The sequence below is a fragment of the Castanea sativa genome, chromosome 9 (genome assembly GCF_040712315.1).
Source record: "Castanea sativa cultivar Marrone di Chiusa Pesio chromosome 9, ASM4071231v1".
In the NCBI taxonomy this organism is placed as follows: domain Eukaryota; kingdom Viridiplantae; phylum Streptophyta; class Magnoliopsida; order Fagales; family Fagaceae; genus Castanea; species Castanea sativa.
Genome location: NC_134021.1, coordinates 7,107,534 through 7,179,622, shown reverse-complemented (window position 1 = coordinate 7,179,622; position 72,089 = coordinate 7,107,534). Strand labels below are relative to the sequence as shown.

At 34.4% G+C, this 72,089-nt stretch overlaps 4 protein-coding genes across 4 annotated transcripts; all 4 read right to left on the bottom strand.

Annotated features, from left to right (window-relative positions):
- Positions 1-15,628: 15,628 nt before the first annotated feature.
- On the bottom strand, positions 15,629-21,816 carry LOC142609354 (ras-related protein RABC2a). Its single transcript, XM_075780928.1, has 6 exons — positions 21,335-21,816; positions 20,599-20,667; positions 19,791-19,856; positions 17,793-17,914; positions 16,511-16,639; positions 15,629-15,955 (listed from the first exon to the last, which is right to left on the bottom strand). Exons 1-6 carry the CDS (start codon positions 21,471-21,473, stop codon positions 15,845-15,847), a joined length of 636 nt encoding a protein of 211 aa, XP_075637043.1. The 5' UTR covers positions 21,474-21,816; the 3' UTR covers positions 15,629-15,844.
- Positions 21,817-27,173: 5,357 nt separating this feature from the next.
- LOC142609612 (ras-related protein RABE1c-like) lies at positions 27,174-30,091 on the bottom strand. Its single transcript, XM_075781239.1, has 8 exons — positions 29,947-30,091; positions 29,789-29,861; positions 29,567-29,667; positions 28,361-28,426; positions 28,087-28,184; positions 27,946-28,008; positions 27,640-27,732; positions 27,174-27,556 (listed from the first exon to the last, which is right to left on the bottom strand). Exons 1-8 carry the CDS (start codon positions 30,008-30,010, stop codon positions 27,473-27,475), a joined length of 642 nt encoding a protein of 213 aa, XP_075637354.1. The 5' UTR covers positions 30,011-30,091; the 3' UTR covers positions 27,174-27,472.
- Positions 30,092-31,768: 1,677 nt separating this feature from the next.
- On the bottom strand, positions 31,769-34,992 carry LOC142609504 (uncharacterized). Its single transcript, XM_075781098.1, has 6 exons — positions 34,716-34,992; positions 32,821-32,912; positions 32,645-32,723; positions 32,428-32,522; positions 32,104-32,199; positions 31,769-32,028 (listed from the first exon to the last, which is right to left on the bottom strand). The coding sequence occupies exons 1-6, from the start codon at positions 34,888-34,890 to the stop codon at positions 31,948-31,950; spliced, it is 618 nt and encodes a 205-aa protein (XP_075637213.1). The 5' UTR covers positions 34,891-34,992; the 3' UTR covers positions 31,769-31,947.
- A 3,120-nt stretch (positions 34,993-38,112) lies between these two features.
- Positions 38,113-39,494, bottom strand: LOC142610896 (zinc finger protein ZAT5-like). The gene has a single exon (XM_075782871.1). It carries the CDS (start codon positions 39,201-39,203, stop codon positions 38,322-38,324), a length of 882 nt encoding a protein of 293 aa, XP_075638986.1. The 5' UTR covers positions 39,204-39,494; the 3' UTR covers positions 38,113-38,321.
- Positions 39,495-72,089: the final 32,595 nt, after the last annotated feature.

Here is a 72,089-nt window from a genome sequence, read left to right as displayed (position 1 = left end):
TCAAATATCCCCGCTTCATGGCCCATCTACCCCACTCAACAGACAACAGTTACAAGGGCTAATAAACATTCCACAAAACATTAAACGTATAAAATATTCACACACAAAACGACAAACTCTTAAACTAATAAAGTCAAAATGTCAAATAAATTTATAAAGTAAAGGCAATTAGATATTTAGACATAGATAGAAAGAGAAAATGAATCTCATTTCAGTTCAAAGAGAGAGCTCTGCTCTGCTCTCACTCTCAAATCAGAGCAAAGCAAAGCCAAAGATGTGACATGAGATAGAGTGATAGAGAAAAAGAGAGAGAAGTAAAGAACTGAAATACCTTGAGGCCTGAGGGGCGGCGCCATGGCAGCACGTTGAGGCGAGCACTCGAGAGTCAAGGCGATGAGGACTCGAGAGTCAAGGCGATGAGGATAGGCCAAGCAATCTCTGATCCGATCTCCGATCTCGCCGTCGCTGTTGCTCGAGTTTGAGGCGGTCCAGGCGGAGGCGCCATCGCGCCGATGTGCTTGGAGCTTGGTCGTTGATGTCTTGATGAGTTTTTTTTTTTTTTTCGTTTAGGTTAGGAGTTCTAATTTCAGTTTTCCTTTAGCATTTGATGATTTTGATCAATCGGCAGACGCATATTGGGTTTTGGTTTTTTTTTTTTTTTTTGAGAATCCGTTTCAGTGTTTTTTTTTTTTTGGTTTATGAGCGCTTGTTGGTTTGGTCTATATATAAAGGAATGTTTTGGAGGTTCACCGTCACTTGTTGGTGTCTAGGAAATATTTCTAATTGGGATTTGGGATTGGATTTTTCTAATCCTAACTTCTTTGGAACTTGTTTGGATTAGGGGTTTTTCTCCGACCCAAGGTTGTAAATTGTAATATAAAAATATGAAAACCGAACTACTCCTTACTCCCTCCCGCCAAAGCTATCTGATTCTATCAAAGTCAAATTTTTTTTTTTGGTACTTTAAGTCAAATTTTTTTTTTTGGTTGCTCAATAAGCCGTATATCATCTATTCACATTTTAAGTTATAGTTTACCCCAAAAAAAAAAAACATTTTAAGTTCTAAACATTTATTTTATGTTATTGTTTCATCTTTTGAGTATGAGTAATTTTACTTATTTTCCTATTTAATATAGCTGGAGTGTGCAGCCAAATCATCAAAACCGACTTAATCCAACTCTACTAGTTGTATTGGTTACTAATCCAACCCGATCGACCTATATTTAATATATATTTAAAAATATATTAAAAAAGATTATTGTAGGGGCATTAGGCCCAGTAATTTACCAAGGATGGCCCAACAAAGTCTTTTGGGCTAAAAACCCTAATCCGAGGACATCAAATGATCTAGGAGTATAAGAATGTACCTCATAAAGAAAATGCCAAGTGAAGATATGATAAATGAGTGACCAATCACGTCTGAGGAATAGATTTGTCCTCGGGTTTTAAGCCAAGGTCATAAAGAAGAGAGGTTTAAAATCCCCGGGCTATGTTATGAGAAATCCTATGACTACGAGAAGACACGGTACACGTGGAGGACAATAGGAAGAGCGGTGAAATATCTAAGGTAAAGCTGCTACCACCGCCCATACATTAAAAGCTCTGTAATTGATATACTGACTGCATAGATGGAAAGATGGGACCTGAGCATGAGGTTTGGAACTTAGTCCCTGACCCTAGCGGACTTTAGGGAAGAATTGATGGGACAAGTATCCCAAGTCAGCATTACAAACCATGAGGTGGAAGATGATAAAGAGAAGAAAAGGAAGTATAAATAGAGGAAAAGACCTTCGGAAAAAGGGGGGCTTCTTTCTAAAAAGGAGAAAGACAATAGTATATGATAATCTACAATTGTAACCAACCTGAGGAAGCAATATTATAAACTATCCTCGGATTGTGTCCGAGGAGGAGCTTTTAGTTATACTCTTACAAATAACTCTTTATTTCATGCCATTGGGCCCGGAGCCCGTTCTTTTCTATGTTATTTAAAACCATCCTTGAGAACTAGATTACAAACCCACTCTCTACAAATTTATTGTAAAAGGGCCTTTCAAGCCCATTTCCAACCTTAGATTAGGAGTTTGAATTGTGTTCTTACAATTGGCACTGTTTGTGGGGATTTAGTCTTTGAGGAAGTTTAGAACATCATGGTGGGCTCAGGACCACAACGCAGTGTGGAGTCCGTAGGCTCCCAGCATGAGGATCACTCCTTGCATCCTGATCACAGAGAGAACCGGGAAGGTAGTGTACATACTGCTCACACTATCAGAAGTACAAGTCATTCACAAGGAGGAAGTAGAGGTCCTCACGAGAAGAATACTAAGGCCATGCAGAAAGAGATTGACGGCCTAAAAAGAAAGTTACGTCATGAGAGGCGAAGGCAAAATCCTTTGGTCTCCGACCCCTCTTCGGAGGGATCCGAGGATGACAATTACAGGCAGAGGTCCAGGACTTCCCCGGGTGAATCTTTTTCTTCCGAGGAGGACAACCTGCATGGGAGGCATGGCAGGGACTTCTCCTCTAAGGGCTTGGGAAATGATGCGATGGGTAGGGCGTTGCACCAAATCTCCAAGTCACCCTTCACGCGCAGACTGAAGGAATGGAGGTTACCTCGGCGCTTCACACAACTGGCCTTCACTATTTACAATGGCCGGACGGATCCTGTCGAGCATGTAAGCCATTTCAGCCAAAGAATGGCAGTACATTCCAAGAATGAGACCTTGATATGCAAGATCTTCCCCTCTAGCCTGGGGCCTGTTGCCATGAGATGGTTTGATGGCTTAAAGGCAGGCTCTATTAGCTCTTTCAAGGAGCTTACTAGAGCATTTGGTTCTCGCTTCATCACGTGCAATAGAGTTCCTTGGCCATTGGATTCATTATTATCCATGGCCATGAGGGATGGGGAAACCCTGAGAACGTATTCGGATAGGTATTGGGAGATGTTCAATAAAATTGATGGGGACTTCGATGATGTGGCGTTCGATGATGTGGCGATAAGGACCTTCAAGGTCGGCCTACCGACGGAGCATGACCTAAGGAAGTCTTTGACAAAAAGCCTGTCAGAAGCGTGCGCTAGCTTATGGATCGCATCGACGAGTACAAAAGGGTTGAGGAAGATCAGCAGCAGGGAAAGGGTAAGACGAAGGTGATCCCAAAGGAAAGGAGGGATTTCAGGTCGGACAGATACAACAACAATAGGCCAGCAAGAGATTTTTCCAGACAAGCTAGTCATATGCCCCCACAGGTGGTCAACACCGTTTTCAAAGAACCAGTGCAGCAGCTGTTGGAGAAAATCAAGCATGAGTCTTTCTTCAAGTGGCCAAATAAGATGGCAGGGGACCCTCTGAGGCGCAACCAAAATCTCCATTGCCATTATCACTAGGAAAGGGGTCACACCACCGAGGATTGTCGCACTCTGTGGAATCATTTAGAGCAGTTGGTCAAGGAGGGAAAGCTAAAGCAATTCTTGTATCAGCCTAATGGGCAAGGAAACCAATCAGGGGTGGCAAGCCACGGTGGCCCTTCGTCAAGGCCTCCTCTAGGTACCATCAATGTAATTTTTGCGGCACCTGGTAGGACTGGCTCAGCTCCCTTTAGGGTAATGTCAGTGGCTCGGTCTTTGGCCGAGGAGTCAAGGGATCAGCCGAAGAGAATTAAGGTGAGTATCCTACCAGTTTTAGGTTTCTCGGAAGAGGACAAAGTGGGGACTATCCAGCCTCATGATGATGCCTTGGTGGTAACCCTAAGAATAGGGGACTATGATGTGAAAAAGGTGATGGTCGATCAAGGCAGTGGCGTAGATATCATGTACCCTGACCTGTTTAGAGGTTTAAAGTTAAAGCTTGAAGATCTTATGGCGTATGACTCACCCTTGATAAGTTTCGAGGGAAGGGCTGTCGTTCCAAAGGGGCAAATTAGACTGCCTGTACAATCAAGCCCAGAGGTGGTGAACGTAGATTTCATCGTAGTGGATGCCTATTCTCCCTACACCGCAATTGTGGCAAGACCTTGGCTGCATGCGTTGGGAGCTGTTTCCTCAACCTTGCATGTTAAGGTTAAGTTTCATTCTGGAGACCAGGTGGTGGAGCTACTTGGGAGTCAGTCTGTGGCTCGACAGTGTATCACGGCTGCAATTCTGCGTTAACCTGAGCCGGAGTCCTCATCCTCGGCTGGTGGAGAGACGTAGCAATCAAAGTGTTTTGGCACAGTCAAGGTAGATGAACCTGCATGTGAGGAATTGGAGAAGATTCTCATAGGCAACAACCCTGAGAAATTCTTTCAGGTAGGGGTTCAATTGCCACAGGAGGAGAAGGAAGAGCTGATTTTATTTTTGAGAAAAAACATGGACGTATTTGCATGGAATGCTTATGAGGCCCCTGGGGTTGATCCAAGTTTCATTTGTCATCATTTAAAGGTCAATCCAGCTGCGGTACCAAGGAGGCAACCACCTCGGCGGTCTTCCAAAGAGCATTCCGAGGCTGTGAAAGAGGAGGTGCTGAAACTCAAGAAGGCGGGTGCTATCAAAGAAGTTTTTTATCCTGAATGGTTAGCCCATACGGTAGTGGTGAAAAAGAAGAATGGGAAATGGAGAGTTTGTGTGGACTTCACAGATTTGAACAAAGCTTGCCCTAAAGACTCTTTCCCAATGCCTCGGATTGATCAATTGGTGGACGCTACTGTTGGACATCATCGGATGAGTTTTCTTGACGCTTTCCAAGGTTACCACTAAATACCTTTAGCTGTGGAGGACCAAGAGAAGACTGCTTTTGTCACTCCCACAGGAAATTACCATTATAAGGTAATGCCCTTTGGTTTGAAAAACGCAGTGGCTACCTATCAAAGGATGATGACGAGAATGTTTGAGACACAGCTAGGAAAGACTATTGAGCTATATGTGGATGATATGGTGGTAAAGAGTAAAGCAGTTTCTACGCATTTGGAAGATTTGAGCAACACTTTTCAAATGCTAAGAGAGTATAAGTTGCGACTCAATGCCTCTAAGTGTTCTTTTGGTGTGGGATTGGGCAAGTTTCTAGGCTATATAGTAACTCACCCGGGAATTGAGGTGAATCCTGCTCAGGTTAAGGCCATTAACAACTTACACCCACCTCGGAATCCTAAGGAAGTACAGAGATTAACAGGTATGACCGCTGCCCTCAACCGATTTATATCTCGATCCGCGGACAGATGTAGGCCTTTCTTTCAGTTGTTGAATAAATTGAAGGGTTTTGAATGGACTGAGGAGTGTGCGGTGGCTTTTCAGCAGCTTAAAGAGTATCTCTCGCAACCACCCATTATGTCTCGGCCAGAAATCGATGAAGTTCTGCTTGCATATATTGCAGTAGCTAATCATGTAGTTAGTTTAGTTCTTATACGAGATGATAGTAATATCTAGAGGCCAGTTTATTATGTAAGCAAGTCTCTGCATGAAGCCGAGATGAGTTACTTCCAATCCCATACGGTGGTTGTCCTTACACAACTCCCTCTCAAATCTATACTTCGGAGTGCGGATTATACGGGAAGAATTGCGAAATGGGGCACTATCCTAGGAGATTTTGACATCAAATATATGCCTCGCACCTCTACAAAAGGGCAAGTCATCGCGGATCTTGTGGCGGAATTTACTGAGCCCTCATTAGAAGAATATATTGAAGGATCAAGTATGGGTAAAAAATCAATAGGCATGATTTCATGCAAAGAGCCTCCATTATGGAAAGTGCACGTTGATGGAGCAGCAAATCAGAGAGGATCTGGTGTGGGACTAGTTTTGGTATCCCCGAAGGGAATTACTTTTGAGAAATCTTTGAGATTGGGGTTCTCGGCCACCAACAACGAAACAGAATATGAGACCGTCCTCGCAGGGATGAACATGGTTCATAAAATGGAAGGGAAGACGATACAAATGTTCTCGGATTCATTATTGGTGGTAGGACAAGTAGAAGGGAAGCTAGAAGCAAGAGATTCAAGAATGCAAGGATACCTAACCCAGGTCAGATGTATGCAATCTAAATTTGAGTCTTTTTCTTTATTACATGTATCCAGATGTGGGAATACCTATGCCGATTCATTAGCCACACTCACAACATCCTCGGCGCAAAGCCTACTGCGGGTTATCCTTGTCGAAGATCTACTGAAACCTGTTGAGACAAATGGTAACGTCACTCGAATTCTTCAAATTAGGACAAGGCCTAGTTGGATGGATCAAATAGTAACTTTTCTCAAAGATGATATCCTGCCTAAAGAAAAAGTCGAAGCAAATAAAATTCGCAGGAAAGCAACTCGGTTCTGGTTATCCGAGGACCAGAAATTATACAAACGCTCTTTTTCGGGACCATATTTGTTATGTATGCATCCCGAGGCAACGGAGTTACTTTTGGAAGAGTTGCATGAAGGGAATTGTGGAAGTCACACTGGGGGAAGGTCATTGGCTCATAGAGCCCTTACTCAGGGCTATTGGTGGCCCAACATGCAGAGGGAGACGCAGAATTATGCAAAGAAGTGTGACCAATGTCAAATATTCGCTCCAAACATACATCAACCAGGAGGTGTCCTTAATCCTCTATCTAGCCCTTGGCCTTTTGCTCAATGGGGCTTGGACATTGTTGGACCTTTCCCAAAAGCAACAGGAAACAGGCAATGGCTCCTCGTCGGAACGGATTATTTCACCAAATGGGTTGAAGCTGAGCCATTATCGAATATCAGAGACATGGAAGCGAAAAAATTTGTATGGAAAAACATCGTTACCAGGTTTGGCATCCATCATACTCTCATTTCAGATAATGGTTTACAATTCGATAGCAAAGCCTTTAGGAAATATTGTTGTGATCTGGGCATCACGAATAGATATTCCACTCCAGCTTACCCTCAAGGGAATGGCCAAGCCGAGGCAGTCAATAAAGTGATAGTTAATGGACTCAAAAAAAGGTTGGGTGACGCTAAGAGAAAGTGGGTGGAAGAACTGCCACATGTCTTATGGACATATCGAACTACTCCACGAAGATCCACAGGAGAAACGCCCTTCTCCATGACTTATGGAGCCGAGGCAGTAATACCCCTAGAAACTGGGTTCCCAACCCTAAAGAAAAGCTCATTCGTTCCAGATTGCAACGATGACCTATTGAGGAGAAACTTAGACTTAATTGAGGAACAACGGGAAAATGTCATGGTTCAACTAGCTTATTATCAACATAAGCTCAAACAGGGGTATGATTCTCATGTAAAACTGCGACCTCTTGCACCTGGCGACTTGGTATTGAGGAAAGTTTTGGGCATAACAAAGAATCCAGCATGGGGAAAACTAGGACCCAATTGGGAAGGACCTTATCGTATTACTTCGATCGCAGAAATAGGGACCCAATGACGAACATGTTGTACAACATCCTTAGAATGTAAATAACCTACGAAGGTACTATTATTAAATGAAAGGCACTTCGGCCATTTTTGTTAAAACTACATTGCGTTCATTGTCTTCGTTCATCTAAGTATCAAACTGAAACTTGGTGTGCTTGGATCCTCGGACCACATACCTCGTCTAAATTGATATTTTTTATCAAATTTTAAACAGAACCTTAGTTATGTCTGGTCCTCGGATCATCTACTTTGAGAAAATTAACATTTCAATTGTTTCATCTAAGTATCAAACTGAAACTTGGTGTGCCTGGATCCTTGGACCACATACCTCGTCTAAATTGATATTTTTTATCAAGTGTTAAACAGAACCTTAGTTATGTCTGGTCCTCGGATCATCTACTTTGGAAAAATTAACATTTCAACTGTTTCATCTAAGTATCAAACTGAAACTTGGTGTGCCTGGATCCTCGGACCACATACCTCGTCTAAATTGATATTTTTATCAAATGTTAAACAGAACCTTAGTTATGTCTGGTCCTCGGATCATCTACTTTGGGAAAATTAACATCTCAACTATTTCATCTAAGTATTAAACTGAAACTTGGTGTGCCTGGATCCTCGGACCACATACCTCGTCTAAATTGATATTTTTTATCAAGTGTTAAACAGAAACTTAGTTATGTCTGGTCCTCGGATCATCTACTTTGAAAAAATTAACATTTCAACTGTTTCATCTAAGTATCAAACTGAAACTTGGTGTGCCTGGATCCTCGGACCACATACCTCGTCTAAATTGATATTTTTTATCAAGTGTTAAACAGAACCTTAGTTATGTCTGGTCCTCGGATCATCTACTTTGGAAAAATTAACATTTCAACTGTTTCATCTAAGTATCAAACTGAAACTTAGTGTGCCTGGATCCTCGGACCACATACCTCGTCGAAATTGATATTTTTTTATCAAGTGTTAAACAGAACCTTAGTTACGTCTGGTCCTCGGATCATCTACTTTGGGAAAATTAACATTCCTTTTTCTTTTCTTAAAGTATCAAAGCTTGGACATTCATTTCATATATTTGACGTAAATCAAACTAAAGGTCTAAATGAAAAATCAACTACTTAAGAGTCTCCCTGAGATAGTGATAAACGGATAAGAAATCCATGAGCATCACTTAATGCATCTCCTACCTATAGTATTGAGTTTGATCCGGTTTTTTGGCTTTGACTTTAGTAAATTAATAAGGGCAAAAGGATTACTGTTCTAAATATATGGCAAAACAAAACGAAAGTAAAGGCCATCAAACAAAAAAGAATTTGCGCTTACATTAGATTTAGAAAGTACTTTGTAATTACAAGGAACTGCAAAATTACACTTAGCAGAAAATGAAGAAAAAATCAAAACTAAGGAAAAGCAGTCACTGCTTCAATTTTATCTTCAGAGGGCCTTTAGGGTCTTGAGGAGGTGGAAGCTGCACCGAGGCCTCATCGGCAATTCCTTTGCCTTTGGAATCATCCTTCAAAGTTATCAGATTTGCTTGGTCACCCAGCTCATCCTTAGAAGATTCCTGAAGGTCATTTGAAGGTTGTATGTCTTCAAGTGCCTTCTCTTGTGTTGAATCAACTTGCTTGAGGATATCTTCAGAAAGAGCTGAGTGTTCAGCCTGTTCACCTCTCTTATCCTCAGATGATACCTGGGCAGCTTCATTGTCAGCTTGAGGAGCGTTAGAAACTCGAATTGCTGGAGGATAGTAGGCACTCTCTGATTTCCAAAGAGTAGAAGAGGCATCAACCCCAGCTTGGGAAAGTGCCTTGTTCCACACTTGGAGGCAGTAATGTCTACATACCTCGGGAACCTGAGCCTTGAAGGTTTTCATGATCTCCTTCACACCTATTTCGTAACCTTCTTGTTCAGCCAGCTCCTTTGAATTTTCGGCCTCTTCTTTTGCCTTCTCAGCTCTTTCCTTTTCTTCAAGGGCTTTCTCTTTGCCCTTGATGGCCTCCTCTTTAACCTTCTCAGACTCCTTCAGATCTTTTTTCAGATCCTCAATAAGTTTTCGTGCTGCAGCGAGGTTCTCGTCGACTTGTCGGAGCATCAGTCGCTGGTCCTCGGCCTGTTTAGTGGTTGTTTTGAGATCGGCCTCTAAACCTGACCTTTCACTCTCTGCCTTAACCAACTTGGCTGAGACCTCCTGCAGCTTCTTCTTTTGAATGTCCGAGATCCTTTGGGCGGCTTCACGCCTAGATTCCTCAGCCCTCAGAGACTTGTATGAGCTGATGGCAATCTCTTCTGCCCTATGGGCAGATTGAACAGCCTATGAACAAAATATATATATATATATGTGTGTGTGTGTGTGTAAGTTTTATAATAAAAAAAAAAAAATATATATATATATATATATATATATATATATATATATATATATATATATATATACAATAAAAATAGATAAGGCTTAGAAGAAAAACTTACCATTGCAAGCTCTTTCTTCAGAATCATGAAGACATTGTGGTCTCTTTTCTTTCTGAGCTCACCCATGTCCTTAGGGAGCAGCAACGCTTGCTCCAATGCGTCTGCCACGCATGCAGCAGTCCCCTCATCAGAGTTTCTGATGGACGCATCCACGGTAATAGCCCGGTCGTCCATGGTCATGTCAGGGAGCCATAGAGGAGCCTGCACGATCACCTGCGATTCGGTCCTTTTGTCCGACCTGGTCTGCACCATGCGAGCCTGCTTACTACCCTTTTCAATCTCGGGCTCTTTAGGAAGAGAGCCCTTCCCAATCTCCATCACTTCCTTTCCCTTCTGCTGTTCCCTTTTTCTTTTAAGGTCAGCCGGATTGGGACGTTGAGTTTGGGGAGGAGGAGGAGGAGGAGGGAGTCTAGACTCAGGGCCTTGTCAGCACCCTTATCCTGGGCCTTAGGGCGCAGTTCCTTAGCAGGCTCTTGAGAGCTTGTGTGACCCTCAAGCACATCTTTTAAACTGGGCTTGACCTTGTGCTGAATGCCCATGTTATCGGATTGGTGAACAATGGCTGGCAAGACTTGTGAAGAGGTGCCGAGGATAGAAATTGAGTCTTCGGGAGAGTGGGGTTGGTTAAAAACCTCGAACTCGTCCTCGGAATCAGATACCTCGACGATGTTTTCTTCTTCCTTTACAGTAGGATGGGAAGACGTGGCTTCACCAAGTACAGATTGTGTGGGAACAGGGACTAAGGGAATCCCAACTGGAACAGGTTGTGGTGGTTGTATTGGTTGAGTGATCAGAGTGCCTTAGGGAATAGGAGCCCCCTCCGGTAGCAGGAAACCTTCAACGGCAACGCTAATCCGAGGAAGGCGGGGGTCCTTCGCTTTGATCATGCACTTCGGTGCCTGAAAGGCTTTGGAAATTGGATTGTAGCCGAGGATGAGATGAGCCGCTCGGAGTTGGCCGTCAGTATGCACAAAAACCTCGGCTTGTAGGATCCTGTCCAAACGTCCAAAATCGACAAGGAGAGGATGAAGATCCGCTGCGTGTAGATCTATAGAATTATCCAAAAGGAAAAAGGTAAGAATAAATAAGATGACAAAAACAAAAAGAAAAAAGAAGAATATAATAATGGTTTTTAGGGTTCTAGATAAAAAACCAAAAACTTCACCTGGAGTCCCCTCCCTTGTCGGACAGGGTAAGCCGTCGTGCCAGTTTCCTGATATGATCAGGAAGTCATTTTTTAGACCCTTATTAGATTTGGGCATACACTGAATTAGCCTAACTTCTGGGTATCTAGATTTTAGGTAATATTCATCTTTTTTTGTCAGGTAATGGAGGTTATAAACCCAGTTCACGTCGTGATAAGTGAGCCCTAGGTTCATCCTCTCGTTTAAAGCGTCTATGGAACCTAAGATCCTAAAGACATTTGGGGCGCACTGGGTGGGAGTTAATCTAAAAGCCCTAAAGTAATCCCTAGTCACGGTTCCCATGGGGATTCTCATTCCCCCTTCGATGAATGCAATCATCGGGATTACTACCTCCCCCGTTTTTCTTTTTTCAAAATATTCCTCCTCGTTACAGTACCTGATAGATACGTCTGAGGGGATTCGGTACTTAGCCTTGAACTGTTCTATTTTTTCGTTTGAATCCACTAGGGACGCAAATCTGCCCATCTTTGAAAAAGGGGGTGTGGAGAAACTAAAAAAGAACTATGCCGAGGACGAAAGATACAGAGAAAAAGAAAAAGAAAGGGAGAGAAAGAAAACAAAAGAAACAAAGAACTGATAAGAAGGGGAGAGAGTATGGGAGAACTTACTTTAAAAAAGAAGAAGGCACGATCACCTCGGACAAAGTATTTGGTAAAATGAGAAGGCACGTGAAGGTAGCAAATGTGACAGGTACGTTATAAGGTTATTGTAGTGTGAAAGATTTGAAGAAAATTTGTATTTATATATACCAAAAGGAGTTATGAAGCGGGAGAATTCCCGCCTCAACCCAGGAATGGCTCTCAACCGTTGGATATGTGTCGCATCGTTGAAACATGGGGGACATAGAGACGCCAGAAATTAATTCAGGGGCGCTTCATATGCCGGAGCATCGGGAACATGCAACGGGCAATTCAAAAGTCATTGTCCCCGTCAGCAATATTGCCAAAAATCCGCAGGACAAAAAGGAGATTTAAGTCGAGATCCTCTTTTCCTCCCGAGGTGAAGAAATAAAGAATCTCGAGGGGCTATTGTAGGGGCATTAGGCCTAGTAATTTACCAAGGATGGCCCAACAAAGTCTTTTGGGCTAAAAACCCTAATCCGAGGACATCAAATGATTTAGGAGTATATGAATGTACCTCATAAAGAAAATGCCAAGTGAAGATATGATAAATGAGTGACCAATCACGTCCGAGGAATAGATTTGTCCTCGGGTTTTTAAGCCGAGGTCATAAAGAAGAGAGGTTTAAAATCCCCAGGCTATGTTATGAGAAATCCTATGATTACGAGAAGACACGGTACACGTGGAGGACAATAGGAAGAGCGGTGGAATATCTAAGGTAAAGCTGCTACCACCGCCCATACATTAAAAGCTCTGTAATTGATATACTGACTGCATAGATGGAAAAATGGGACCTGAGCACGAAATTTGGAACTTGGTCCCTGACCCCAGCGGACTTTAGGGAAGAATTGATGGGACAAGTATCCCAAGTCAGCGTTACAAACCATGAGGTGGAAGATGATAAAGAGAAGAAGAGGAAGTATAAATAGAGGAAAAGACCTTCGGAAAAAGGGGGGGCTTCTTTCTAAAAAGGAGAAAGACAATAGTATATGATAATCTACAATTGTAACCAACCTGAGGAAGCAATATTATAAACTATCCTCGGATTGTGTCCGAGGAGGAGCTTTTAGTTATACTCTTACGAATAACTCTTTATTTCATGCCATTGAGCTCGGAGCCCGTTCTTTTCTATGTTATTTAAAACCATCCTTGAGAACTAGATTACAAACCCACTCTCTACAAATTTATTGTAAAATAGCCTTTCAAGCCCATTTCCAACCTTAGATTGGGAGTTTGAATTGTGTTCTTACAATTATTATTTACTTTTTTTTTTTGCCCCTCTTCCTAAATAAAATAAAGCCCTAAGTTCTCCTAATTTCAATCTCCTTCTTATGCTCATAATTATTTAGTTATAAATTTGTTTTTATTTGTAGTGGTGTTGTATAAATGCTCAATTTAATAATAATAATAATAATAATAATAATAATAATAATAATAATAATAATAATTTTTAAAAAAAAACTATCCAACCCATGGGTTCAACTTGATCCACGTGAGTTAGGTTGGACCTTGTGATGGGTTGAATTTTTTTAACCCATCATGTTGAATTGGATTTAAGAAAAAAACCCTCAACTCGACTTAGCCTGCCCACGCACACTACTAAATACGGTAACTTAAGGTCCTTAACAAAAGTATAAAAAGTTGACAATGGTACATCTTCCAAATATATGATTGAAAGTATTCGGAGGTGGCTTTAGGAATTTTTTTTTTTAGATGTAATTAAGAAACTTAAATTAAACAAAATTTAATAATAAAAAAAATTACTTGAATATATTGAGGTAACGACATTAAAAAAAAACATACAAATATATGAAGTTTTATAATTTCTTTATATGAAGTTTTATAATTTATTTCTACAAATTTTCATGTTTTGAAATCGTTACATTATAATTCATTATTATCATTATCTATTGTCAATGTAAGTAAATGTGACCATTTTATTTTGTTAATTAAATTTGTATTTAATTTTTTATTTGTATACAATTGTCATTATCTACTTGTCATTGTTTTAGTAAAAAAAAAATTAAACTAAATGACAAAACTCAACTAGCATATATTAATTATTGACCCACACAGTCACACCCATCTATGCATAAATAATAAATTAAGTTTCTATTTTATCAATCAAATACTTGAATAATCACATCCCAGGAAAATAAATAAATAAAACTTGAATAATCATTAACCTTCTTAAATCACTAATTGTATTACAAAAGATTATTATAACATGACAATAATACACACGTATGTAACAAATTTTCTTTATTTTCTTAAATTTAAATTATATAAAATAATATTATATTTATAGCATATACACACATTCACACATATCACAGTTCAAGAAAGGTTTGGGGGCGCATTATATATTAATACATATGAGTTCATGCAGCAGAGTTTTTTGAATCCAACAGCGATCATAAAAAACAAACTACTCCCTCTAAAGCAGAAAAGATTTGTAACCAAAGTAATTTAGAAAAAAACCTTCAAACCTTTCTTATATCTTTTTATTATATATAAATTTTGAAAATTTAACTATTAAATTATATAATCTTACTATATTCTTCGTGCTTGCAAAATTTCAAGAAAATAAAGAATTAATATAGTCAGATGCCAATATTATTTGTGAAGATGCCAATATTATTGTATAACAATCTTGTAACTAATGATCTTTAACATGCTAATACGGTTATCTTTTTATACCTGATCTAGTGTTATATATATACCTAATTTAGAGTTTTGCTTCTAGGAAACCTAATGAAGCGAACATAAGCAAATTTTTTAGTCTTATTATATGCTGCATTCCCAGTTTAAAATACTTTCAATCCAGCAAAGTTACTTTACTGCCTTCGGAAGGAACAATATTTCAGGCAATCAATTCGTAAAACATTGATAATTTTAAGAACCAATTCGTAAAAAAAATGGTGAAACAGAAAGACATAATCCAAGGGATAATATAACAGAATCCATTATAACATCAAGGTAGCAATAGCAATAGCATCAAGGTAGAAATTGACCATGTTGTAATCCAAAAGGGCCCAATTCTTGGATTTACAGCTACTTGAGAGGAGGAAATTGATAGATGAGGATTAGGTTACTACAATTATATAGTAATAAACTAATACCAGCGCATACCTTCACTACATACTCTTGGTGTGATGGTCACTCTATAAATTTAAGTGCTTGTGGGGTGTGGGAGGTAAAGGCTGGGGTTTAAGTCTCCAAGAGGGAGTTTCACACACATATACCTTTAAATTAGGTTAAAGTAGAATTTTTATTTTGTATAAAAATAAAATAAAAAAGTAAAAAACTAATAATAATAGATGAGCTCTTTTTCATTCCTTTTTTTTTTTTCGAATAATTATTAGAAATGGCTACTTTTGAATAATATCATCATCAATAAACAAAATCAAATCTTCTAATAAAAATCCATAATATATTATTGAATTCAATTGAGCATAAGAACAATCGCATGGTCACTTACAGGTAAAAATCCAAAAAGTTTCTTCTTGTTCATTGTCTTAAATTTCCTTTTCTTACAAGCACACCTTGATTCTCCTGCCTCATACCTACCGTGAATTCCATACTCCTTTTAACCCAGGATCCCATCCCTCCTCTAGTCTTTGATCCTTTTTAACATCAAGTGTTTACTAAAGCATTCGAGTTGAGTTTTCCATATGCATATAACATCACAATTATTTACAAGTTCCCAGGCATGTTGGATGGTCAAGGTTAGTATTGATTAATGATTCTTGGGCAACACTAGTTTATGGCGCGTCTAGCTAGTGATTTATTCAACTAAGGAACAAGGAAAATAAATATTAATAAAAACATTGTTAGCTACATTGGAGAGTAAAACTCACTATAATTTAACTACCAAGTAGAATTCTGCAAAAGAAAAAAGAAAGCTCTAAGTAGAAAATTCTATTATCTACTCATTTGCTTGCCTAGCATGAAAATGTGTTAAAACCAACAAAATACAAGCAATTTTGTTTTCATAACATTGGGATTTTTTTTAATTAGAAAAAGGGGGAAAAAAACAAAGGCAAACAATTTACACAAGGTAATATATGTTATCTGAGTGCCAATATGCCATTCTCAAAGGTACATGTAATTACTCAATTCAATGACAAGAACAAGTGTAAGACACTAGAACAGAAATTAACATGTACATGATGATCTGTTCATCTGAATCTTTTTTTTTTAAGAGCAACAACCACCATTTGAAGGTGCTTGGTATTCCGGTTTCTGTTTTAAAATGTTTCTCTTCACTAGAGTAGATCCTTCTTCCAAGAGACTAGGAACCTCCATTATCTGTAATATAATCTCAAACGTTTAGCCACTCAAACTCATTAAAAGTGAGAACAGTAAATGAACTACAAAGGTAAATAATTACAGCTTTTCACTCATTCTAGTTGCATGAAAATCATATTTTGGTATGTTTGCTAACCAGTCAACTAAATAATTCAAATCCAAAACATCGATGCTACGCAATAATGAGAATCATATTTTGTTTTCTGTTTCACAAACAACATAATTTTTCTTGGATAAACCTTTCTTTGTTCCTATCATCAGATAAACCCCCTTTCTCTGCCTGACCCTTCCCCTCAGAGTAAGGGGGAATATGCCATTCCAACTAAAGGCTACCAAGTCAAACTACTATAGCTTTTCTTTTAAAAATATATAAACAAGTTTGGGGCTATTGTTTGTTGGCTGGTAGCATTACAAGTTTACAACCATAGTTCTCTCTCTCTTTCTCTCATCATAGCTTGAAATAGATCTAACATAAAACCCACCATACACTTCACAATAAAATAAATATAGTGATTATATTGATAAACTGACTGCCTTTAATGGCATGAGTATTACCTTTAATGCAAGTTCTTCAAAGCATTGCTCCACATTTTCCCTAGTTTTAGCACTACATTCTAGAAACAAACATCCAAGCTCTTTAGCTAGCGCAATTCCCTCCTCTCTACTTACAACCCTTTCAGAATCCTGGAATCACACATAAAACAAATGTTATAACTGAAGTAATAGATTAAGAGCTTTCTACTAGAAAATTTAGTTTATGACATATCGTCAATTGTTCTTTTCAATAAGAATAACAACATATTTGTTAATCATTAGGAATTTTATTTTGGAAAAAAAGAAATTAGACTGTTAAGAAACAAGTCATATAGGTAAATGATGAAGCTACGACTTCTACCAGAAGGAAAAAGGAGTGAAAGAAAAAATAGCACTAAATCGATATGCATACTCACTCTGTCAGAGATAAAACCTGCAACTTACCGCATACTTCTACAGTATGCTAAGAACTGAAGTTCACTCTAGCCTTCGATTTAGACATGATAATCATAGCATGTTAATATGACAATTCATTTTTAGGCAATTAAAGTACACACACAATGCAATGTGAACCATCATATTGGCTTTGCTCTCTAGCATGCTAATTGTACATGGAATAACTAGGAATTACAAGGCAGTCTCAACTCACTCGCAATAACTCTGTGCATCATAGACAATGTTATCTCAACAATAGAGGTCGAGGACAAATATATACCAGTCAGTGACTTAGCTATATTGAATGTATTAAATGAAAGCATTACAACTATAAACTTAGATTTTCAATACAATGTAGCAACTAATCAGCTCTACACTTTGCTAGCAAAATTTTGTTTTCCTACAAGTACCAAGCATTTGGAGTAAACTTGGAAAGAATATGATTGTTAAATTACAGATTGTCCCAAAAGTTTAAGCTATTGGAATATGGCAAATTAATCATTTAATCACATGCTTCTAACACCACCACCCCCCCCCCCCTCCCACCCTCATGTCTGAGCTCAAACTCCATTTTAATAGGTGAGGCCCAATAAGTGTGATTTTAAAATGGGAGGTAGAGTGGAGGAGACAAAGATCAAATTCAAGACCACCTGCTCTAATACCATGTTAAAGTACAAATTGTCCCAAAAGTTTAATCTTCTTTGACAGGCTGTTTGAAAAAATGCAGATCATACCAGTCAAATGCGTCAGACTTTTTGTTCCATCTTTTTTCTCACAGATTTGCTTACAGAAATTTAGAAAGTGCATGAAGCTAAGTTTCTGCCAACTTATAGCAAAATGTGAAAGATATGGAGAATATAAAACTTACAATATCTACTTTATTTCCAACAAGCATCTTGACACAATGCTGATTAGTCGAGTAGAGTTCTACTTCTTTAGCCCATACATCAGATAAGTTTGTAAAGGTGTCCCTCCGAGTAACATCATAAACTAAAACACAAGGAAAGAAATTGGTTATAACTGTTAACCAAAACCATGGGAACATAACATTAAAAAAGGTGATGAACAAAGTCAACAATTCAACAGCAAATAGCCTATTAAAGTTATAATTGAATCCACTATTTATAATACCAATTAGCCGTGTTAGTTTCAAGCAAGTGACCTATGTGCAGAGGCCTATGTATTTGTGCCATAGATGAAATTTGAGTAGAAAATTAAAGAAAATGTTTCTCAAGGCCTCCATGATGCATATGCTAGAAAAGTTGTCTTAAATAAGAATATAAAAAGTATGATAAGGCCACAAACAAGGCAGCTGTGCAAAAGACAAGAAAGGAGGAGGGGGATCTTTTCAAAGCTTGCCTACACCGCTTAGATTAAGACTAAAAAAATAGTTTATCCAATAATAAAGCCAATGCATTGTTTAATGTTGTTCACTAGCACATATAGAAGCAAAAAGCCATTATGAACAGACAAGTGCTTATAACAATGTCATGTTATATACCTGCTTCTCATCTCTCTATTTACAGGCATAATATCATCAATGGTCACCAACAGAACTAACCAAATTCTTGCCAGCTATATTAACTTTACAAAAGCCACAACTCTAGTATAATATGAAAATTGTTTATCTTTCAACAGATTCTGACATTATCCTTTTCAGAATTCTGCCTCCCTTTAAACTTATGATCTAATATTCTTAAAGCTACAGCATTTGCCTTTGTTTGAGTGTGGCCAGATCATTTCATTAGAAACTCCTTTTTCTTACAACATATTGTGTACTAAATTTCCTGTCAATCCTTAAAAATTGGAAAATGCTATAGCTACTACAAAAAGCTCACAAAATGATGTAGCAATAATATGATTGGTGCCACTTAAACAATATAATAAATGAACGTTTGAATCACTTTTCTGTGATTGATGACATGTCATTTTGTAAGGGTTATGAAGTAAAATTTGTAGAATCTAGCATCACTCTTAAAAATCCCATCTTCCAATTCTTCCAGTCACCTACCTAAAGATTCTTTTTACACCTATGATAAGACAAACAAAGCATTTGTTCCCTGACTGGTGCAATAGAAAATAGGATTTTGAAAAAAAGTTGCAAATTATGTTGTTTTGGTGATTCTTTAGTTGTTATATGGATCTTTGGCATCAGTCAAACTTAGATAATAGATGTGAAAAAGATCAATGATATCTGTGGAGTTGTCAGGCAGTAGTTTAATGAATCAAACAGATTGGAGAATGACAGCTATAAAATATGGCTTTGAAAACCAAGAGTATTAAAGAAATGTTAATCACTTTTCTATAAAATGCATGCCCTGCTTTTCCCAGGGAAAAAAATAAACTCCACTGGCAAGTTAACCCTAGATAGTGCAATGATAAGTGATGTGTACTGTGTACTTACAGACAAGATTAATGTATACCATACTAGCAGGCATCCTTCATCTTCATAGTCAACCCGACACGATCCCTTTTATTTTTATTTTAATATAAACCATAACAGCACAAATAAGAGGAATAGGTAGTAAGTGCTAGCAGGGAGTTAGCTTGATTGGTAGGGCTTGGGGTGTGCTCTGTCAAGGTCCTGGGATCAAGTCCAGGATTAGCCAATGCACGGTTCTTGTGGTCAGGACCGTGCATCCAAGGTTTACTCAACAGGGGTAGGTCCAAAGGGACTTACCTTGAAGAGATTTCTCCATCATTAAAAAAAAAGAAGAAGAAGAAGAGAGGAAAACGTAGCAAGGGTACCAAAACACCGACTAATCACAAGTTGAAACCAAAACAACATCTTCCATAATTAAGAAACTAGATATTTCTATACATGCTTTGAAGAATGACATAAATATATATTGTCGGTAGCATATACCTAGAATAATCCCTTGGGCACCTCTGTAATAAGAGCTAGTTAATGTTCTGAACCTCTCTTGTCCAGCTGCAAAAGACATTACATTTTGCAAAGTCAATCATAATTCATTTACATAGTGAAACAATTTCTCAGCAGATAGTTTGTGATATAAGTTTCAGACAAGATGAAATGACAAAAGAGCATATGATATATTTTGTCCAAGAAACCTAGAATCGGTGCACAATTCATACATTTGCCTTTTAATGATATAATACAAATGAAAATTGCACAGAGAAGCGTGAAGAGCAAACTGAAATTAAAGATTACTCAACTTGTTACTGTATATTGATCTTTGTTTATGAGCTTCAGAACTCAAAAAACTGCTGCTAGAAAATATTTAATGAAACATTACAAGGTTACCAGTTCCACTAAATGCATCAACGACATGTTTTAAATTTTAACATGGAAAAATGGGGAATAGAAGACTTTTGTATCAAAAGTACAGATAATAACACTCCAGATTTAGAATGAATGATACACTTCTCCAATAAAGGAGTCATATCAAATATCAAATGGAGAGAACCAGTCCTTGGTGAACTTAATTCAACGAAGAAATTTTCTTGATTTTGGTTTCTTATTTGATGAATTCTTCTCCCGCAACTTAAGATCCCCAAAAACATGGTGATGTAGTAGCAAATGTACAAAACAGTAAGGGAAAAAAACTAAGGAAAGTTGAAAATCTTTTGATAGTGTAGTTAAGCTTTCAGGGTTCTTTACATATAGACAGATAGGATCTATATTTCAAGTTGGAAGCATTGCCACAGCTTACCAGTGTCCCAAATTGTGAGCTTCAATTTCTTCCCACCGACTGTGAGCTGCTTGATTTTAAAATCCACACCTACACATGATTAGAAGTTTTATATATGTATAACAAGAGCTACTTAACACATCAAAGTGATTGAAATACTTGCATTGATTGATCAAAATTAAAGGTAAGAACCGTGAATGATAAGTGATTTATAGTATTTATTATGTAGACAGTATCTTGTAATAACTTATTTGTATCTCAACTGATTGGCACAAGATATCCAAAATTCAAATCCCCCACCCCCATAATCGCGTTATAGAAACACATATACACACCCTTTTTTTTTTAAAGGATTCCAAAATTGAAATCCACAAATTCAAGAAATTTTATGAACTCGGTGCCAGTTGGGTCTCAAAATATTCAAATGTGGGGCGACTAAGGTAGACACTCTAGTGACCCATATTGCATATACATATTCTGGAACTCCCAATGATATTTTTTCCATTACTCAAAACTTAAGAATCTAGTCATAGATCCAACAGTGTTGGACTCTGTTTGGTTGCTCAGAAACCGTAAGTAGAAATTAAAAAAAAAAAAAAAAAAAAAAAAAAAAAAGACGTTAGCTTTCCGAAAAATTTGACATTTCCTATCATTGAAGACCGGACAAAAACTTAAAGTTTACTTTTATTTACAATTCATTGAGCTACGAAACTGAATTAAAGTTGGCTGAAAAAGAAGAAGAAGAAGAAGAAAGTACCAATGGTGGGAGAAAGATCTTCGACAGAGTTGGAGATGAAGCTGACAAGAAGACTACTTTTGCCAACGGCAGAATCTCCGATCAATAAGATCTTGAATGAGAGATCGTAGTTACTGCTCTGACCTGAAGACGATCCCATTGATTCTATCTCTCGCTCTCTCTCTTTCTCTATCTGTCTGATGATTAGTGCTTTTCTGCGTGTCTGTGACTCTGTGTATATTTCTTTCTCTCTCTCTCTCTCTAAAAAAGTACAGGGAAAGAAATGTATATAAGGTGGGGGAGAGAGAGAGAGAGAGAGAGAAAGGAAAGAGGAAAGGTGTGCGTAAGTAGTAATGTAATGTATGAGTATGATGATGATGGATGGGGCATCTTTGGGAGAGAAGTTAAAGAAAACGGCTACCACCAGGAGAGCAAGGTTTGGGCAATATCTGACAACCAACCAATCCTACGTTTTTATTCTTTCTTTTCTTTTTTCTATCCTCTGTTTATGTTCCTCTCTTCTCCACTACGTTTATTTTACTCTCAGATGCTGTTCCGTTTTCGCTCAACATCACCCACTGCCTTGTTCTCTTTCAAAACAACGTTATCTTTCTTCTTTTTTTTAAGTTTAGCTCTAAATCCGATGAAAGTGACAATTAACAAGACAATAAATGTTTTTTTTTTTTTTTGAGAAACGACGAAAACTGTTTATCGTTAGTCATTATTTTTTTTTAATTAATTTAACTGATAAAAAAAGTTTATTGTTGAATAAAAATTTTGGGATATGATTTTTGTATACATAAAAAAAATAAATTGATATTTTAGTTTGATGATAAAGAATAAATATTAAAAGTAGACGTCATAGATTAAAACCCTTTAAAGAAGAGTCATAATTTTTTTAAAGGACAAAACTTAATTGCAAATTCGGTTGTAATTAATGGTTACAACTCCCACTAAACCATTTAATTGGTTATATATTTGAAAATCAAACCATTGGATTAACGCTCATATCAAATTTCATATAAATATATTTAAAGTGATTTTCTTTTGATCTATAGTGATGATGTGTTCGTATAATATGTACACTGCCCATAACCAACTTGATCCGACCAAATTCTACACATGCAATATGTGTATATGACTTGGTTGATATCTTGGCTTAGTGATTTTGGTGATTATAATTTTTGGTCATTGATTAAAATTGTTAGTTCATTTTCTTAATTCACACAAGACTTGATTGATACCCAACAAATGTGTCCCATATCATCTAAATTGGATATCAAATGAGATGAAAATTTTTCTAAAAAAAAAAAAAAAGAGATGAGAATTGAGTGTAATTACATAAAACTACTTACATTTTTTTTAAATGCATAAAACTACTTACATTGGTTGTTCGGAAAAACCACAACTTCCTGCTAATTTAACTCTTAATTTAAATTATAAGAATTATATTGATGCAATTTTCATAAATTGAAGTGTTTTTAATTAATAAAGCAAATTGATAGTTTGAGGATACTGTAAATGGCGTGCAAGTTCAAGGTTAAAAGTTATAATTAACTCTCTCTTTTTATTAATTCCTTAAAAAAAAAACCTCTCTTTCGTCATAAAATAAAAGTATAGGTCTTTTTTTAAATATATTATTTCATGGACATTATTTGATCCTGTTTTTTGAAGGCTTTGTAATATATTTTTGAAGTATTTGACAAATGGATACCAAAAGAATTATTCATTTAATAAAACTATAGATAATTTACTAAGCTAAGAGAAAGAAAAGGAAAGAACATCTTTCTTTGTTTCTTGAAGTCCAAACTTTCGTTTTCGTGACCCACCTGAAACAGAATAAGATTGCTGTAAACACTAAAACATTAATTACCGGAGGATCCGAGAAAGGATAACCTCGTTTCTACTCTTTGTATATAAATATAATGCCGTATTCGGACATATATTAACATACTGCATATCTTAACAACTTGATTAGCTTGAGGTAGCTGATAGCTTGCATGGAATATTGGATTGCATCATGGTGCACAGGTTTATTTTATATACTTTACTAAAGAGTATACAACGTGGCTTGTATTATGGTGCTAAGTGGGAGTGTTTCACTTGATTACTAAATTGTAAATTGAGACCTTATTTTTATATTATCCTTTTTGTGTTTTAAATTTTGGATTTCCAAAGTGACCAATTTAATGCTTTAAAATTACGTTGAGTTGATCAGGTAGGCTTGTGTGACGGTGGAATATGGATGGCTGTGATGCTTGTGAATAACTGTGATTTGGTAGGTTTGGGCTTTTTTTCTTCCTGGTTATGATGATTAGGTTTTGTTTGGTTGGGTTATATTGAGGCCGATTTTTGCTTGAGTTTGTTTCAAGTTTTGCTTGTGTATTTATTTTTACAAGAAATTTTATTTTTTTGAAAGAAATGAGAAAATGACTACCATGTAACCAGAGAAAATGAGAAGAAAAAATGCAGGAAAAAAAAAAAAAAAGGTTAACTAAAACACATACTTCCATCTCATAAGAAAAAATTCACAAATTTAAGGAATAATACATAAGTATTATACCAATGTACCTAAGTCTATATAATATTTTGAAGTGAAGAAAATAGTTTTTTAAAAAATAATTTTAAAAAAAGGTTATTTTAACATATTACAATTATGTTGTGTTGAACTAAGCTAAAATTTAGCTACCATCTCATTAATGGATGACATAGACAAAATGGCTAAAATCAAAATTGTATATGATGTTATGGATGTAAATCAAAAATTATACATACAAGGGGAAAAAATTTTAATATATAATTTGCAATTTAATCTTCACCTCATATAAATGAAATTTACCTTGGGATATTAATTTCCAAGGGATGAGTGGGATGGGTGTTGATTTGTCTGCTACGCTTTACAGTGATTGTTTTTAATTTTGTATGTGAAAACAGAAGCAATGATCTGTTGTTTTCATCAATTCAAAATATTTTGGCAATTAATATGTGTTTAAAAAAAAAAAAAAGTGAGGGATGGAGTGGACTACTACTGTCACGCTCACGCTGAACGGCCACATGGTGACCAAATGAGTTCTTATAAGCACAGATATATAATACAATTTACATTTGAATATGATTAATTTGGAAGAAGCTAGTGGTGTCCCAGGAAGGAGTGAAGGACCCAAGTGAATAGCGCGTGGGAAACAACTATCAGGTGAAGGGGCACTATCATTGTTTGTTAACCAAAATGTGACAGCACTATTAAAGACCTAGCCAACAAGTAGCTCCATTTAACATTGGTTGAAGGTCTATTTGTTCTCGAATCATCATTGTTTTCTGCTTAAACCCATTATTTTATTTTAGCCTACAAAGGTACTCTCTCTCTCTCTCTCTCTCTCTCTCTCTCTCATACCAAGTTATTCATGGATAACAGGATAAGTAATAAATACAAAAAAGTTCACCAAATTTTCATAATTATTAAGGTTATAGGTAATAATTGATGTTAAATAAAAGTAAGGTTAATAATGATTTCATAAGAAAATGATGTTGTACGCTTGCACTAATTACAATTTGCCATTTTAATAAATTGTAAAAAATTATCTTTTACTAGACAAGATTGAGTCCATTTCATAACTTAAAAAATTATATCTAGTGAGTTTTAGTTAATTTAACTGGTAAAGTTCTTGATGGTTGAATGAGAGATTTAAGATTTAATTTCAACCTATACCAAAAATCGAGTGGTGTCTTGGTTTGAAGATAAATAACACAATTATCAAAAGCAGACATTATAAGTTAAAACTCTATAAAAAAATTATTTAAAAAAAAAACTATTTTTAAAAGCCATAACTTCTTCAAATGTTTTAAAATCACTCTCCGCATAAAATACTATGAGTATTATACTTAGATTACATCTTTACTACCTTTGACATGGTAAATAAAAGCTTGTTAGAAAATGAAATTCAAACTTAAAGTCATTTTCTTTCCTCACACTTTGTCTCCTCCTTTGCTCAATTAGTGAATTTACCACACTTCTCTTAGTACCACTAAGAGAATCATTGGTATTAGAGTTGTGTCTTTGTGTTCAAGTATGCATAAAAGCAGTGGTAGTTTCAGGATTATTTTTTAGGGGAGTCAATAAGGAACATAAACTATACAAAATTTAAAACAAAATAAAACTTGAATATATTGATATTACAAAAAACAAAAACTAAAATACATAAAGTTTTACAATTGCTTTCTACGATGTTTCATATTTTGAGCTCGTTACAAAATATTTTTTTTATCAATCCTATGAGTTACATCTTTTTCAATATACACAGTTAAGCAATCATTCATTTATTGATCTCTCATTTTGATTTATTTCAATTTTTTTTAAGATCTAAATGTGTTTTTTCTAAGATTTAAAATTAACAAGTTTCTACTTTTGTTGTTGAGCTTATCAATTTTTTTTTTCTAGATTTTAGTTCAAATTGGTTTGTTATTGAGCTTTTTTTATGTTTAAAAATGCCAGAATATTGTTAAGATGATCATATTCAAACTTCCTTTAACTGGCTTAAAAAATCTAGAATTAAGGTATTCAAAATTTTATTTTAGAAAGGTCAAAACAAAAACAAGGTTTAAAAAATATTGTATTGGGCCAATTCAGGGGGTTCATTGGAATCCCCTGAGCTCCAAGTGGAGCCGCCCATGCATCCAAGGAATCATGACTAAATTTATTCACAATAAATTCAGCTTGTCATGACTCCATAACCCAACCTCACACTGGGGTAACGAATGACATAAAAATCCCCAACCACACACCAAGGAGTACCACATCGTTGCCTCACCTCTACTCCCTCAACAAGTTCTTCACCATTAAGCACATTTGCAGGTTATTCAAACCCCTAACATTCTAAGAAACTAGTCTTAGCTTCGTAAACAAAAATAATGGCCACCCAACAACCTCCCTATACCCTGACCCTTAACTATCTAGGATAGTAATATGTACAAATAATTCAATCTAACTAACTACTAACTAGACCCATCAAATTAATTTTTATGTTGGAACACTCTTTTAACTTATCAACTTATTGTTAGCCACCCTTGTTAATATTATACTTGCTACTTCTTTTATGTGTACCTACTAGTACCTTTTGTTTCCACAAAATGGTGTTGCATGAATTTCTACTTATTGAGATTTTAGTTCATTCCCACCGTTCATATATTTTCTTCTAGATTAGCTGCTTTGGTTTGTAGTTACAAGTGGGTTCTAGAACGTGATTGATGTGTTGTAGGTGGACTACTGTTGCACTTGGTTGTTTTGAATTGGTTTATTATGTGTTAGGATTTTGATTCTTAATTCCAAAAGATAGTTTTTGAGAGGAGTTGTTTGAGACTTAGATTAGTTTGAATCTTGTGGAGTTCAGATCATTTGATTGCATTGGTGATTAGATGAATTACTCTTTTGCTTTTATTCGGGATTTAATTGATTGAGTTTCGAGATAGTCTATTATGGAGTAAATATAGACTTTCTGAATTGAAAATAGACATTAAGAAGAAAAAAAAAAAAAAAAGCGTGAATACAACACCGGCACAGCAGTCTTAATGCTAGTAATGGAGATTGAAATTAGAGTATTTAAGTGTTGATACTTTTTAATAGGACTTGAGACTCTGTATAATTGTGATTAAAACCTCGGTCAGCAAGATCAAGTAACACTTTCCCGTCTTTCCATAAGGTCATCTCCCTCTGGTTCATTTCCTGGAATTTGAAAATGAACCATTATGTTCATTTCCTAGACTAATAAAGGCACAGTTGATTTTTGTATATAAATAAATTTTCATAATACTTTCCCGACGACTAGTTATTGATTATTACAACATACAAACTAACCAACCTCGCAAAGAAATAGAGCCCATTAATTGATGGATCAACGAGGATCAGGAAGATACAAGGACAAGCAAGAACCCTGCTATGCACCTTAGAAGAAAGGAGGTCATTATATTAGTTTTTATAAAGCGTTTGGTGGATTTCCTCCCCCATAGATTTTGGGAGCATATACAACAACCATAGATTATAAATGTGAGCAGAAGGTGCTTCCAGCTTTCCTTAACATTCCGGAACCAGCCCTACATAATGGAGGAACCATATAACACATGCATCATGCATGCGACAATGGCTCAACCCAGGTCATTTGGACAACCTCATGGGCTGCAACATGTTGACCACTCCGCAGTAGCAGTTGAGCCCTTGGCTGGATCAGGTTTACTGATCTTGATAGTCTGGGGCTGCATTAAAAGAATCATATGTCAGAGACAATCTAAGATATTACTCCACATCACCATTGTAGGTGCAGGAAGACATATATCACCTCGGCTTTGGAGTCAGTCTCTGTGAGTCTTTGCTTTATATCTCTAGCTATAGAAAAGAAGACCTGCTCCACATTCAAATTTGATTTTGCACTCTGCTCAAAGGGTTTCAAGAATATTAGCGAACTAGAGGGATTATAACCATGTCATCCTAAGAGTCAGAGCCACATGCTTTTCGTGCCATTGAATTTTGGTTTTATGAGACTCAAAGATAATGATAGATAAACTATGTGCCAATGTGGTCTAAACAAGTTGCATATATGAGGTATGTAGTTCCCAACCGAGTAATTCCACCCATTCACGCTTACCGTTTCGAAAAATTTGATACCATATTCATCAGCCAATGCTTGGCCCCTCGATGTTGGGACAGCCTACAAGAGGAGTCCTATAATGTCAGGAAAAAATACAGCCACTCAAAGACATGTCTCTAGACAGATTTCAATCATTACCCTTTTGCTCTCATCCATGTCAGCTTTGTTACCCACCAATATTTTGTTTACATTGTCAGAAGCATGCTGCTCAATGTTCCCAATCCAATTCCTGATGTCTACACAAATATTAGACCAGGGGATCATACATATGTGAAGCTTCAATTTTGCCCCTTTTTTTTAAATGTTAATCCAGCTCACTAGTACCATGTGAGCTATATAAACCTGATAATGAAGAATCAAAGCCTGATAATGAAGAAGCAAAATGTGAGACGAAGAAAAGAAGGAGATATACTATTAAAAGATGATTCATCTGTTACATCATAGACCAGCAATATACCCATGGCTCCCCTGTAATAAGCTACAAGAAACAATTAACAAATATCACAAAATTGAATAAATAAATAAAAAAGAAATTTGTCACATTAAGAGAAAAAAGAAAGAAAAGAAAAGAAAAATCTAGACCTTACCCATGTTCAAATATCAACACCTAAACCAGCATTTAGTTTCTTAAAATACTAGGCATGGTTTTATGAAACTAAATGCAGGGGCAGGAGTCCAGTTGATGTCAATAAAAGAGGTATGATTTTTGGACTTGCAGATGAATGTCATTCTTAGAAACAGACACAAGAGTTGATTACAACATCAAGAAAATTATAGAAATATGACACAAATATGTATGTGTCTTATTGTGCACTAATAATACTAAGGGAAATGCTAACGGGTGTCTTTAGGGCAATGGTTAACAATCCATTTAAAGAAAGTTTTTATGGGAAGGAAAAAAAAAAAAAAAGCAATTAATGTTTTGACAACTTTTTTCATTTTCTATAAAAGTGGTGTCAAAACTTTCCTAAAAGAATTATTAACCATTACCCTAAGGACACTTGTTAGCATTATCCTAATATTAAACACTATAAACATATGTTTGCCTATCCATTTGCATGCAAAGACCCATGACCAGCATTTAAATCTCTTAATCAAATTTCTTAATACACTTATAATTTCTAAACTTGTTCTAGGTAAATAAAGAGTGGCCAGCCACCCGGTTGGTCTAATGGCACCTCCGGATTGAAGGGGAGGGGGGTTTGGGTTAAGTAGGACATTCTAACCGTGCTCTAAGAAAAGGGGGGTAAGTCAAGAGTTCTTCATATGGGTCCAATAAGTATCAACCACAAGTTGACAGTGTTGCATCCCCAACTCTAACTTGTTGATACAAGAAATCTCCTACAAATCATAGCCAAAGACAAATAGTCTAAAACCAAGTGCATTTTTTATACAGCTTTTTTCTTTTTTTTTCAGTATTTTGAAAATTGGATTGTTTGAAAAAAAAAAAAAAAAAAGCACCTTAAAAAAATATATATTTTGAAAAAGTGCGGTTTCAAGCCCATGTACCAAATGGGCACACCTTAGCATATTAGTAGGTGCTACTCATTGAGCAATATGATATTGCAGGTCATTTGACAACAAAACAATAAATAGTCGATCGGGAAAATTTAGGTACCTGTTGTAATTGTACGAAAACGTTCTTGGCCAGCAGTATCCCATATTTGTAATTTGATACGCTTACCATCAAGCTCTACGGTCCTAATCTTAAAGTCAATCCTGATTAAGGAATTATAATAAGAACAGAAGAGTTCAGGAAAGTGTTGAAAACGATGAAACTAGCTAATACTAATACTAATACTAATATAAAAAAAAATTAAAAAGGGTCTGAAAAACACACCCAATCGTTGTAATGAAACTTGTTGTAAAAGAACCATCTGAGAAACGTAATAGCAAGCAACTCTTTCCTACTCCTGCATATACATAAATATAAATATGTGAAAAATATATCTAATCTTTATTCCAAAAAAAAAGTGGTGAGAAAAGAGAGTCACTTGCCACTATCGCCGATGAGAAGAAGCTTGATTAGGTGATCGTAGTCGGCTCGAGCTCTGGTCGCCATGTCCGAGCTCCAAGTAAAGTTGGGCTTAATTAGACTCTATTATATCTCTCTCTCCTCTGTTTTCTTTTTTTTCAATTAAGTTTTAAAGTTTATATCTGTATCTTTGGTGGGGGGAGGGATCTGCTGTGTCTCGGGTGAAGCTTGGAGAAATGCATGTTCTGCTGACGTGGCATTTATTTGGGCTGTGATTGGTTTCAGCTTGCTTGTTGTGTTGGTCTTTTATGGCTAGGAATGCATTGGATTAACATTTTGTAGCAAATGAGAGATAACTTTATTAATTGATCTTTCTTTGTTGTTGAGAGTTAGTAGTTGTTTCTGCAACCGTTGTTTGTTCAATTAATCGTATAATTTGTCACTCAGGAACACATGCTCTTGAGAGGATTTTAAAGAAAAATGTTAAAATCACAATTTTTGTCACAACTTACTTACATGGCAAGTTATAAGTAACGGAGTAAAAATAGTAACTCCAAAAACTCCGCCGCTCACGATTTGCCATGTGAGCAAAGTTGTAGCAAAATTTGTGATATGCATTACTTGATTTTAAAACATGTATTAGCTCTACTTTCTAGATTTTCTCTAGTTTTAAATAAAGACTCCAAAAATATTTTTTTGTGTGTGAAATAAATGAAAACAATATTTTCATTAGACTGTGATCACCTTTTCTTTTAGTAAGTGACACCGGTTAGTGGTTACTTGATTAATGATTAAAATTTAAATTTAACCTTAAAACAGGAAGCCCCGCCTAGTTACATTATAGGATATTCTGTTATTCTTCATCATCTATGATGTTGCCAGCAACATTATTTAGGGGTATTATTAGCTGGCGCAAGACAGACTAGCCAACATCAGAGCAGCCTGGCAACAATCACCTTGTACAGAATTGAATTGTTACAATATAGCATATTAAATTAAACTTCTAGATCCTTTTGGAGTGTCTTGTATAGCATAAGACAAAGATCTAGCCCATTTACAGCCTTGATCATCCAGCAAAGTCCTCAACATAATAGAAGCTGATCATTGAGAGTATTCATATCCTGCAAAGCTTGCAACAAACCCAAACTACCCAAACCTCCTGACTAAACTCGTGCCCATTATTAGGCTGTTCAAGCTCAAGATGGAGACTTAATGCACTGTTTTGAGCAAATCACCTATAATTATGGAAAAGCGCCTTTTACTTCTGATTTTAGTTAGCTAATCGAAAACTTCTTCAGAAATTTAACTGATGAGACTTCTTTTCACTTTGTTTCTCTTCTCAAAGTATCACCAAAAGTAGGCTTTTCAAAACAAGCAAATGGGCTCAAGGTCTCCCGGAACAAAGTTTTATGTCATTTTATTCGATCAGTAAAGTTTGTTAACGTCTAACAAGAACTCACAGCATGATTTTCATTACTCTCAATACTCAAACCATAATGGCTTCTCATCCTTATTTGTCTATTTGGCAATTGAAGATGAGCCCAACCATCAAACCAAAGGTGAGAACTAAGAAAGTTAACTAAAACCCCCTACAGTAGTTAGATACATGGGGCATATGGTATAAAGAACAAAACTTAGGTAGAGTACCTTATGTGCACTACATCGGGCTCCCCAATTAAATTCAAACACAACTGGATTACACTTAATTGACTTAAGAAAGATAATATCGTTTCTGCATATTGATATGAAGACAAGTGTTTGAATTTAAATGGAGAACCTAATGTATAACACCTAATGTACCATACACCCTGGTATAAAATTTGTCCTTTTAAAACATTGCAGATATTTCACTGAAATTCTATATGAGCTCTTACTCTTTCAAAGAGCCAAAACCAATATAATAGATAAAATAATGATTTCATCAAAGATCTGCAAACTTCTGGAGTTACCTACTTATAGCAAAAGACCAAAAAACGGTGGCTACAGCCTAAAACTGGACATTTTCAATTAGTATTTGGTAAAGCCTACTCGCTTGCCACAGCAGCAGCAGCAGCTTCCAAAATTCTCCTAGCTTCTGTGTTCTGATCAGCTAGCTCACTTGGGGTCTGTTAAAATTATTACCAATTAGAAAAACAACAACGAAGGAGAAACCTAACTCTGAAATCCCTTCAACTACTAACCTTTGCATATGAGTTTGTGTTTGTAGGAGAAGCCCCAGAAGCCAGTAAGAGCCTTATAACATCAACATGCTCACCTCTTGCCGCATGATGGAGAGGCTGCAAAGTAATGTCAAAATGACTATCAAGGACTATTAAAAATAATGTTTGTTTGAAAAGAAAGAAAATAAAATTTTATGTGGAATCATTTGATCACTGTGCCAGTGTGCATTCTTCTATGTCAACCACATAACTAACATTATTTTGGACTCAAGTTTCAGCAGCTAGTTTGACAGTGGGACCTTCCAATAAAACTACCGAAGAGTGTCCAGTTTGATTAATACTCACAGTATCACCTTCAACATCAACTGATTCTAGCATCCTCTTTACAATTTCTGAGTCATTAGAAAAGTTTAATAGAAGTTGGGCTATCTCGATATATCCTGTAGTAGTTGATGCAGAAAGAAGAGTCAAAGAAAAAAGATTAGCCAGCAACATAGAATCACAGAATATGGAGGAAAGATATAGTTCAGATATGACTGTTTTTAAAGTGGTTAGAGCCTACCCCCTGCACAAGCATCATGAAGAGGAATTGCACCATCTTCATCCTTAGCCTCCAAGCTTGCTCCTCTTTCCAAAAGTAGCTGTTTGGGAAAATAGTATCCATAAGTTAAAAGACATTTTATTATGACAGAAACACTAATAATAAGAAGTAGCAGAGAGAAATAAGAGGTGACTGACCTGGACACAGGGCAAATGGCCATAGAGACAGGCAATATGGAGAGCTGTGTCCCCATCTTCCACAGGTTCATCAATGCTTCCAGTCAAGTTATCTGTACCCATTCACAGACAAAAGAAAGAATTAGTAGAAAGGTGACCATAATGGAGCATATGGATGCTACACAAAAGAAATACCCTGATGCTGTTTCCATAGCATTTAAAAACATAATTCTATGCATAAGTGTCACTCCTAGAATCGAAATAAATTTCCTATATAATCCTACGTAGACTCATGCAACAACTCCTTTCTAACACATCAAAATTCAAGTTCCGAAGGACATTTAAACACCTTTTATTTTTTAACATTAATAAAAAAAACCTGCAGAAAGACTTAAAACATTATATATTATTAGTTACACACTCACCGGTAGGTCTTGAACCCAAGACTTCATCCTCCACCTTGCTCTTATAAGGGGAGGAGGAGTCAGTTGAGTTAGAGCTCTCTGACCAGAAAGACTAAAAACATTAGCAACCAATTTAACTTCTCAGTTGAACTACAAAGTCTGATAGAGGAACCAGCCAACCAGCAGTCTGTGGTAAGATATTTATTTCTAGTGAGTTTATATTTCCTTCCTGATTTGCAGGCAAGAGTCTCAGTTTAAAAAATACTTACAAATATTTTTCTTACTTCTTTGAAATTCTTTTTTATTAGAACTCCTTCCACAGTTCCACTTTCTTGTATATTTCAATAACACCCTCCCCCACCCTCTAAAAAAGTTCTAAAGAAAAATATATTAGTATAAGACTCTTGAACTTCAATTCTGAATCTTGGGAATGCAGCTCAGATTAGTGACTTCCACACTCAAATTGACCTATCTCATACATGATAATAATTGACCATCAAAACATTGGCTAGTAAGCATTTTCGCACAAACTCAACCAATGCTTTTCTAATTCTCTGTGCCTCCTTGCAACTGCAACAAATTCTACCAATATCAGTCATTCTTGAAGGTGCAACCAGTCTAATCAAATTGATGGTTGACCTCTCTCTCTCTCTCTCTCTCTCTCTCTCTCTCTCTCTCTCTAACAAAACCAGTCTACAGCATGTCCTAACCAGCGCCCCACACTTCACCCCATACTGCATATCCAGAACTCAAAGGCCGAAAAAATTAATACTTGTCATAGTAACAGACCCAGTATAACACTATTCTTAATAAAATCTCAAAAACCAAATACTAATTATTACCATTCAGCTCATCAAGAAATCTTCTACATGCCAAATTCACATGCCAACCACTCCAAATCAAATGCATCCAAATAGGGCCCTCCAAGCTCAATAGATTCAGCATCACAATTAACAATCCCCAACCCCCCCCCCCCCCCAACGGGCGGGACACAGCACACTATGGAATTGAAACAAGACATTTTCTAATGGTATCAGCCTATCCACTTATGTCTAGTAAAGCAGTTCTACGCATTAAACCAAACGAACTAACTAACGCGTTTAGCAAACCACGTAAACATTAACGCACACTAAATAATACAATAAATCTAGGGACACACCCAATTTCACATCCTAGTTCACTTCAATCCGCTACGCTACTTTTTACATGGACCCCCCACTTACAATGATCACTTCAGCATGTCCTCAAATTGGGTGTGTCACTACTCCTTAATTCTATTCTATTCCTTTTCCCCAAATATTCAGTTCGAAACTCGAATATACAAAAAGAGTAAAACCATGTCACTTTTTTTTTTTTTTTATAACTCATAAAAAAAAAAATAAAAAAAAAGAACATATGATGAAACCCTAGGCTTTAATTTAAAAACAAGCTTAAGATTAACAAACAAAAAAAAAGGCAAGACAACAAAATCAATATGAGAGAGAGAGAGAGAGAGAGGAATGAGAAGAGGACCTAGAGCGAGGCGGAGGGCTTCGAGGTCGCCGAGCTCAGTAGCGGCGGCGAGGTCGCGGAGGTGGGGAGGGGTTTCGTCGTCGAGCTCAACCAGATCCTCTTCTTCGAACAAACCGTTTTCTTCTACATCGTCGTCGTATTCTATCATACCGTTGCGCCTTCCTGGAACCGCCATTTATTTTTTGTTGTTGTTGTTGTTGTTGATTCCTCTCTTTCCTGAGTTCACTTGGGGTTTCTGTGTGTCTGTGTTTCAAAAAGGGTTTAAAGAACCCTGCGTGTGTTTAGGTTTTACAATTTGTATTTGTTGTTTTTTTTTTTTCCTTTTAATTATGGAAAAATTATACTAGTTTTTTAAAACTATCCTTAATAAACTTTCAAGAAATTAGTTTATAAGGAGAAAAAAAAAACACACCACACACAAAACAAAAACAAATTATTATTATTTTTTTACAAAAAAATTAGACTTGAATAAAATAAGGGGCAATAAAACATTATGGTTATTTTTAATCAGAAAAAAGTAAGAAGTTTTTTTTTTTTTTTTTAAGAAACAACATTAAGAAGTTAATAACTATTGACTTTTGAAGTTTTAAAACACAATAGGGATGCAGACCAAACTTTATATAGCCTGTTCTTTGAGAGAAAGGTAAGATGTTATCTAAGCTTGTTGTGTGTATTAGTTGGTCCAATGAAATTCACGTCATTTTAATTATGTCATGTCAATTAAATAACCTTAAGAATAAAATAAATAAATAAAATCTTCAAAATTCAATAAATTAAATGAACTAAAATATAGAGAGGGAAAAAAAAGTATTCAAATCCCAATTTCTTGGCAACCAAAAAAATGATAGAAAGGAACATCAACAATTCCAATCGGAACACAAACTTTGTCTATGATTTTTCTCAAGAAATTGATTCAAAATCTAGCGAAACTCATTCGCAAAAAAATTATTTAGGTTCTTCAAATTTCACTTTAGCTTAATATAAATTTTCTCTCTCTCTCTCATATTAGGCAGCAAATCATCTTGTACCTAATGATATCAATTTCATTCAATTCTGACTAGAACTGGCATAACTTTCATACTAGCGGTTAAAACTCATATGCTAAACCCCTTTATTCCACCTTGACTTAAATTTCAATGCATTTTGGTGCATTTCGATCATTTAGGCCATTCCAAAATCCTTTACTCACTCTCTCTCTCTCTCAACACCAACTCCTTCTTCAATTATTCTTCTTATTTTCCCCAATCCCCCCTTCATTTTCTCTCCCCTTTGTAATTGAGGTGTGAAAAATATGCTATATGTGAAGCTATACTAGCATTTTTTTTTTTTTTTTTTTTGAGAATCACTATACTAGCAATTAGATCTACCAACTTTAGCTATGAATTTTTTTAAAAACAATATATTTATCATAAAATGACGTTGTTAATAAATTTTATTATTTAATTTTGAATTAATGCATCATAAGTTTAATAAATAATTGGGTATACATATTTAATATTACTAATATAAACATATTGTTGTATATATAGCAATAATCCTAAAACGGTATACCGGAATATATAGATACATAAATATTTTGTTCCAATAGACAAATCGAAATAGGATGGACAACATTTCTTACACCCTCTAAAGTATATATTAATTGTGAAACACATATAGATCCCTGAATCACAAATCCACCATCTTACCACAACAAAATCATCACCACCTGAAGAAAAGAGAGGGACCTCATGGACTTTTGTTCAAAACATAGAATCACGAAAGCCACAGTTGACGGTGGTGGTGGTGAGTGATGACAAACAACAATAAGAGGAGTGGAGCCCAAGCTTGGTCCGATTCTAAGGGAAAGATGGGAACAATTAAAGATTGAGGGACCAATAATTTCATTGACAAAGTTGTTGATGGCGGTGACGAGAGTGAAATTAAAAAGCTTAGCCAACGTGACATTATATGGTAAAAATTTTGATTTGTATAATTTTGAGTGTGATATTAATGTCAGTGGTAAGATCATCATTTTTCTTATTCATGTATAATGTATTCAAATTCCAACTTATAAAAAAATTTAATCGATGAAATTTAAAACGATGGTTTCACAATCTCATCATTTTGAATTTTCCCTAGCATATATAAACTATCCTGGTATATGCTTTAGTTAGTTGAATTACTTGAGTGGCCGCACTGCCCACTGGCTCAGCGAGAAAAAAGCCTTGCTCAAACTAACTAACTACAACATTAAATTCCTATAAAAAAAAATAAATAAAAAACTACAACATTAAATGAAACCGTTTCGCGAGCTTTGATTAGAGAGTTTTTTTTTTTGGGCTTGTTTAAGGCAGTGTAACCACCACACATGTGCTAATGTCAATGACACCTTCTTCTCTCTCTCATGTATTTGGATGTCTCACGCAAAGTCCCTCACATGTGTCTATTTTTCAACACCCCCACCAAATGTGCACATAACAAACACTTAATTAAATTCCTCATCAATCATCATTGTTAGCTCTCTCTCTCTATGTGTGTGTGTGGGGGCAAGTAATTGCTTAGAAAGTGAAAGGGCAAGACAAAATAACTAGGTATAGGGTTCTTAATTTTGTCCTCGCTGATCTTCTTACCATGAATTCTGCCGTTATTTCCAACTTTATGACAAATACATGTTCTTGGAATTTTTTTTTTTTTTTGGGATAAATAACAAACACTAGTCCAATGGGTAGTCTACTAAAAATTTGGCTTAGATCCTATTATAACATGGAAATCTTATCTCAAATTTGCAAACTTAAAAAAGGTTAGTATGGCTATAATTGGTAATGCAGGACACATACAACGAACCATTCTCTTTAGAAGATAAACATAGCTGTTATGATAAGGCTAAGAACTGAAAGTGATCAGGTGCACCATACCAACAATAAAGAGGAAAACTTGGCAGGAGTGCCAGATATCATTGCCTATATATTAGTGATTGCAATGATTATAATCGCATCACATGTGATAAATTGAAAAGATAATCACAAGAAATAAATCTCATGTGGATTTAGTACACACAGGCAGTAATGCTCATTTAATATTAGAGGTTTTAATATACAATTTAAAGCTGTCTGTACCTTGTGGTATATATATCACTTTCCATTTAAATATATAGGTGAATCCATAAAAGAAGGGCAATTACTAGTTCGCTACTGGCATTGCTTGCCTTCAGTTCTTTTTTTTTTCGTCAGTTTAATGAAACAGACAGATATAGACAACTCTTTAAGCTTTCTTGCAAACGAAACAATGGAACCTAATCTACCACTTTCGGTGGTGGCAAACATCTTCCCTTCTTTGCTCCCCTTATACTCTCTCTCTCTCTCTCACTTGCGTCTCACACTAGAAAAGGAACAAGTGCCATAGTTAACACAACAAGTAATAGTTAACTTAAAAAAATAAATAAAAAAGTAATAGACTTTGTGTGAACCATGAAGTTCCACATGAACACACAAGCCACTTGCCCAAAGAATTGAATTTCAACTATATTTCATGAACATAGACATCAAAAGAATTTTAAAGAATGAACAATTAATTATATATGAACAACATGAGTAAAAGTAATGTCAATAATTCACTAGTTGCAATTTAGTAATGGCAATCCACCAAAGAAGAGGCCGAGAAGACGAGGACTCGTTCTTTCGACATGAATGAAAACTTGGAATCGGCTCTTTGATCATCTTCTGGGGCTGGAAGATTAAGATCCAATTGTAGAATATCGTTTTTTTGTTTCTTGGCTTCAAGAGACTGATCAGGACTACTAGCTCCCACACTCATGGTCGTTGCAGTTGAACTAATAAACGTTCTATGCCGCCTCATATGTCCCCCTAAGGCTTGGCCAGAAGAGAACTCGGTGCCACATATCGAACACTCATGAACCTTAGCTTTGTTATTATTACTATTACACTGAACCCTATTAGCTGTTTGCAATGAAAGGGTTGTGCTAGTACCGTTAAATCGATGAACATCTTCTTCATCCATAACCATAACCAATTTCTTCTCTTCTGTATTAGCCTTAAGCTTCTTGTGACTGGCTCTGTGTCCACCGAGCGCTTGGAACGAAGGGAAGCACCGATCACAAGTCTTGCACTGAAACGCATATGACCCGGCTGTTGCTGCTGCTGCTTTATCACTATTTGTTGTAGCCACAGGCTCTGATGATGAAACTTTTCGGCTATGTCCTTGAGCCAAAAGAATCAAACAATTGGCCATGTCCTCTTCTTCTGTACTTTCTGCGAATTCAACTGAGGTGGTAGGAGAAGCCACAGCACGTTCAAGTCCACCAGAATAATCGTAAATTCTTACACCACCAGTACTACTACCCTCACCACCAACACCACCACTAGATGAGGTCGTAGCCATAGTTAGCCTAAGTGGGGATGGTAGCCTTGGGCGCTTGGTACGTTTGCCTTTGATTATTTGTGTGTGATCCTTATACCCCATCACTTCTTCTTGGGCTTCCATCATCATCTTAATCTATCAGCACCTTAATTTTCTAATAGAGAGAGAAAAAGATAAGAGAAAGAGGATGATGTAAGAAGCAAATTAAAGCTAGAGAGTGGGAGTTAATATAGTGAATGGTGAGAGAGAGAGAGAGAGAGAGAGAGAGGGTTTCAAGTAGAGCAAAAAGCAGACCCCGTGAATAGTAACCGTGAATTTGCTTTGCCAGTCTTGCGTTTCCAACCTTGGGAAGTTATATATAGGCATAAAATACAGGTGTGCATAGGAGAGAGAGAGAGAGAGAGAGAGAGAGAGAGAGATGCAATGTGAGTATGAGGAGGCGAGGAAACGAGTAAGATTCGGTTGGCTTTGAAGCAAACCCATTACTTTTACCCAACGATTCCTTTCTGGAGGATTGGTTTGCAAGCCTGGAACCACAGAATTTGCGCTTCTCCTACCTTTTTTTTTTTTTTTTTTTTTTTGCTTTTATTGTTTGTGTTTTTTAGTGTGTTAATTTTGTTTAAACTATAGTTTGCTTCTAACTGTACCGTTTTTTTTAACTAATTAACCAATTTGTTGGTGAAGATCTTTGTGACTTGTGAGGAAGGGATTTCATTTCATTTATATATATATATATATATATATATATATATATATATATATATATATAATATTGTGTATTAAAGGATTGAAGTAATTAATGGAGGTGTGTTAGCCACTTAATCAAAGAGTTCATGTGCAGTTGACCCACTCACTCACTGGTATCAGTTCTCACTAGATGGACAATAATAACCCAAAAATCACGCCGGCTATATCATCCAATCATCCAATCATTTGATCATATCTTTATGCTCTTTACTAATCAATCATTTGGGGTTGGCACAAAATTATAACACTTTTCCTAGGACAACCCAGAGCAGCTGAATTATTTACATGAATGCATAAAGAGTTGATTCTCAAACAATAATAAAAAGAATAGATATAGTGTTAATAAATAAAAAATATTATGTCCACAACATTTTATATATAATATTTTTACAATAAATTGTAAGTGATATATTCTTACTGATTATTACTAGTGAGAAAAAAATAATTTTAGTAGTAAAGTTAAATTAAAATTACTAATAATTTATCACATGTATATGATTTGTTGTAAAGTATTAGTATAAAAATGATGAGAATATAATGCTTCTTAACAAAAAAAATTCATAAAGGGTTAATTTTCCAGGATAGATTTTTTAGTCATTAATGAAAGAACCTAGCAGTGACTGTACTATATAGCACTCAAATCGATATCTTGGATTGGTTAGATCGAGGAGAAGGAAACAATTTAATATAGCTTTGATTAATGTATGTGACTCATTGTTCATTAATTTGTATCAATTCAATTGACTTTACTTCAACATAAATTATTTTAAATCTTCACAAAACATGCATGTCGTATAATTAAGTACCGTAACCAATGACTTTTATGGTTGTAAACTTGTAATGAAGTTTCCTGTATCTCAATAATTGGCAAGTATTCTCCGAATGCTAACGTGAAAATAGCAACAAAAACAAGTCATCTAATAAAATAAGATGACATAAACTTAAAAAGTCATATTAGAAATTTAAAAAAGACTATTGTTTCCCACGCTTTTATTGATATAAATATCACGAAATTCTAACCCTATTAATTTGGTGGAATAGGATTCTTACATTTTTCAAGTGAATTATTGGAGTAAGTATACTTCACAGTTAATTAAGTTTTTGTCTTTTTTCTTGTATCTAGCAGAGTATAAGGCTACATGCTTACACATCATTTGTTTTTAAAGATAGTTGAGGGTAGAAGAATTTAAACATTGAATGTATCCCTTGAAAATAGTAGAAAATGTGAAATTATTAAATATAAACCATTATATAATTGAAGAATATCCATTTCCAAATTAGGGGAAAGTTTCCATCTCTCCCTTCTTCTTTTCTTTGGATAGATTAAACCTTCAATGAGTTTATGGATTTTATTATTTTAAATTGGCAGCCCAAATATAATCTTTCATCTCTTGTAAAAAAAAAAAATTTTAATTAAGAAATGTGAATTCTAGTTAGCTCAATTGATGAAGTTTTTTTTTTTTTATAAGGTTGATGAAGTTTCTTATCGGCAAATAAAATATCTAAATCAAGTTTAAACTCTACCAACACCAAAAATAATTGGTATCTTTCTTGGCCTAATACTAAACAAAAATCATCATATAGCGAACTTTATAGGTTAAAATCATATAATGTGTGTGTGTATATATATATTAATATTCTACTTAATTAAGAAATTTATCACATTCAACACTTAGAAACCTAACTATAGCAACAACTTATAGAAGCTTAATTAAAATTTTAATGATGCTATTTTTGGGGATTTTATTTTTTATTTTTAACTTCTTATCTAAATGTTGGCCATAAATAACAACCTAATATAGATCGAGAAATTGACATGTAGGTGTTGATGCCCTGGTTTGTTTACCAAACGGTCCGACATATTTAGCATAAATGACACCATATTAGCAATAACATAAGAATTGCCTTTTAGTTGGTAAGTTTACTAGCTCAACTAGCATTCTATATTTCTATATTGATGGTGGTGTGAGCTTGCAGGAACGATCTCATTTAAATTTTAATTAAATACGTGAATTAATTACTTCATTTAAGCAAAAGGATAAAATATTAAGAAATAAATTAGAATTCAATTTTTTAAAAGAGATGGGATTTCTGATAGTAGGTTCATTCATGGTTGTCCAAAACCAAGCTAGCTAGGGCAATAATAGTAGCCGTGTCATCTTTCCATACGAGATGATTCACTATAAGAGAATATAAACTAATTCATACATCAATAAAAAAAATACCTGGACGGTGATCATATTAGAAGGGTTTCCTCTTGGTATAAGGTAGAGTATGTGTGTGAAGCAAAAGTAAGAGAGATCGAGTGGGTTATGCAAGGTGAAGATTCTTGGCGTAAGGAATTAACAGGGAAGGGGTTGTGAAGGGCACGTAACAGCCAAAGCCAGCATCAGCAGTAGCTAGCTAGTGACACAAAGTAAAGCATCAAATTCAATTTTTATACCTTTTTTTTTATGGTGGATTTGGTTGGTGTAATAACACGTCTATCCTCTTGCTTCTTGTTGTACTCTCCTTAACTCTTCTGCTACTACTTGCGCACCTTTCGTATCTTCAAACATGTCCATGCTATATATAATATAAACTGATTTTTCTATAAATTATTTATATAACAATATTGGGTAGATTGAGATATATCATTCTTGGAATATAAACTGATTTTCTATAAATTATAATTTACAGTCACTAAAAAAGAAAAATACTATTTCACATCGTTGATATATACCTTATAGTTTGTACACATACAATATCTGTATTTCAGTATCCATATTTTTTAAGAATGCTCTCATTTAACACAACACTTATTATGTGTAAAAAGTGTATATTAGTGTGTGAGATAATCAATACCCTACCAAAAAGTACTCTCCTTGATTTATAAGAATGAAATTGCTTAAGAATGCCTTGTGACAAATATACTAAAATAGATGCAAAAACGGAAGTATAAAATAAAGATATAGTAACAAAAGCAAATTATGTGGTTTAGTCTAGTGACTTATATACACAGACGAAACTCTTAAAGGATATATCTTTATAATAAAAGCGAAGTATAGATCTTGAGTTACAAATAAATCCAACATGGGTATTTATATTTGTTAGGGAAACTACAATTTGATTCTCTACAACCACTTTAAAAGCAGGCTTGTGTGGTGTGATGTCGAAATCCATAAAAGATTTGAGTGTGTCTTCCTCATCACCAATTGGTTTTGAAATGGAATGGCACAACTCACGGTCTGACAATATCCTATAAAAAAATATGTGAATATTTATAATAGGTTAAATTTGAGACTAACTATATACTAACTTATAGGATAAGTTATAACTTGGCTAGTATAAGTACACAGTAGAATTGGGTTTGAGAGTTAATTACTTGGGCTTATACATCTCTAATACTATGTATCTTATTAAAACATTTTCCATTTATACATTATATATTTTTTATAAGTGATAATAGTGTATTACAACTTTATTTTCTTCATGGCCTCCCGTATTTTGCAATCTATATATATGAATTAATTATTTCCAAACAATTGTGGATTTGGTGGAACGTAAATCGATGGTAGTGGTGCAGGACTAAGATCGTGTACGAGAATACGAGTAATAATTTCAACATTCAAAGTTCCAAAGACAATGTATTGAGCTTTAATTCTAGCTACTTATTATTATATTTCCAAAAGGAACAATAGTTGGCTTGGAGTGGGAATCAGTGCTCTGAACTCCTTTGCTCGTTGCTATAGCCTATAGTATTATTTTATTCAGTAGTTTACACTTTGACAACGAAGTTTTTTGACAATAAGCAGATTGTCTTCTAGATTATGATACCGTAAAATCCTATATTTTTAGTCCTTTTGCTTCCAGAAGTAAAGAAAACGCATCCCTTCTGTCTCTATAATATATAAGCTAGGTTTAGGTGGTCACGACTCACATGCAGCATGAGAGAACCCTTATTTATTTTAAAGCCCTAATTTGCCTTCCAATGAATGATACAAAGTACCTAAATAATACCATTGCTTTACTGACTATCCCCACAAAAATGCCAACCTGGCGACTCCATAACTAAAATGGTCCTGCTCTCTCACCCTTTGAAAATTGATACACTTCATGTCTAGTGTTGTTGCATGCTATTCGTGTAGTTTAAGATAGGACAAGCACTTGGCTTCCTTTATGTTTCTCCATGAAGACTACGACATATTATTTTAAAGTAGTGTTTATTACACATACACTGTTATACATATTAAAAAATAACTGAAATTATGACTTGAAGTCATATGTATAATTATTGTTATATATTTTAAACCATTTTGCATTGAGACTGTTTTATTTTATGAGCTTTCAATTGTGTACTTTGTAGCTCAACTAACACTTATTTATGTTTTTAACTCATGTTTTCAAGATTCGAATTTCTCCATTATAACTATTAAATTTTAAAAATAAAAATATGTTTTCTTTTCATTTGAATGCAAACAAGAAAGGAGGGGAAAAAAAGACTAAACTATTGGGTTAAAGAACATTAATGTCTTTTTATGTTTTGTTGAACTACTTGGAGTGATGGAGGTTTGGTTACACAAGTGGTAGTAGTGATATTTTTTCAGTAGCAGCTTTGGAAGGTACAACTAAAACACACATAGATAGAGACGAATTACCGTCAACATGGAAGATAAGGACTTGATGCTGACTCCACCAAACATTAATGCTATCTTTGGATGTTGGGAAAAGGAGGGGAGTAGAGTAGGGGAGGGAGAGTAATTAAATTACCTTATTTGGATGTTTTTTAAGGAAAGAGAGAGAGGAATTTGGAGGGGTTTGAACTACTTCTAACCCCTCATTTTTAATTCCCCCAAATTGGAGAGATTTTGAGGGAAAGTAGAGTATAAAAATACTTGACCAAATATATTACCAAATTTGCTCTTAATATATTAATAAAATTGCAAATAAAAAGACTAATTATTCTCTTCTCCCTTACTTAATTTTAAAAAAATCCAAACAAAGTGGAGGATAATCATTCATCTCGACTCTCTTCTCTACTACTCTTCTTCCCTCTACTCTCCTCTCTCTCCCTCTCAAAACTTCCAAAAACATAGCATAAGGCTTACTCATTTACTTTTCCATTTTTGTATTTAGTGACCAAGAAAAAGGAGAAACAAAGAAAAGCTAGGATCATCTGAGGGCACCACAGAAGAAAGGGGTGTGCTTGATACACATTCGAAGGAAGACAGAATTTTAAAAGGTAAGCTCACCAGTCACCTCAATATTGGGAACAAATCTGGCAAGCAAATCGGGTCAAGTTAATCAAGTTTTGATCAAAAGCAAGTCATCCTAAATAATTTGTCAGATTGATCGGGTTAATAAGGGAAGAGAGTTAATTAAGGAAAAGAAACGACATAAATGGTAAGTTTTTTTGAAAAAAAGATATTAATTGTTGTAATTATGGTATTAAGAAAACATATATGTCATCATTTTATTCTTTGACGAGGTGATGCATGGCATCATTGTGTGCATCCTCTAATTTGAGGATTTAACTTTTATAATAGATAATAGATAGATATTTTAGGAACTTGTCTGTTCCCACAACCAGCATGTACTCTTCTAGCATTGTTCCTAGTAACCTTATTATTGGCTCCTCTTGTGTTGTTTCATGCAACTCCCCTTCCATTGTAAAATACAAGGAGATAAGTTTTAAAGAAAGCAAAACACTGGGTTTTAATTAGCTCAATAGGTAAAATCTTATGTCATTAAATAAAAAATTTAAAGTTCAATCCCAGCCTACATTAAAACCAATTGGTGTCTTGATCTGAGTTAAAGAGCAATAGTTAAAAGCGGACTTTATATGTTAAAACTATTTCTTAAAAATAAAAGTTAAATAAAACCCATAAATGGTCATTTTTTAAAATAATTTTCTAGCAATTAAAGTCATATGCAATTTTTTTTTTTTTTTTTGAGAGAGAGAGAGAGAGTTTCAACTTAAGGCGTCTGTGACATCTATTCCTGGTGATAGCATTTTATCATCAAACTAAGACACCAATCAGTTTTTTATGTAAGCAAGGATTGAATTTCAGATCTCTTATACAACTATAAAAAACTTTACCAATTGAACTAACTGGAACTTACAAGTCATATGCAAATTAATAAGAAAAGATAAATAGGGAGAAGAAAAAAACATAGATGGTCAGTTTTTAATATATATATATATATATATATATATATATATATATATATATATATATATATATATATATATATATTAATTGTTGTAATTATGATATTAAGAAAGCATAGATGTCATGATTTTATACTTAGAGAAAGTGACACATAAGATCATTGTATGCATCCTCTAGTTTAAGAATTAAACTTTTATAATAAATAATAGATAGATTGAATTGGTTGTCACAACGGTATTTTATTTGGACATAATACAACTATCATATATTAAGAAGTCTATAAGCAAGCTAATTGTTGCGTATATTAGAGGCATGGAAGCTGTATTTACTATTTAGGAATATTGAATATTTTTCATTGAATTGATGACTATTCCGGTTTTTTTTTTTTTTTTAATTTTAAAATGTAAATGCTGATAGGTTTTAGTTTCTTAAATTGTTTTATTGTTGATTTTATCTCAATTGCAGCTTTGGCAACTTGTGGTTTTGTCTTAATTAAATTGTTGTTTGAATAATTCGTGTCTTTCTTTAAGCTACATGGAATGAGTTGCCACGATCGATGGGTACGTGCTAACCATAAGTATAAGGTGGAATAAAAGGGCAACAGCCAACATATATGAATGAAAAATTCTTGTAAGTTGTAATAAATTGTTAAAGGGATTTGAGTGGCATTAAATAATTGACACATGTAGTAATTAAATTGAGAAAAGATTATTATTATTTTTTAGAAACAAATTGAGAAAAGATTTAGGTGTCAAGTAGAACATGCGTATATATGTGATCATTAGCTAAACAAACACACACACACACACATATATATATAGGGCAAATGCCACTAAACCCCCCCCCTGAGGTTTGGGCTAATACCATTTAAGTCCAAAACTTTTAAAAAACGACTAACTTGGTCCTTAAAAAACAATTTTATCCCTAACTTCATTTAGCACTATTCACTCTTCTCTTTCTCATCTCAGATCCTCTCTTCTATTCATTGTGATTATACTAACATGAGCATGGATTTAAGCACAAATCACACTACACAGATGCACCATCTCATAGAATACAAACATACACACTTAGCCATAACATACACGCATAGCCATACAAATTCCAAAACCTAAAACCCCCCAAAAAATCATCCCAAATTACCAATCATACACAAATTCATACACACACACTAACAAAATCACCAATTAGAACCATTTTGAGATAAACCCTAAATCAAAAATTACCCACAAATCTACAAATGATCATACATAAACCCCATTTCAAACCCAAATAATAAATCACCAAATCCTTATATCACACAGAAAACCCAATCCGTAAATTGATCAAGACCCAAACAAACAAAGAACCAAACCAAAAGAGAAAAAAAAAATTAGAACAAAGAAAGAGGATAGAGATAAACGGCCACCGGTGTTGGCGTCGCCGATGGTGGTGGCGGAGCTCGTGGGTCTTGTCAAATGTTCCCTTGACACTTGACACACAAACCCAAACACAAACAAAGACCCAAACCCAGAAATAGAGACCAAACCCAGTAATAGAGATACAAACCCAAAAACGAAGACCCAAGCACGTTTGGCACCAAATCAAAGCTGTTGGCATGGAACAATAGCAGTGTAGTGGTGGTGATGTGAAGCTCGAAAATCTCTAATCAAATGTCTCCATGGCACTGATTTGTAGGGGTGTGCATGGGTTGGGTTGAGATGATTTTTTGACCCAACCCACCATGGTGAGTTAAAAAAAATTCAACCCAACCCAACCCATCACATAAGTCCAACCTAACTCAACCCAACCCACATGGGTCAAGTTAGGTCAGGTTGAACCCATGGGTTGGACAATTATTATTATTATTATTAAATTGAGTAGAAAAAAATATAAATATAAATATATTAAAAAATCCAAAAATTAGTATCAATATAACTCCTTAAAGGCAAATAACACTAATGACTAAAGAACAATAGTAATTTACTAGAGTTTGTATGAACTAATTGGTTTTTATATAATATAGGAAGAGCTGGTTATTTTAAAATTTTTATTAATTATATAATATTATATATATATATATTAAATATATAGGTGGGTCGAGTTGGATTTGGCGGGTTTAAAATTTTATGACCCAAACCCAACCTGACCCGCTATCAAAAAAATTTTTGTAACCCAACCCAACCCACCAAGGCTTAAAAACCGACCCAACTCGGCGGGTTGGGTCGGGTCGGTTTTAACGGGTTGGCGGGTTGGCTGCACACCCCTACTGATTTGAGAAGAAAGTGGAAGATGGTAGTGGAAAAAATGGGTTTCGGCCATGAAAGAGGAAGTCTTCAACTGTCGTGGGTATGGGTGAGAGAAAGGGAGCCGTCGTGGGCGTGGGTGAGAGAGAGAGGGAGCCGTCGTGGGCGTGGTTGAGAGAGAGAGAGGGAGCCAGAGGTCTGAGAGAGAGAAGGGTTTGGGACTAAGATGAGAAGGGTTTGGCTAGTCAAGATTAAAAATATCTTTTAAGGACTAAGTTGGTCGTTTTTTAAAAGTCTTAGACTTAAATAGTATTGGTCCAAATCTCAGGAGGAATTAGTGGAATTTACCCATATATATAAATAAATAAATAAAAGCTAAAACATGGGTATGACTGGAACATGCACTATTATATTGCCATGCTCTCAAGTGCTTACACAGTTACGCATTTGTTAACTTGGGCCGGACTTGGCTTGGGTCCAGTACCTTCAATATCTTTCCCCTTGGGCCAAGCATTACTTGGTGAGAATTATGCAGCTATACAATAAGTCTATAGTACAAGGCAATACTTCTAGACGGCCGCGGACAATTAATCTGGGAGTGTTGACGGAACCTGTATGGGTCAGTATGGCTAAGGATGTTTTTTGGTTCAGTGTAAATAATGGGACATAAATAGTTATTATTTGGCATCATATATATAAATTGACTAATCTAAACTTTGATTTTATTTATAATATCTTTTACGTTTTCGTAGTGATATACAGGTGGTATGATATAACCACTTGAAAGGACCTCTTTTGAAATTTCGCCCATCAATTAACTTTGGATTGCATGCATAGCTGCTGATAGGAACATCCTTTACTTGAGAATTAATGGGATATCACAATCTGTCCTGAAATCTGAAGAATTTGGGTATCCAAAAATAAAATTTTAATGGGTTTAGGACATACATTAATCAACTATTTTTAGAAATATTTCATAAAAAATTGAAAAAACTATCAAAAAAATTAATAATTTTTTCGTTTTTCATACAAAATTTTTTAAAATGGTTTACTAATATATACTCTATTATACGTTAGTAAAACCCAATTTTTATTGCAAGGATTTGCATGCAGAGTCATTGTGATTCTAGAAAGTCGATCCTTTCAATCGCACTAGAGGACAATAAATGGGCTCCTACTGCAGTATTTGAAAACAAAAGGATTTCCATGTCTGTTTTCTTCTGTATATGGTTAATACTTAATAGTGACGGGATGTGATCATGAAGGCATTTTTGTTTCTTGAAGCTGTATAATAAGTATAAGCAACAAGATGAGCTGTTTGTGTACATGCATGTTCGGGCTTGGGCTTCTCTAAATGACCGATTCTGTGAATATAGGGTTTAGTGCCCCTAAAAGGACCAGTGCATATTTTGGGCCTAAAATTGAGTTTGTAGTAGCCCAGTAGGTAATTCTGTCTCTATAACCAAAATGGTCCTAGCTCACCCTTTGAAAATTAATACACTTCGCGTCTATTGTTGTTGCATGCGCTACTCCTGTGGACGCGTGGTATAAAATAGTACAAGCACTCAGCTTCCTTTATTTTGTCACCATATATTTTATGCTTCTTTGGCAATGAGCTGATTTCATTTTGCAATGAACTTTTAGCTTAATTTGTAACTCAATTTGACACATTTTTGTGTTTTTAAAAAAGACTGGTAGGATTCAAATTTTTTTTTTTATATTATAAGAATTGAATTAAAAAAAAAAAACTTATTTCTTTTCATTTGAATGAAAGAATTGAAGGGGAGGGGGGGGGGGGGGGGGGTTGGGGGGGGGGAGACTACTGCGAATGATGAAGGTTTGGTAACACAGGTGGTAGTAGTGAGATTTTTTCAGTAATAGCTTTGGAAGGTACGACTAAAACACCTAGATGGGTGAAAGATGAATTAACGTCAACATCCCACTCCAAAGATAAGGACTTGATGCCAACTCTACCGATCATTAAAGGCCCGTTTGAATTGATGTGGAGGGAAGATGAGTAAAGGAGCGTAAAGTAGAGTTGGTAAGAAATTAGGCTAATTTTTTGCCAATTCTACTCTACTCTACTCTCTTTCACTCCTCCTCAATCCAAACGGACCATAAAGTTTAGTCATTTCACTTTTCTATCTTTGGATTTATGGTTCATTTGGATTGAGAGGGAGGAAGAAAAGTAGAGTAGAGTTGTCTACTCTAGAATTATTTAAAGTATGTGTGTGAAATTCCATCTTGAAAACTTGAATCATGACACTTGCCTTTTAAGACTTTACACCCCACAAGCACTTATACATGTTAAGTGAGAATCATGTCAATGGTGCACAGTACGTACTATTGTTTTGTTAATTACTAACATATTACTATTATTATTTCTAAATTAAAATTGCTAAATTGTCATATTACATGCCACATATGCTAATTTTTAATAATTAATAATATACAATTGATGCTATCACACATTAAACTACTAAGTATCCCCCCTGCCCCAAAAAAAACTATATATTATTGTATTAATGGTCTTGTTGATGGGTGCCTTAAGAACAGTTGCTAATGTGCAATTTTTAAAAAGTTTTAATACTACTTTCATGAAAAATATAAAAAGTTATTAAAAAAATCAGTTTTTTTTCTTTACTCATAAAATGTTTATAAAAATATTTCTTAAATCAGTATCTTTGGGGCATCTTTTAACTTTTTCATGAAGTCTTTTAGATTAAAAAAAAAGAAAAAGATATTCTTAATTTTTACTTTTATTTCGAAGTGAATGCTTTCTTTCTTTTTAAGAAATAAAGTGAATACTCTTAATATTTGATTGTCTTACAAACAAATCTTTCTCATACGATTAAATGATATGGATCATTTCCTATTTCGAGTTTTTTTTTTTTTTTTTTTTTAAAATGTGCGGGTGTCATATAAAATAAAATATTATATAAAAATGGTTATGATGGGTGCTAAGTTAGAATATATAAACGATTAATCTCATATAAAAATTGGTTCTCAAAATAAAAATAAATAAATAAATATCTTATATAAAAATGGATTGTAATGGTTACTATCAAATTTTAATAACATTTTGGAGTAAATTACATTTTAAACCTCACAGTTTATCAATGACTAGACATCAACCCTGAAATTTCAACTGGAACAATTAAAATCTCGGATTTTGTCAACTATAACAAAAAATCCGCCGTTATTTCCAACTTTAGGTTTAGGTGGTCACGACTCACATGCAGCACGGGAGAACCTTTTTTTTTTTTTTTTTTTAAGTCCTAATATGCCTTCCAATGAATGATACAAAGTACCTAAATAATACCATTGCTCTACTGACTATCCCCACGAAAATGCCAACCTGGCGACTCCATAACTAAAATGGTCCTGCTCTCTTACCCTTTGAAAATTGATACACTTCATGTCTAGTGTTGTTGCATGCTATTCGTGTGGTTTAAGATAGGACAAGCACTTGGCTTCCTTTACATTTCTCCATGAAGACCGCGACATATTATTTTAGAGTAGTGTTTATTACACATACTCTGTTATACATAATTAAAAAATAACTGAAATTATGACTTGAAGTCATATGTATAATAGTTGTTCTTATATATATTAAATCATTTTGCATTGAGACTGTTTTGTTTTATGAGCTTTCAATTGTGTACTTTGTAGCTCAACTAACACTTATTTATGTTTTTAACTCATGTTTTCAAGATTCGAATTTCTCCATTATAACTATTAAATTTTAAAAATAAAAATATGTTTTCTTTTCATTTGAATGCAAACAAGAAAGGAGGGGAAAAAAAGACTGAACTATTGGGTTAAAGAACATTAATGTCTTTTTATGTTTTGTTGAACTACTTGGAGTGATGGAGGTTTGGTTACACAAGTGGTAGTAGTGATATTTTTTCAGTAGCAGCTTTGGAAGGTACAACTAAAACACACATAGATAGAGACGAATTACCGTCAACATGGAAGATAAGGACTTGATGCTGTCTCCACCAAACATTAATGCTATCTTTGGATGTTGGAAAAAGAATGGGAGTAGACTAGTGAGAGGGAGAGTAATTAAATTACTTTATTTGAATTTTTTAAGGAAAGAGATGGAGGGTTTTGAATTACTTCCAACCCTTTATTTTTAATTCCCTAAATTAGACAGATTTTGAGGAAAAGTAAAGAATAAAAATTCTTGACCAAATAAACTACTAAATTTACCCTTAATATTAACAAAATTATAAATAAAAATACTAATTATTTTCTTCCTTTTATTTAATTTTAAAAAAATTTAAATAAAATTGAGGATAATCATTCCCCTACCCTCCTTTTTATTCCTTGAAACTTCCAAACAGGATAAGGCTGAGTCATTTCACTTTTTCATTTTTGTATTTAGTGACCAAGAAAAAGGAGAAACAAAGAAAAGCTAGGATCATCTGAGGGCACCACAGAACAAAGGGGTGTGCTTGATACACATTCGAAGGAAGACAGAATTTTAAAAGGTAAGCTCACCAGTCACCTCAATATTGGGAACAAATCTGGCAAACAAGTCGGGTCAAGTTAATGAAGTTTGGGTCAAAAGCAAGTCATCCTAAATAATTTGTCAGATTGATAGGGTTAATAAGGGAAGAGAGTTACGGAAAAGAAACGACATAAATGGTAAGTTTTTTTTTGAAAAAAAAGATATTAATTGTTGTAATTATGGTATTAAGAAAACATATATGTCATCATTTTATACTTTGACGAGGCGATGCATGGCATCATTGTGTGCATCCTCTAATTTGAGGATTTAACTTTTATAATAGATAATAGATAATAGATAGATATTTTAGGAACTTGTCTGTTCCCACAACCAGCATGTACTCTTCTAGCATTGTTCCTAGTAACCTTATTATTTGGCTCCTCCTGTTTTGTTTCATGCAACTCCCCTTCCATTGTAAAATACAAGGAGATAAGTTTAAAAGAAAGCAAAACAGTGGGTTTTAATTAGCTCAATAGGTAAAATATTATGTCGTTAAATAAAAAATTTTAAGTTCAATCCCAGCCTATACTAAAACCAATTGGTGTCTTTATCTAAGTTAAAGATCAATAATTAAAAGCGGACTTTATATGTTAAAACTGTTTCTCAAAAATAAAAGTTAAATAAAACCTATAAATGGTCATTTTTTAAAATAATTTTCTAGCAATTAAAGTCATATGCAATTTTTTTTTTTTTTGAGAGAGAGAGAGAGTTTCATCCTAAGATGTTTGTGGCATCTATTCCTGATGATAGCTCTTTATCATCAAACTAAGACATCAATCAGTTTTTGGTATAAACAAAAATTGAATTTTAGATCTCTTATACAACTATCAGAAACTTTACTATTTTTTTTTAAGAAACGCGTGCGCGCACACACACACACACACACACACACACACACACACATATATATATATATATATATAGGGAAAGGTAGATGGGATAAAGGAATACACTCGCACACCAACACCAAAACTGTATGCAGAAACTTTACTAATTAAACTATCTGGATTTTACAAGTCATAGGCAAATTAATAAGAAAAGATAAATAGGGAGAAGAAAAAAACATAGATGGTCAGTTTTTAATGTGTATATATATATATATATTAATTGTTGTAATTATGATATTAAGAAAGCATATATGCCATGATTTTATACTTAGAGAAAGTGATACATAACATCATTGTATGCATCCTCTAGTTTAAGAATTAAACTTTTATAATAAATAATAGATAGATTGAATTGGTTGTCACGACTGTATTTTATTTGGACATAATACAACTATCATATATTAAGAAGTATATAAGCAAGCTAATTGATGCGTATATTAGAGGCATGGCAGTTGTATTTACTATTTAGGAATATTGAATATTTTTCATTGAATTGATGACTATTCCGGTTTTTTTTTTTTTTTAATTTTAAATGTAACTGCTGATAGGTTGTAGTCTCTTAAATTGTTATATTGTTGATTTTATCTCTTTTGCAGCTTTGGCAACTTGTGGTTTTGTCTTAATTAAATTGTTGTTTGAATAATTAGTGTCTTTCTTTAAGCTACATGGAATGAGTTGCCACGATCGATGGGTACGTGCTAACTATAAGTATAAGGTGGAATAAAAGGGCAACAGCCAACATATACGAATGAAAAATTCTTTTAAGTTGTAATAATTTGTTAAAGGGATTTGAGTGGCATTAAAAAATTGACACATGTAGTAATTAAATTGAGAAAAGATTATTATTATTATTATTTTTTAGAAACAAATTGAGAAAAGATTTAGGTGTCAAGTAGAACATGCGTATAAATGTGATCATTAGCTAAAACACACACACACACATATAAGGTAAATTCCACTAAACTCCCCTGAAGTTTGGGCTAATACCATTTAAGTCCAAAACTTTTAAAAAACGACTAACTTAGTCCTTAAAAGACAATTTTATCCCTAACTCCATTTAGCACTATTCACTATTCTCTTTCTCATCTCAGATCCTTTCTTCTATTCACTGTGATTATACTAACATGAGCATGGATTTGAGCACAAATCACACTACACAGATGCACCATCTCATAGAATACAAACATACACACTTAGCCATAACATACACACATAGCCATACAAATTCCAAAACCTGAAACCTCCTAAAAATCAACCCAGGTTACCAATCATACACAGATTCATATGCACACATTAACAAAATCACCAATTAGAACCATTTTGAGACAAACTCTAAATCAAAAAATACCCACAAATCTGCAAAAGATCATACCCAAATCCCATTCCAAACTCAAATAAAAAATCACCAAATCCTTATATAACATAAGAAAACCCAATCCATAAATTGACCAAGACCCAAACAAACAAAGAACTAAACCAAAAGAGAAAAAAAATTTAGAACAGAGAAAAAGGATAGAGATCGATGGCCAGTGGTGTTGGCATTGCCGATGGTGGTGGTGGAGCTCGTGGGTCTTGTCAAATGTTCCCTTGACATTTGACATACAAACCCAAACACAAACACAAACAAAACCCAAACCCAAAAATAGAGATACAAACCCAAAAACGAAGACCCAAGCGTGTTTGGCACCAAATCAGAGTTGTTGGCATGGAACAATAGTAGTGGTGGTGATGTGAAACTCGAAAATCTCTAGTCAAATGTCTCTATGGCACTGATTTGAGAAGAAAGTGGAAGATGGCAATGGAAAAAATGGGTTTCGGCCATGAAAAAGGGAGTCTTCAACCGCTGGGTGTATGGGTGAAAGAAAGGGAGCCATCGTGGGTATGGGAGAGAGAGAGAGAGAGAGAGAGAGAGAGAGAGGGAGCTATTGTGGGTGTGGCTAAGAGAGAGAGAGAGGAAGCCAAAGGTTTGAGAGAGATAGAAAAGGGTTTGGGACTAAGGGTCCGTTTGGATATAACTTATTTTTGCTGAAAATTGAAAACACTATAACAAAATAATTTTTAAATGTGTGAATAATGTCGTAAGACTCATTTTTAATAAAAAAAAGTTGCTGAAAAGTGAAGTTTGTGAGTCTCGTGAACAGTGCACGAAACCCACTAATGTGCTGAAAATTGGCTAAAAAGTCAAATATTGTAGCTACTGTTCATGCACAATGCATGAACAGTAACCTTTGTCTCCTAAAATACGTGCCAAAAAAAAAAAGGAAAACGCAAAAGAGGAAAACGCAAACGCTGAAATAATTGTATCCAAACGGATACTAAGATAGTAAGATGAGAAGGGTTTGGCTTGTCAAAGCTAAAAATGTCTTTTAAGGATTAAGTTGATCGTTTTTTAAAAGTTTTGGACTTAAATAATATTAGTCCAAACCTCACGAAGGTTTAGTGGAATTTACCCATATATATAAATAAATAAAAGCTAAAACATGGGTATGACTGGGACATGCACTATTACATTGCCATGCTCTCAAGTGCTTACACAGTAACACATTTGGTAACTTGGGCCGGACTTGGCTTGGGTCCAGTACCTTCAATATCTTTCCCCTTGGGCCAAGCATTACTTGGGGAGAATTATGCAGCTATAGAATTAGTCTATAGTACAAGGCAATACTTCCAGATGGCCGCTGACAATTAATCTGGGAGTGTTGATGGAACCTGTATGGGCCAGTATGGCTAAGGATGTTTTTTGGTTCAGTGTAAATAATGGGACATAAATAGTTATTATTTGGCATCATATATATAAATTGACTAATCTAAACTTCGATTTTATTTATAATATCTTTTACGTTTTCGTAGTGATATACAGGTGCTATGATATAACCACTTAATAGGACCTCTTTTGGAATTTCGCCCATCAATTAACTTTGGATTGCATGCATAGCGATAGGAACATCCTATACTTGAGAATTAATGGGATATCACAATCTGTCCTGAAATCTGAAGAATTTGGGTATCCAAAAACAAAATTTTAATGAGTTTAGGACATACATTAATCGACTATTTTTAGAAATATTTCATGAAAAATTGAAAAAATTATAAAAAAAGTTAATAATTTTTTTCGTTTTTCATACAATTTTTTTTAAAATGGTTTATTAATATATACTCTAAGACTATATATTAGTAAAACCCAATTTTTATTGCAAGGATTTGCATGCAAAGTCATTGTGATTCTAGATAGTCGATCCTTTCAATCGCACTAGAGGACAATAAATGGGTTCCTACTAGTGGCGACTCTAGGAATTTTGTTCAAGGTGTTCATCTTCCACTTTGAAAAAATTTTGGGTCATTTTGGTTTATTTCGGGTGCTTCAGGACATTTCGGTAAATACTGGCCGAAATTCAAAATTTGGCAAGCATGAAGTTTGTACTTTAAAAAAAAATTCTTAAAACCAAAACAAATTTGCATTCTATAAACTGAAAAACCTCAAAAGGAAAAAAAATTTAAAAAAAAATAAAAAGAAAAGAAATTAATGAACAAAGGTACTAGTACAATAAACTATAAGTTCATTTGAAATATTAATAAAATTATTAATCATTGTTGTTTAGTTGTTTCATAAATTTGTTTGTCGTTTATAAACTATAATTTGTTGTATTATTATTTCATTAATTATTAAATTATTAATTGTTGTTTAGCCTAACATAATTTAATTTGTTTGTCTTTTATAATGTATTAGTTAATTAAATTATTAATTATTGGTATTTAGTTGCTTCATTCATTTTTTTTTACTAACTATTAGGAGTCTAGCACACACCCTACTGTGCATTAGCACACACCTCATGTATGCACACACCCCTGCCTCTGCATGCCTTTTAGTTCAAAATTTGTTTGGTATAAAAATTTTGAGGGTGTTCCTGATTTTACTTGAGGGTGTTCCTATTTTTTTTTACGGGTAAACAAATAAAAAAAATTAAATTATTATATATATATAAATAATAAAAAATTCAAGCCAGGGTGTTCCTAGGAACACCCTGGCTTTTGAGTGGCGTCGCCACTGGCTCCTACTGCAGTATTTGAAAACAAAAGGATTTCCATGTCTGTTTTCTTCTGTATATGGTTAATACTTTATAGTGATGGGATGTGATCATGAAAGCATTTTTGTTTCTTGAAGCTCTATAATAAGTATAAGCAACAAGATGAGCTGTTTGTGTACATGCATGTTCGGGCTTGGGCTTCTCTAAATGACCAATGTGATTCTGTGAATGTAGGGTTTAGTGTCCCTAAAAGGACTAGTGCATATTTCGGGCCTAAAATTGAGTCTGTAGCAGGGGCGGAGGCAAGGGGGGGGGGGGGGTGAGAGGGGGCAAGTGCCCCCTGACCTCCTAAAAAAAATCTAGAGTAGCAACCTAAATATTAGGTTATTAAGTATTTTGACCTTGACACAAACGTTCCACACCTAGAGACTAGAGAAAAAAGCAATATTAGGTGCAACTCTCTGTTGTCTTTTTCCAAACAAAACAAAGTTTTGTGGGTCCTACTTAACACCCATGCTGTTTTTCCTTGCCACATGTTCTCAAGCATTGGAAGTTTTTTTTCCTGGAGTGCTTTTTTTAGGGCAATTTGTTCCTCAAATAAGGTATTCCCACATAATCAGAATAAAAAATATATATATTTAGGTCCTTGTATATCAAACTAAAACCATAGCGTTCCCTAATCTTTTTCTCTTCTAGTTTAACTTTTTCATAATTTCAATTTTGAAACACTTTATTTTTACTATAGAACCAATTTTAATTACTTACTACTTAAAGAATAGAGTAAAAAATACTGAATTTTGCATAAATGAAAATACAACTTTATAATTCTTTTATATTGATTTATTTTCTCAATTTATTTTAAAGAATCAAATTACATGTTTAAATTCTATATGTAAGTGCACAATTGCACCTGGACCCAAAGACAACTACAGGCTCAGGCCCAATGAGCCTTAGACAATAAAATTTGTAGAGCGTGGGCTTGAAACCTAGATTGAAAGTGCTGAGAACTTGATAACGGGCTAAGAGTTACAAACACTTGTAAATAACGAAAGATAATTATAAATAGGCCTCCTCGGACGTAAGCCGAGGACTACTTCTGTATTATTTCTATTTCTTACTTAAAAGTTACAATTCTTAGTTTCTTTCTTTGTTTTCGATCTCCCTCTTTTCTCTGGCCTCCGCCTCCCTTAAATACTTCCTTCCCTGATACTTTTTGGACAGTGACTAGAAGTTTTTTCCCTACTGTTCAGGGGTCACTTCCCCATTAATGCGGCCAGGGAGGTAGGTGCAGAGCCTTTAATGCGGAGGTGGCAGTCTTTGCATTTGATATTTTCTTTAACACTGGTGCATTTAGAAGGTTCTGGGTGTCCCCCTTTAACCATTAGTCTTTCCAGAGTTATGCCTTGACCTTCATAATGAAGTTTTGAGTTTTCTTGGATTTGTCCGAGGAGAAGCTCGCCCTCGGCTGTAACCTCGGATCCTCGGCGTATGGGCCAATTCGTAGAGTTTAATTCTGGAGCAGGTCGGCCCTCCATGCTACAATCCAAAGGCCCATATGCCCATTTGGGTCCTTTTACTCCCCACACTATATATTTAGAATAATCTCTTAATTTGATTTTTATTAACTATGATTTTTTTTGTTTTATTTATTTTAATAATATGAAATATATACTTATAATCAATTGAGATTATGGAGAAGCCAAATTATAATAATGATTTAGATTCAAATTCTAAACAAACTCATATCGATGTGTATTTTACTAATCTTCCAATTGAACAAATTAAATTATGTATGAAAAAATAAATTAGAGTTTATATTATATTAGATTTTGTACAACAATTGCATTAATAGTATATAATTCTATATCTATTTTGTTATTAACATCGATTAATAATATTTAGATTAATTTTACTTTCAATCTTGTCTTTTAATTTTGCCTCCCTTAAACTGAAATTCTGGCTCCGCCACTGGTCTGTAGTAGCCCAGTAGGTAATTCTGCCTCTATAACCAAAATGGTCCTAGCTCACCCTTTGAAAATTAATACACTCCGCGTCTAGTGTTGTTGCATGCGCTACTCGTATGGACGTGTGGTTTAAAATAGTACAAGCACTAGCACTCAGCTTCCTTTATTTTGTCACCATATATTTTATGCTCCTTTGGCAATGAGCTGTTTTCATTTTGCAATGAACTTTTAACTTAATTTGTAACTCAATTTGACACATTTTTGTGTTTTTAAAAAAGACTGGTAGGATTCAAATTTTTTTTTTTTAATATAAGAATTGAATTAAAAATTTTAAAAAAAAACTTATTTATTTTCATTTGAATGAAAGAATTGAGGGGGAGGGGGAGGGACTACTTCGAGTGATGAAGGTTTGGTAACACAGGTGGTAATAGTGAGATTTTTTCAGTAATAGCTTTGGAAGGTACGACTAGAACACCTAGATGGGTGAAAGACGAATTAACGTCAACATCCCACTCCAAAGATAAGGACTTGATGCCAACTCTACCGATCATTAAAGGCCCATTTGAATTGACGTGGAGGGAAGAGGAGTAGAGGAGAATAAAGTAGAATTAGTAAAAAAATTACGCTGTTTTTTTGTCAATTTTACTCTACTCTACTCTCCTTTACTCCTCCTCAATCCAAATGGACCATAAGGTTTAGTCATTTCACTTTTCTATCTTTGAATTTATGGTTCATTTGGATTGAGAGGGAAGAAGGAAAGTAGAGTAGAGTTGTCTACTCTATAATTATTTAAAGTATGCGTGTGTGAAATTCTATCATGAAAACTTGAATCATAACACTTGCCTCTTTAAGACCTCACACTCTACAAATACTTATACATATTAAGTGAGAATCACGGTGCACGGTACGTACTATTGTTGTTTTGTTAATTACTAACGTATTACTATTATTATTTCTAAATTAAAATTGCTAAATTGTCATATCACATGCCACGTATATTAATTTTTAATAATTAATAATATGCAATTGATGCTATCACATATTAAACTACTACGTATCCTCCTGCCCCCAAAAAAACTATATATTATTGTATTAATGGTCTTGTTGGTGGGTGCCTTAAGAACAGTTGCTAATGGGCAATTTTTTTAAAAATTTGATACTACTTTCATGAAAAATATAAAAAATTATTTAAAAAATCAGTTTTTTTTCTTTACCCATAAAATGTTTACAAAAATATTTCTCAAATCAGTATCTTTGGGGCATCTTTAAAACTTTTTCATAAAGTCTTTAATATTAAAAAAGAAGAAGATATTCTTAATTTTTACTTTTATTTCGAAGCGAATGCTTTCTTTCTTTTTAAGAAATAAAGTTAATACTCTTAATATTTGATTGTCTTACAAACAAATCTTTCTCATACGATTAAATGACATGGATCATTTCCTATTTCGAGTTTTTTTTTTTTTTTTTTGGGAAATGTGCGGGTGTCATATAAAATAAAATATTATATAAAAATGGTTATGGTGGGTGCTAAGTTAGAATATATAAACGATTAATCTCATATAAAAATTGGTTCTCAAAATATAAATAAAATAAATAAATATCTTATATAAAAATGGATTGTAATGATTACTGTGAGGAGCCGAAGATCCGAAGACCCGAGGATCCAAAGAGTCGGAGACCTGAAGATATACAGAAGGGTCTAATGAGCAGAGGAGAATAAAAAAATATGCCCGAGAATGAAGTGGGATGGTCGGGTGAAGGAAGAAAGAGAGATTGATGATGTATGAGACATATTGCAAATATCCGGGTGGAGTTGGATAACTATGAGCGTTGCATTGAATGTCCTGTACCAACCATTCTGGCCGCATTAAATAGGAAATACTAGTTTTGTCCGCTACATTAATGTAGACATGACCTAAACAGTACATAACACAAAGCTAGAGCTTTTCTCCATTACCGACGGACAGGTGTCAGGGAAAAGGATTGAGTAGATGGAAATGTGTAGGGCTGAGATGATAAGGGTAAAGGGTATAAATAAGAGAGGAAAGACATAGAAAGGGGATTTTTGTTGTTGTTACTCTCTCTACAAATTCATTGTATTCGGATCTCTAATCATAAAACGTACTATGGCAGTAACATACTGTGGCAGTAACATACTGTGGCAGTTAGCTTATTATATGACTTTTGATCCTTATAGTTACTATCAAATTTTAATAACATTTTGGAGTAAATTACATTTTAAACCTCACAGTTTATCAATAACTAGACATCAACCCTGAAATTTCAACTGGAACAATTAAAATCTCGGATTTTGTCAACTATAACAAAAAATCCCTTCAGATTAATCTTTTCTCTAATGTCCTCTAAGCACATGTGTGCCGTGTGCCTAAAATAACGGTGGAAATTCTTAGTCACCGACTCACATATCAAGAACTTATTAAAGAGTGGGCTGTGCCTAGAGCCTAAAATTGTACCTAACCAAGTAACTAGTCGTAAGGCCTAGCCCTATCATAGAAGATGAAAACCTTGTCCACCCAAATTAGCCCCAAGTTTGTTTGTTTCTTTCTTTTTTCAACAAAAAAAATAAATTCCCTAAGAGCGGTAGTCAAAATGCATTTAATGTTGTATTAAATAATACTTTTAGATGTGTTGGCCACCTAGCTGTCATGGGGCCCAACTTTTGGCAACAAAAGAAAAAAATCCTTAGGCTGTGTTTGTTTAGACTGAAACCCTTTCAGAAAATTATTTTACGCGTTTACATGTGTTTGACATCCACGAAAAATTTGGTCAATTGAAAATCATTTACGGTTTGACTGGAAAATAAGCCCCTTCCGACGGAAAATCATTTATAGTTTTATTTTACCTTCAAACAATTTCTGGAAACCACACCAGAGAGCTCGAGCACACTCCTCACATGGTCCAAAACCCATCTCCAAGCTATTTCTAAAAAAACCAATCTCCAAACCATTTCCCACGGTCCAAAACCCATCTCCAGAAAAAAAAAAAAAAAAAAAAAAAAAAAAAAAAAACCATCTCCAAACCATTTCCAGAAAAACCCATCTCCAAACCATTACCTTCAAACCATTTCTAGGAAAAAAAAAAAAAGGAAAAAAGAATCGAACCAAGATCGACTCCAACGCCGTGCAATCTCACCATTCGCGTTGTGCCTCTCACTGCTGATCAAGCAAAGATCGATCCAACGCAGCGCGATCTCGAACCCAGTCGCCCTCGATCGCGCGATCTCGCCTCCGCCACGTGTCTTGCCTTCACCGTCGATCGTGCGATCGAAGCATAAACCGCGCAATCGAAGCCTTCGCCTTCGATCGCACGATCTCTCCTCTCTCTCTCTCTCTCTCTTCCTTCTTATCTCCTGGATTTGATGATTTTTTTTTTTTTGGGTTTGTTTGTTCTATGTTTTTCTGAGAAAGGATTTTTATATATTCACTTGGAAGCTGAGAAAATGTGAGCAATAAGGAGAAAATATGTTTTTTATAATATTTTCAAGAACACAACCAAACACCTGAAAATATTTTTCAAAGTATTTTTTAAAATGCCACCAAATACCTAAAAATATTTTCTTTTTCCGAAAATATTTTCACCTGAAAATATTTTACACCCAAACAAACGCAGCCTTAATCTTTAAAGTTCTTGTAAAAATTGCATGTCATGCTCTAAAGTGCTTATATATATATATATATATATATATATAATTATGTTCCTCTAGGCACTGTCCATTTAATTTAGACATGCAATTACACATCTGAATTCACGTATAAGTAACTTCCTAAGCATTAGTATTGCGAGTTGTAAAAAATTGTACAATTAAGCTACATCTTGGTATTTTTTTTTTAAATTGTTTTTTATTCTCTCTCCCACATAGTGTCTCTCCCTCCCTCAACATATATTGAAAAGAGAAAGTGAACCACCGCACACCCTTGGTGCGATGGTCATTCCACAACTATAAGTGTTTGTGGGGTATAGGGGGCAAGGGTTAGAGTTCAAGTCTCTAAGAAGGAACTTCACACACATATACATTTAAATTAAGTTAGAGTAGAATTCTATATTGTATAAAAAATAAAAATAAAAAATAAAAAGAGAGAGAGAGTGGGAAATAAGTTTTTATTGAGAAGTTTTATTGAGCACGTTCTCTATTGTTGAGCACTTTTGATTTGTTATTTTACTTATATATAATAAATAATAATAGAGTAAATAGAGTAGGTGATTTTAATAAATATTTTTTGAGTAGTTCTGAAAATATTGCTCCCTCCACTCACATGATCTCATAATATGTCCCACCTATGGAGCCTATTTCTTGTGTGAGAGTGGGCTCACCATTTAATAAAATAAATTTATGATTTTGTTTCCCTTAAAAAGTTTTTGTATAATGTATAAACTATAAATTTTTTCAATGACTGTTGCGTGAGGCAAGGTGTAAGTTTTTTCGGAAAAAATTTATAACCACGCGTCTTTTTTGGGTCACAACTTTATCACAATTTTGACCTCTCAAAACATGTTATTTCCAACCATAAACTAATTGGTACTTACTCTCAAACTTCCTATAAACTACTTACTCTATAAATAGCATGTTGAGAATAAGTATAGGAAGTTTGAGAATAAGTATAGGAAAAAAAATTTCTCCAAAAAAAAATACAGGAAATTTTTTGAAGGTAACGTTGCCAACTTCCTATATTTACTCTCAATAGTATAGATTCATTTCGAAAGCATGACTGCCTTGTCTTTATAAGCGTAAACTATTTCCTTTTCTAGAAGATTATGTGCCACCTTATCAATGGATCTTGATTCCACCAACTTAAGTGAGTATAACCTTTTAGTGGATGCATACTCAAATTGATTCTAAATTATTCCTTAAATGGATTATGATACTCAAAATTGATTTCTCAGCAAAGTTTACTAGTTTTAGTTTTGAGTATAATAATTCATTTAAGGAATAATTTATAATTAATTTGAGTATGCATCCACTAAAAGGCTATACTCACTCAAATTGGGGTTTCAAATCCATTAATAAGGTGGCCCATAATCTTCTAGACAAGGAAACGGTTTAGGCTTATAGGGACAAGGCAGTCTTGATTTTAAAATAATTGTGTAATCATAATTTATATACACACCTATTAGTTTCCTTGAAGAAATGGATAGAGTTTTGATGAATTCCCTCTCCCAATTCATTAATCTCCCACTACAACACATGATATATGGAGTGAAGACAAAAAAAAAAAAGTTTGCCTCCTAGGTTATCAACTCTTTCCCATTTTAGACTTGACAAATCCAATCAATAGATTAGAACTTCCTTAATGATCTTATTTTTGTAATCTATAGTCTCCTAAATAATTAGCAACTCACTCTAAGAAGCAAAAAGATAAATATCTATATAGATCGCATAATCAAGCAAATCCTCTATTGCATATTTTTCAAAACGAAACAGCGGCTCCACGAATTCAGCATTATATAAAGCATAAAAACGCTCAAAATTAGAAATTGTCAAAAAGTGAATTTTTTCTTTAAACATTATTGCAACCAGGTTATCAATATCTTAACCCAGATCTTAGGATAGATTTGACATCCTTAAAATATTAATATATTTTGATGATTATCTAATGGATGATGCAGGTCATGTGGTTTCTAACAATGACAATAATGTTTTTTTATAGTAACAATATTTTTTGTTGCAATTAAGTATTTTTAATAATAATAAAATTATTTTATTGCAAAAAAATTCTATTGCAACGAAATGTTTCTTGCAATAGTCTATTGTCACAAACTTTATCGCAATGGGTTGCTATATAGTTTTATTGCAACAATTTGAAGTTTATTGCAACAAACCTCCAAAATGCAATATTAAGAGATTTTGATGATTATCAAATGGATGATGCGGGTAATGTAGCCGCTAACAATGATGATAATGTTGTTTATAATGATCAACTGTATTGTTATGGTAACCTATCGCAACAAAAATTTTGTTGCAACAAATTGTAGCAACAATATATTTTTTTTATTGCAATAAAGTATTTTTTAATAATAATAAAAATATTTTATTGCAATGAAATTTTTGTTGCAATAGTCTATTGCCACAAACTTTATTGCAATAGTAGGCAACAGAATTTTTTTCGTTGCAATAGAGGTTTATTGCAACAATTTGAAACTAATCGCAACAAAAATTTTTGTTGCAATAAGGCTTTTTTATTGTAATGATTTTTAATTTGGTACTTTATTAGTAATTACACTAATATGTATCAATTTTTTTTTTAATGTTTCTTTAATATATATTATGAATTATAATTATGAGTATTTTTTAATTGAAAAATAGGATCTTACGATCCTCGTATCGATCCTACGATCCTATCCTTGAACCTTCTCTCCAGTGTAGGATCTCGATTAATATCACTAAATGAATTATTCCTAAAATTCTCATCACTAGGTCACCAACAACAGAAGGAGGTTGGTGACTGACTAATGATAATTACATCAATCCCTAAATATAGAATGTAAATATTTTTAAAATAATGTATCTCTCGTGGGAGTTGCACCACTTAGTTACCAGATTGATAAGAGAATAATATTGTATGTTCTTGTCCACAAAAGTAGCTAACCATTTCTATTAGCACATATTAATTTGTTGTCCAGCTCTTGCATTTGAGTACTGTAAAATTCATTGTTTGATATATCCATGAAATATTGTCCTACCCTTACACTTGCACCAACCCATGACTAACTACAAGCCATGTATTACAAGAAGAAAGCCTTACTGCAATTAAATCTTTTGTTACAATTAGTTTTAAATTGTTGCAATAAACCTCTATTGCAACGAAAAAAATTCCGTTGCCCACTATTGCAATAAAGTTTGTGGCAATAGACTATTGTAGGGGTGGCAATTCGTGTTCGCGTGTCGGGTTCGTGTCGTGTCAAGTCATGAGTATTCGACTAAATAGGTCAACACTAACCCGACCTGTTTATTAAACGGGTTAAGATTTCTCAACCCTAACACGACCCATTTATTAAACGGGTCAGTCATGTCGACCTGTTTATCAGATTTTATCAAAATGAAAAATAAAAATTAATGAAAAAACAAACAAATAAATATTTTTAATATAAAATTCAAAACTAACGAGTAACTGCATCACAAATAATCATTCAAAATTAAAGCATATCTCAATATCACAAATAATCAATCACAATATGTCAAAGAAAATAAATCACAATAACTAATAAGTTTATATACCTAGAGTTTGAAGGGTATATTGGTAAAATATTATTTAATTAAACGGGTCAGACAGGTCAAACAGGTTCTATGTGTTCAACACTAACCCAACCCATTTATTAAACGGGTTAGTCGTGTCAACCCGAATATGACACGAACCCGTTAAGCCTCAACCCATAACCTGCTAATTTCGTGTCGTGTCGTGTCGGGTTCGCGGGTCGTGTCAAATTTTGCCACCCCTAGACTATTGCAACAAAAATTTCATTGCAATCAAAAAATTTATTATTATTAAAAATATTTTATTGCAAAAAAATAAATATTGTTGCTACAATTTGTTGCAACAAAATTTATGTTGTGATAGGTTACCGTAACAATACAGTTGATCATTATAAACAATTGATAATCATCAAAATCTCTTAATATTGCATTTTGGGGGTTTGTTGCAATAAACTTATATTGCAACCCATTATTGCGATAAAGTTTGTAACAATAGACTATTGCAATAGAGTTTTGTTGCAATAAAATAATTTTATTATTATTAAAAATATTTATTGCAACAAAAAATATTGTTGCTATAAAAAACATTATCGCCATTGTTAGAAACCACATGACCTACATCATCCATTAGATAACCATCAAAATATATTAATATTTTAAGGATATCAAATCTATCCTAAGATCTGGATTAAGATACTGATAACCATGGTTTCAGCAATGTTTAAAGGAAAACTTCACTTTTTGACAATTTCTAATTTTGAACGTTTTTATGCTGCTGAATTCATGGGGCCGCTGTTTCATTTTGAAAAATATTCAATAGAGGATTTGCCTCATTATGCAATCTATATAGATAGTTATCTTTTTGCTTCTTGGAATGAGCTGCTAATTATTCAGAAGGAGATTGTAGATTACAAAAATAAGATCATTGAGGAAGTTCTAATCTATTGACACAGCCCCTCCTCAGTTTCTTGAGTCCCTCGTCTTTCTCAATCCTCCTCAATTTTCTTAGTCCCTTGTCTTGCTTAGTCCCTCATCTCTCTCCTCCTCTCTTTGTCTCTTTTAGTTGCTTAGCCACTGTGTTATCCCTTACCTCTTGCACAACGGCGGTGACAAGCGGCGACACTCCATTAGAAAACAAGCATCATGGTAGATCTGTGTCTTCCTCCAACCTCTAGTTCCAACCACATCACTTTCCCTTTGTTTGTTTAGAATTTGTCCATCCCCATACTTAAACCCTAACCCTAACCCAGCCTTATGCAAAATATTCGCCAACCTTTCCCCATCTCGCCATTGCGCCCCACCAAGGGCCGTTTTTAGGCTAATTAGCCAACCCCAATGTTATCCTAGGTTTAAAACCCTCCCTACCATGATATGACATACTGAGTAAATAATGATGAAATCCCAGATGTGGTTTATAAGTTTTTTTTAGTGAATATTACACCAACCCAAATAGGTTTCTATTATGGGCTTAAGCAATGGATATTGACATTCAAGCTGTTGTTGTGCGACTGGGTTTTCCACCTTTCGACCACCCTCATCCTAACCTATCTAATGCCTGTAGGTTTTTATGACCTATTTTTGGCTGTATATCTGGTCAAAAATTCGACCATCTACCTTTGTATATATAGCACTGTAGGACCAAATATACAGTAAAAAACAGGTCATAAAAACCTATAAGCACTAGATACATAGACCTATAATGAAGGTTAGGATGAGGGTGTTCGAAAGGTGGAAAACCCGGTTGCACAACATCAGCTCAAATGTCGATATCCATTGTTAATGGATTGATAAAGCCATTAGTGTGATTAAGTTTCATATCCATTGCCTGAGTCTATAATAGAAACCTATTTGGGTTGATGTGATATTGACTAAAAAACCTATAAACTATGTCTGGGATTTCATAATTATTTACCCAGTATGTTGTATCATGGTAGGGAGGATTTAAACCTAGGATAACATTAGGGTTGGCTAATCGGCCTAAAAACGGCCCTTGGTGGGGTGCAAGGGCGAGATAGGGAAAATGTGGGCGAATATTCAATCAGCCGAATCAGATGCCTCCTTCCGGTCATCATCAACCTCAAAATGAGGTGTAGAGGGCTGGACTATCTTTGGCCGAAGAAGAAAGCTGAAGTCCAACAACAGTAGATCAAGAGAGAGAGACTCAAGTCCAACATATAGACAATTACATATGCATTTCTACTTTTGTCTTTTTCTTTTCATTGTATTTGTCTTTTACTACTTTCATGCTTGGATTGTAATGTAATGAAAGCTGATGTGAATATAGTGGCGTTCTTAATTGTACTTTCAACTTATATTCATGCTTTCATAGTTAGTTCGAGAATAGAACATCTATGGAATCTGTGAGGTTTCTGTTTTTGGCAGGCAGATGAACTGATGCTACCATTTTTAGCTTTATCTTTTTGATTTATTTCCAAGCTTTGTTTGTCCTAAGTTTTCAATTTGTCTGCATATGAAAATTCACTTCTCCCCCTCTCCCACTCTCTTCCATTGTCAGTAAAACGTTTTTGTAACCCAAATAATGAAATGTTTTAAGTATCAAATGGTGTAGGAATGCATGCAAGGCATTAGATTTTTGTGGTGCTTGTGATGTCAGTATGTTAATGGAGGTTAAAATTGCATTCGTACTCTTGAGGTCAGTTAGAAGAGTGGCAAGGGCTAAATTACATATTCCATGTTTGAGTGTTATCTAGAGAGGATATAAAATAAAGGGTTGTCTATTATCCCACATGATATTCCAAAGTTAAGGATTTGTCAAGTCTAAAATGGGAAAGAGTTGATAACTTAGGAGGGCAGACTTTTTTTTTTTTTTTTAATTTCTTCACTCCATATATCATGTGTTGTAGTGGGAGATTAATGAATTGGGAGAGGGAAGTCATCAAAACTCTATCCATTTCTTCAAAGAAACTGATAGGTGTGTATATAAATTATGATGATAGAATTATTTTGAAATCATGACTACCTTGTCTCTATAAGCATAAACCGTTTCCTTGTCTAGAAGATTATGGGCCACCTTATTAATGGATCCTGATTCCCCCACTTGAGTGAGTATAACCTTTTAGTGAATGCATACTCAAATTGATTCTAAATTATTCCTTAAATGAATTATGATACTCAAAACTACAACTAGTAAACTTTGCTGAGAAATCAATTTTGAGTATCATAATCCATTTAAGGAATAATTTAGAATCAATTTGAGTATGCATCCACTTAAAGGTTATACTCACTTAAGTTGGTGGAATCAAGATCCATTGATAAGGTGGCACATAATCTTCTAGACAAGGAAATAATTTATGCTTATAGGGACAAGGCAATCATGATTTCGAAATGAATCTATACTGTTGAGATAAATATAGGAAGTTTGGCAACATTACCTTCAAAAAATTTCCTATACTTTTTTTTTCTTGAGAAATTTTTTTTCCTATACTTACTCTCATACTTCCTATACTTACTCTCAATGCGCTATTTATAGAGTAATTAGTTTATAGGAAGTTTGAGAGTAAGTAGCAAGTAGTTTATAGTTGAAAATAGTGTGTTTTGAGAGGGTAAAGTTGTGACCCAAAAAAGACGTGTGGATATAAATTTTTTCCAAAAAAACTTACACCTTGCCTCGAGGAAAAGTCATTGAAAAACTTTATAGTTTATACATTATACAAAAACTTTTTAAAGGAAACAAAAATCATAAATTTGTTTTGAATTATAATATTAAAAAAGAAAACAACACATAGCGTCATTGTGTGCATCCTCTAGTTTAAGAATCTAACTATTATAAATAGATTGAATTAGTTGTCACAACTGTTTTTTATTTGTGACACAATACCACTATCATAGATTAATTAAGAAGTATATAAACAATTTTTTTTTTTTAAAGAGAAAAGTATATAAGCAATCTAATTGCTGCATATTTTAGGGGCATGGAAGCTGTATTTAGGAATCGTAAAGATTTTTCATTGAATAGATGATTAGTCGTTTTTTTTTTTTTTTGAAAAAACAAATTGTAATTGCTGATAGGTTGTAGTCTCTTAAGTCGTTTTATTTGTTGGTTTTGTCTTAAATTGTAGTTTGAATAATTCTTGTGTCTATAAGCTGCATGGAATTTTTATTTATTTATTATTATTTTGAGTTGCCACGATGGGTGCTAACTAGTACTGTAACTATAAGGTGGAATAAAGGGGCAGCATGTATGAATAATTCTAGTCAGTTGTAATAATTAGTTAAAGGGATTTGTGTGGCATTGAAAAGTTGACTCATGTAGTAAATAAATTGAGAAAAGATTATTATTATTTTTTAGAACATGCGTATATATGTGATTAGCTAAAACATGGGTGTCTATATATATATATATATATATATATATGGGTGTGACTGGGACAAGACACCTATTGGCACATGCACTTTTTTCTTTTCTGTTTTTTGCTGAATATTTGCACATGCACTTATATAGCCGCTCTTTCAAGTGCTTACACAGTCACACATTCTAATAACTTGGGCCCAGTGCATTAAAGGTTGCACTGGACCCAATCTCTTTCCACTTGGGCCGAGCATTACTTGGTGAGAATTAATCTACTACCATACATTTTAGACACACCAAGACCGAGAAAATGACACCATTAATCATTATGATGGTTCCTAATGAACCTGTCTATAGTCCAAGGCATTACTTGTAGACGGAATTCGCTGACAATAGTGCTGATGGAACCTGTATGGCTAAGGATGTTTTTTGGTTAAGTGTAAATAGTGACTAATCTAAGCTTTAATTTTATTTATAATATCTTTTTCGTTTTAGTAGTGATATCCAGTTGGTATGATATTAACCACTTGAAAGTTGAAAGGACCTCTTTTGGAATTTTACCCATTAATTAACTTTGGATAGCATGCATAGATGCTGATAGGAATACGAATATCCTTTGCTTGAGAATTAATGGGATATCACAAATCACAATCAGTCCTGAATTCTTAATAACTTGTTTGGATATTCAAAAATAAAATTTTAATTGCAAGGATCAACGTGTATTGTGTGCATGTAAAGTCATTGTGATTCTAATAATTAAAGTTGATCTTTTCAGTCGCGCTAGAGGACATTAAATGGGGCTCCTACTGCACTATTTGAAAACAAAAGAATCTCCATGTCTGTTTTCTTCTGTTTATGGTTAATAGTAACGGGATACGACTCATAAACGCATTTTTGTTTCTAGAACATATTATCCATTCGGTTAAAATTAACTAATTACGTGGGTCATTCAATTAATAAAGTATTTTGACATCTAATAA

Coding starts and splice junctions, on each gene's coding strand:
- LOC142609504 (XM_075781098.1), bottom strand. CDS start 34,890: ATGGCGGTTCCAGGAAGGCGCAACGGTATGATAGAATACGACGACGAT. Junction 32,724..32,820: donor GCCATTTGCCCTGTGTCCAG/GTCAGTCACCTC, acceptor TTTCCCAAACAG/CTACTTTTGGAAAGAGGAGC. Junction 32,523..32,644: donor TCATGATGCTTGTGCAGGGG/GTAGGCTCTAAC, acceptor CAACTACTACAG/GATATATCGAGATAGCCCAA.
- LOC142609612 (XM_075781239.1), bottom strand. CDS start 30,010: ATGGCGACCAGAGCTCGAGCCGACTACGATCACCTAATCAAGCTTCTT. Junction 28,427..29,566: donor TTTTCGTACAATTACAACAG/GTACCTAAATTT, acceptor TGTTTCTTGTAG/CTTATTACAGGGGAGCCATG. Junction 28,009..28,086: donor ACATGGATGAGAGCAAAAGG/GTAATGATTGAA, acceptor CTCCTCTTGTAG/GCTGTCCCAACATCGAGGGG.
- LOC142609354 (XM_075780928.1), bottom strand. CDS start 21,473: ATGGGATCGTCTTCAGGTCAGAGCAGTAACTACGATCTCTCATTCAAG. Junction 19,857..20,598: donor GCTCACAATTTGGGACACTG/GTAAGCTGTGGC, acceptor TGTCTTTTGCAG/CTGGACAAGAGAGGTTCAGA. Junction 15,956..16,510: donor TTGAAGAACTTGCATTAAAG/GTAATACTCATG, acceptor ATTATATTACAG/ATAATGGAGGTTCCTAGTCT.
- LOC142610896 (XM_075782871.1), bottom strand. CDS start 39,203: ATGATGATGGAAGCCCAAGAAGAAGTGATGGGGTATAAGGATCACACA.